This window comes from Tenrec ecaudatus, chromosome 3 (genome assembly GCF_050624435.1).
Source record: "Tenrec ecaudatus isolate mTenEca1 chromosome 3, mTenEca1.hap1, whole genome shotgun sequence".
Lineage (NCBI taxonomy): Eukaryota > Metazoa > Chordata > Mammalia > Afrosoricida > Tenrecidae > Tenrec > Tenrec ecaudatus.
Genome location: NC_134532.1, coordinates 95815827 through 95887915, shown reverse-complemented (window position 1 = coordinate 95887915; position 72089 = coordinate 95815827). Strand labels below are relative to the sequence as shown.

Sequence of the window (72089 nt, the reverse complement as noted above, 5' to 3'; positions counted from 1 at the left end):
CGAGGTCAGGTGAGTCAGGTGAGTGGGAAAGAAAGGCATGCTGTTTTTTGGTCAATAATGGCTGTGTGAGTAGATGCATTGCCATGGTGGCCAAACCGGTTCCCAGTCTGCCACAAATCAGACCATTTTTGTCACACATTGTTAAGCTATTTCTTTCAGAACCTCTAAATAGAAAGCTTGATTAACCGTCTGACCTTGTGGAATGAACTCCAAATGCAGCTTGAGTCAACATTTTTGTCTGCTCGAGAAGTTGATGTATGTACAGAGCGAGGTTTGTCATCAATCAACATTTCACCTTTTTGAAATGAGAAAACCACTCATACACTTGAGTTTTCCCATAGTGCTGTCCTTGTAAGTTGTGTTCAACATCACAACAGTTTCTGCGGCATTTTTCCTGAGCAGGAAACATTTCACAGCTGTTCACTGTTCTCTTACATCAGTCATCACAAAAAAATGAGGTTTGAGTGAAACTGCTTTTACGAAAAAGTTCACTGTGACCAGAGAGAACCTTCCCAGGTGATGCCACAGGGTGCACTAACTTGGAGCGAGTTGCTCTGATGCTTGCCCAGCAGGGAAAATGTGTGCTATGAGAGCTCCGTGCTGCCCAGTAAGAGTCTGTATTGGGGGGGAGGGGCGGGTATCTCCTCATGCTAACTGTAGCAGAACTCTATCAAGCCACTTCCAAGCGATCATAATTTAGATTTTACACTGATTCCACACCTCCTGCCATTGAGTTGATTCGGGCCCATAGAGACGCTAAATGGGGTTTGTGAGCCTGTCAATCTCTCCGGGAGCAGAAAGACTCATCACTAGAAGCTGGTAGCTTTGAAGTGCTGACCCAAGACCTAACCCAGAGTGCCGCCTGGGCTCCTCCTATGCTCCAGTGTCGGTGGTCTGAGTCCAGGACATGGGCGTATTGGCCTCTTCTTTTGTGCCCTTTTTCTCCTTAGGCTGATCTTTGACTTCGAGTCCCGGGTGCTGACTTTCCCAAGCACTGTATGTCATGGTTATCGTGAAATAAATAACCATAACATGCTCTCCATCTTTCTAATCTAAACGTAGTCTCAGTCTTGAGAAGTCACCATCACCTACATAACTTGGGTAACTGAAGAGGAGGGTCCGTGAGTGAAGGGACCCTGTCTAGACCTGACTAGTGCTAACCTACAGCAGCAAACAGATGAGGAGAGAGAGCACACAGGACAAAATGCGCAGGTTAGGTGTGGCGTTGAGATGGCTCCCCGTGATCCCTACCGCCTGACATTCATGCCCCGGGTAAACCCCTTCTTTTGAGGGTAGACGGGCCTGCTGTTTTACCTCTAATGAATCGAATGTATCAAAGGTAATGGGATGCCACTTCCATAATTAAGTCACGTTAGGCTGTGACTTTCATGGACTGTTTTTCAGTGTTGATGAAATGAGCAGCCATGTGGAGAGGCCCATGTGGCAAAGACCTGAGAGCAGTAAACACTTCACAGGGAACTAAATCCCGTCAACAGCCAGGTGAGGAAGGTCCTCCAAGAATCCAGTGGAGACTCTGGCCAACTTCTTAATGGCAGCTTTGTGAGAGACTCAGAGGCAAAGAACCCAACTATGTTGTGTCTGAATCCCATAGAAACTGTGAGAAAATAAATATGTGCTTTCAACGGCTGATTTGTTATGCAGCAGCAGGTAACTAATATGGTACAAGGTGAAAAAGAAGTTCTGAGACTAAATAAATGTAAATCTTAAAGGCCGTCCTCTCCCTTAAGAAGATTACCTCTTCATTAGTCATAAAACCGTACAGAAGCATACACAATCATTCAGAGCAATAGCAACAAGCAGTAATTTATGAGTGGAGACATAGATAGATAGGTAAGCCAAACAGGTATAAAATGGAATATGGAAGTGCATCCAAGATTATACATAGGATAGGCAGAGGCTGTTTCTGTATGCATTTTTATATGTACAGCAAAGACCCACCCACGCCTTCCCACAAACAAAACCCCACTGACGTCAAGTCAATTTCAAGTCATAGAGACCCTATAGGACATAGTAGAGCTGCTTCTTAGGGATTCTGAAACTATATATGCTATCAGATAGCCTCATCTTTCTCCCTAGGGGTAGCTAGTGGGTTTGAACCACTGACCTTGTGGTTAGCAACCTAACACTTAGAGGGTCATATATATAGTAGAGTATACAGGGATCATACAGGGATGAAAAGAGCTTAGTCACAACCAAATACCTTGAGGAACTGAGTTGCTGACCTTGGGGCTTGGACCCACAGTATGAGAGGCTTCTAGGTCAGTTGGTATAACACAGGCCAAAAAGGTAATGGTGTGTATCTTTGGCAGTTAAATTTTATATCAACTTGGCCCAGTGAGAACAGGTAGGAATAGAGTCCAACCTATCAATCATATCACAGCCTGATGGTGTCCCCTTCGACATGTGGCCTTTTATATAAGAAAAACAGTGAGAAAATACCTTTCTCTCTCTACCCCATTCACCGTCCACCTTGCTGGAACTCTGTATTTGCCTCCAGGTATGGCTCTATGTGGGCCGCCAACCTGGAAAGCTCTTGGCACCCTGCCATGTCTCCAAACCTCGGATCTTTATGAATCCTCACCCACTAGCCTGTGATCTCCCTGATTCTCACTTCACCTTTCTATATCACTGGCCTTCAGTTCCATAAGTCTGCACAGGGCTCCGGCTCTCATCAGACCCATGGACTTGAGTTGGCCTGGGCTGGGATGTCTTCCTGACAGAAAATTACTTCTTGACATAAAGCTCCTTCTTATCCATATTTAAGTGCCACTGGTTTTTGTTGCTCTGGGTAACCCAACATAACACAACATCCTACTTTGATGAGCCACTGAGATCTCACGAACTTGTGACCATTTAATATGCAAAAAGTACAGATGATCCAAGACTGAAGAAAGCAATCAGCCCAAAGACTAATAAGGAAGACCGAAGAAGGATCGATGCATTTGAATTGTGTGGCTGGAGAAGAATGTTGAAGTAGCATGGGCTGCCAAAAGGACAAACAAATCCTGGAAGAAGTAAGGCCAGAGTGCTCCTTAGAGGCCAGGATGGCAAGACTTTGTCTTGCACACTTTGGACACGCTGTCAGGAGAGACCAGTCCCTGGAGAAGGACGTCATGCTTGGTAGAGCAGAGAGGCAGTGACAAAGCGGCAGACCCCAATGAGACGAATGGACACAGTGGCTGCAACACTGGCTCACGGCCAGAAGCAATGGTGAGGGTGACACAGGACCAAGCAGTGCTTCCCTCTGTTGTGCTCCAGGTCTCCATGGGTCTGAACCGACTTGATGGCACCTAACAGCAACAACACCTAACAACAACACTCGTCTGAGATGAGCACTAGACTGGCCCAGCTACCACAACTGACTGCTCTCCTGGGATCACAATAGAAGGGTGTGGGCAGAGTGGGAGAAAACTGTAGAACAAAATTACAATGATAAAAAAGATCGTATTTACTGGTCTGCAGAGAGAGATGGAACCCCCGAGACTATGGTGCTTCAGCACACTTCCACTGAGCCTGTCTTTAGGAATCACCTGTCAGCCAAACATTAGCCAGGTCTAGAAAGTGCACAATACCTGTCAGCAATGTGCTTCTCAGGAAAACCAACTATATGAGATCACAAGGCCAACATCTGCCCCAGAGCAACGTTCACAAGGCAGAAAGAGACAGGAAAGGACAAATGTTATGGGAGCCCAGGAAGGAAGTGATGTATGGAGGAAGTTGCAACTAGTGACATGAGACAAAATGTGTATGTATTGTTCAGTGGGAAATTAAGCTGTTCTGTAAATTTCCACACAAATCACAATAAAATGTTCAAAAGAAGCCTCTCATAAACACTAAACACTACAGATGAATTCTGTTCCAGTGGATATTGGTCCAAATATACTAAGGTATTTCCTACATTCATTAAAAAAATATTTCTAAGGTTCCAGGAATCATGATTATCAGTACATACAGGAAGTATATACAGTACCTTCTAAATTGATTTCCCTTTCGATTTCTGTCAGTGTCACAGCAGTGTGGTCAGGAGGAGAAAGGAAGCGATTATCTGCTGAATCCTACCAGGAGCCTGCTAGCCTGGGCTTGACACAATGGTGGGGGCTAGTTGTGTCAGTCTGGGTAGACTTGAGAAACAAATCCATACACACTCATATGTGTATAAGAAAGAGATTTATATAAAAAGTAATTGAATCTTGAGAAAACATCCCAACCCAGTCCAGATCAAGTCCATAAGTCTGATATTAGCCCGTATGTCCGATACTGATCTATAAAGTCCTCTTTAGACTCATGAAATGCATGCAATGACACCGAATGCAGGAAGCTCATAGGACAGTGGGTGGGAAGTCTTGTGGATCCAGTGGTGGTGTAAGCATCTCAGCACTGGCAGGAGTCTCCACATGGCTTCTCTAGTTCCCAGGGCACAGTGTCCTTCAGTGTGGTGCCATGTGTCTTGTCAATAGAGCATCTCTCAGGGATTGAGCAGAGAGTGAGAGTGTGTGGCTCCCGCCTCCATGGAAGAAACACAGAGGAGTTTCCAGAATTCTCCACCCCTTCACCCTTAATCTCAAATTGACACCAGATAATGTAACTACCACACTAGTACAGCACCCTGTGCCAAAAGTTGGTCCATTATGTTAATTGTTTTCCTTCCTTCAGGTCGCTCAGAGACACCCTGGAATATTTGTTGCTCTGACACTAGTAAAATGAAGTTCTATAAGGACAAACAACAGAAGACGCCATACACTGATGATCATGGACATTAGTTTCATATTAAAGCCTCTTGAAAATATTTCATAGCATTACTATAAAGAGCACTATGGTTTATGCACTAGGCTGCTAGCCATAAAGGGCAGTACTGTACTTCGAAGCTACCTGCTGCTCTATGGAAAAAAGAAGAGGCCAGAAGCAACAAAGCCCACATGGAAGAACACACCAGCCTGTGTGATCGAGTGGTCTCGAAGGGATCAATTATCAGGCATCAAAGAACAAAAAATCATATCATTGGCTGCACACCTCCATGATAGGATCGCTGAAGACAAATGGGTGCATAAGCAAATGTGGCGAAGAAAGCTGATGGTGCCCGGCTATCAAAAGATACAGCCTCCGGGGTCTTAAAGGCTTGAAGGTGAACAAGCAGCCATCTAGCTCAGAAGCAAAAAAGCCCACATGGAAGAAGCACACCAGCCAGTGCGATCACGAGGTGCCAAAGGGACCAGGTATAAGGCATGATGCAAAAAAAGAGAGAGATATGTGTGTGGATGTATATATATATATATATATATATATACATGTATATATATCATATTGAATGAAGGGGGATGAACAGAGTGGAGACCCAAGGCTCAAGTGTCGGCTACTGGAGATCCCCTCATAGAGGGGTTTAGGAGAGGAGATGGGTCAGTCAGGGTGCGAGGTAGTACCGATGAAGAACACAGCTTTCCCCCAGATCCTTGATGCTTCCTCCCCTCAACTACCATGATCCGAATTCTACCTTGCAGGACTGGATAGGGCAGAGGTTGTACACTGGTGAACATGGGGGCTGGAGGCACAGGGAATCCAGGGTGGATGATACCTTCAGGACCAAGGGTATGAGGGGCGATGCTGGGAGAGTGGAGGGTGAGTGGGTTGGAAAGGGGGAACTGATTACAAGGATCCATATGTGACCTCCTCCCTGGGAGAGGGACGGCAGAGAAGGGGGGGAAGGGAGACTCCGGATAGGGCAAGATATGACAAAATAACAATGTATAAATTATCAAGGGCACATGAGGGAGAGGGGAGCGGGGAGGGAGGGGAAAAAAAAAGAGGACCTGATGCAAAGGACTTAAGTGGAGAGCAAATGCTTTGAGAATGATTGGGGCAGGGAATGTGCGGATGTGCTTTATACAATTGATGTATGTGTATGTATGGATTGTGATAAGAGTTGTATGAGCCCCTAATAAAATGTTTTTTAAAAAAAGTAACCATTAAATTTTTTTTTTTAAAAGAAGAGACTTTCTGCTCCCATAAAGGTCGACAGCCCCGGAAACAAGTTATACTCTGTTCTATAGGGTCACTATGAGTGAGAATTGATTGGGTGGCGGTGGGCATAACATCACTATAAGGATGAATGAAACCATGTTAATGAAATATTCTTGCATCCATATGATGCAAACGACCCACAAATACATTACTATGCTTACTCCTGTACTTTTCCCAGTCACGGACAGGTGAGCCATCCATTTGGTAATACAAATATTGCTGAAAACACACGCCTACTACTCCCCTTCCAAGCATTGCCAGCAGTCGCTAAGATTTTACTATGCGTGTCTTGCCTAGTGTCTACCAGTAGTACCTAAGGTTTGGTTTCCACCTGTGCCTATCCATTTGGCCCTGATGCATCGGTGCCTTCTAACTCCTGTAATGGCTTGGAGGTGTTCCGATTTCTTTTTTCTCATTGAAATGTTAGAACTGTTAAAAACCTAGAGTTTCAAGCCCCGATGAATGAATGCAGAAGAAACAGGTTAGGTGACACACAAGAGAGCTATAATGTGAAGTTGACAATTTCTCATGGAAACATTTGTGATAGAGTTTTATTTTTTCTACATGTTGCCCTTGCCCTCTCTGCTGGCTGGAACTCTGTGCCCGTGGGGCACCAGCCCCCACAACTGAATGGGTCCAAGGGGCAGTTGTGTAATTGAGGAGTAAAATTAAAGAGACAACAGACAAGCTAAGGCATGCAATTGCTCACCTCCCAGACAGTCATGATCTCAGCAGCCAGATCTGCACCAAGAGAGAGAGAATATATTTCTAACCAAGGCTTATATAGACTTAGGGGGCATGCAAGCCCCACTCATTACAGGTAACCAAATCCATAACTGGAAAGGGCTGTACAATCGGCATGCATGCAATAGGAGGGGGACAAGCTAGGGAGTGTGCATGTAATAAGAGGGGGACACGCTAGGGGGTGTACATGCAATAGGAAGGGAAGGCACTGGGGCAGACTCAAAAGTCAAGATGACAGTCTAACCTTGATCCTCCTTGAGTCAGCTTGACCTTATTTTGGGCTCTCCTTCAGGGGAATAGTCCACTGTCCTTATCAGCAGGAAGTAGGCCCCATCTAGGGCGCAATAGACAGTAGGATCTGATTGCTCTAGATGGCTGATAACCTCTAAGTAGTTGACTTCCAAGTGTTTTGTCTTTGACCATGTGTTAGCAAGCAGCATCTTAGGTTTGTCATATCATATGGGGGACAACCTGGGGAATAACCTTTCTGTATCCCACATGTGACTACCTCCAGGGGTGATCCCAGGTGGGCGGATGTCCTAAGGAGCCAATCTGGGAGCTGTTGACACCCTTCCGTGTTCCATGCGACTCTACACACACACAGGGCATTGAGCTCCCAGCTCCCCATGTCATGTTTGCATCGTCGGCCTGCCACTACGCAAGTCTGCAGAGGGCCCCCCTAGCTGCAGACTTTGGACTTGAGTTGGACTGAGCTGGGCTGCTATCTTGATATAAAACTACTTCTTGATATCAGGCCTGTCCTCCTACATATTCGAGGGTCACTGGTTTTGTTTCTCTAGATCACTCAGCCTAATACATTTGCTCTCCCCAAGTCATTCTCCACAAGATTGCCCAAATATGGCCATTAGCCAACAATTGTGATATGCCAACTTTTCTCTCAACTTGGGATCATTTGTAGTGGTATATAAAACTACCTCAATATGTAATGTCCTTGGACTGAACAACAAAAGCACGTAGAAGTTCCAGCTGTCTGAACATTTTCTACTTCATAAAACTAAAATGAATTAGACAGGAAAATAATGGTACATGACTCATGGTAAACAAACACCAAACACATGTTATCTTAATCATCCTGTACAAAAGTCAGGAAATTGTGTGATTTCTAAAGTAAAGCTATCCAGAAAAGGAAAAATGACAGATATCCAGAATGTAAATTTAAAAGTCTTGTTTTGTCAAATGGTGAATTTTTCTAACTTCAAGGAATCACGTCAATCGGAATTAGTCATAACATACATAGAAGAACATTTAGCTCTCTTGGCAGCTACGTCTGTTTCACTCTGATAGGTTTAGTTAATGGTGGTTTCTATTTTTGAAAGGCTCTATTAACTTTTTAGCTTCATATCCTATTTTGAATGATCTGAATCATAGTGTACAATTCCTATAATAAACAACATCACTAAACTTTGCCCTGATGGAGCAGTAGGTTGGGCCTTGGGCTTGTTAATCGCGATGTTAGCACTTCAAACCCACCAGCTGCTCCACCAGTGGCTCTCTCCTTCTCTCCTCCAGTAAGGATGTCCAGCCTCAGAAAATCTTTGTCCTGGAGGGTCGCTATGAGTCAGAATGGACTCGGCGGCGGTTGGTTGTGGCGTATCAAATATTCTGGGAAGTGCTCTGTTGTTTGTAAGTGCCATCAACACACAGAGACCACAACATACGGAAACACTGTCCAGCCCTGCGCCTTCCTCACAATTGTTGCCATACCTGAGCCCATCGAGGCAGCCACTGTGTCACTGCATCTCACTGAGGACCTTCCTCTTTTCTGCTGCCCCTGCACCTTGCCTGGAATGATGTCCTGCTCCAGGGACTGCCCTCTCCTGACTGCACGGCCAAAGTATGAAGTCTTGTCATCCTTGCCGCGAAGGAGTCCTCGGGCCGCGCCTCTTCCAGGACAGACTTGGTTGTCCCTTTGCACTGCCAGCACTACAATTCAAACGCACCCATTCTTCTTTGGTCTTTGGTATTTAATGTCCAATTGTCACAATCATATGAGGAGAAGGAGAAGACCATGGCTTGGGTCTTGCACACTCTACTCCTCAAAGTCACATCCTTGCTTTTAAGCGCTCTAGAGAGGTCAGATTTACCCACCGCAATGCATTTTGGGATCTCTTCACCACTGCCTCCAGGAGCACGATTGTGGATTCAAGTAAGATAAAACCCAGGGCAACTTCAATCTTTCCTCCGTTCATCATGATGGCACCTGTTTGTCCAGTTGTGAGGATTTGGGTCTGCTTGACATTGAGTTGTCATCCATAATGAAGGTTGCAGTCCTTGATGTCTGTCGGTAAGTGTTTCACGTCATCCACACTTACAGCAAGCAAGGTTGTGTCATCTGCAGACTGCAGGTTGTTGGTGGTGGTGTGTTTTTTTTGTGAAGGTTGTTAACAAGCCTTTCTCTATTCTTCATATAACTCAGCTTCTCTGATGATTTTCTCAGTCTACAGATTGAACAAATATGGCATGAGGATGCAACCCTGACACACATCTTTTTGGATTTAAATTTTGAAAAATTGTTTTAATCATTTTATTGGGGGCTAATACAACTCTTATCACAATCCATACATACATAAATTGTGTAAAGCACATTTGTACATTCGTTGCCCTCATGATTCTCAAAACATTTGCTCTCCACTTAAGCTCCTGGCACCAGCACCTCATTTTCCCCCTCCATCCCTGTTCCACCCTTCCTCATGAATCCTTGATAATTTATAAATCATCATTTTGTCATATCTTTCCCTGTCCGATGTCTCCCTTCACCCACTTTTCTGTTGTCCATGCCCCAGGGAAGAGGTTACATGATTGTTGTAATCGGTTCCCCCTTTCCACTCCACCCTCCCTGCACACCTTTTCAGATTTTAAACCATGCCGTATTCCCTTGTTCTGTTTGCACAACTGCTTTTGATCCATGTCCAAGTTCTGAATGAGCACTGTCAAGTGCTCTAGAATTCCCATTCTTCTCAAGGCTATCCATAGTTTGTTATGATCCACACAGTAAATGTCTTTGCATAGTCAAGAAAACACAAGTAAGCATTTTTTTCCTGGTATTCTTTGCCTTGAGCCAAGACCCATCTGATATCAGCAATGATAAACCTTGTTTCAAGTCCTCTTCTGAATCCTGTCTGAACCTCTGGCAGTTAGTTCCCTGCCAATTTACTGCTGCAACTGGATGATCTTCAGCAAAGTTTTATTTGCATGTCATGTCAATGATATTATTTTATAATTTGAACATTCCGTTGAGTCATTTTTCTTTGGCATGGGTACAAATATGGATCTCTTCCAGCCAGTTGGCTGAGTAGCTGTCTTCCAAGTTTCCGGGCGTAGACAAGTCAGTGCGTCCAGTGCTTCGTTAGCTTGTTGAAACATTTCCTTTGGGATGCCATCAATTCCTGGAGCCTTGGCTTCGGCTAAGGCCTTCAGTGCAGCTTGAATTTCTTCCTTCAGCACCATTGGTTCTTGCTCATATGCTACCTCCTGAAATGGTGGAATTTTGACTAGGTATTTGGGGTACAGTGACTCTGTTTATTCTTTTTTTGTATTCCAAAAACTTGTGTCCAGGAACCTTAGAATGGGGTCCTATTTAAATAAGGTCTTTACATATATAAACAGGGTAAGAACAGAGATGAAGTCATATTATATTACAAACCGTCAGAATTCATTGAAAGTACCCTTTTGAAAGACAGAAAACAGTCCATAGAGACTGATGATTTGATTTTGTGTCCATTTGACATATCTAGATGGGGTCTTACAGGTGGAATCCATAGGGTGCTATAGGGGTGGGATCTGACCTAACAATCAGGTCAAAGCCTGATGACATCTCCTTGGGGGGTGAGGTCTTCTATATAAGAGAGACCATGAGCAGAACTGAGCTCTCCCATGGCCTTTTGGTAGATCTGGCTCTTGCATCTGGTTCTTGATCTCCTGGTGTGCCACCTGCCAATCCCAGGAGCCATCATCAGATCGACAATCTTGGATCCATTCAACTCTGCATCCACCAGCCTGTGGCCCTCCTGCTTCATCTTTCGGCTTCCTATTCGGTAGCTCCCACCACAAGTCAAAGAAGCCTCTTACCTGACTTACAGACTAGACTCACCTCCTTCTGCAATGTGCATGCCATTTCTTGAGGTAAATCTCTCTCTATTTGCATACACTTAACAAGTATCACTGCCTTTGCTTCTCTACAGAAACCAACCTCACACAGAGACATGGAGAGAAAAGATGTGACTTGAAGTCAGAAGCCTCAATTGGAGTGAAACATCTGTAAACCAAGCAGCACCAGGGATTACTGGTCATCATCAGAAGCTAGGAATGAGGAATGGCTGGCTTCCCTTGAGAGCCTCCAGAAAGATCCAATCCTGTTGACACTGTAATTTGGATTTCTGAAATGTGAGAGAATAAGTTTCTGTTGTGTGAAGCCACCCAGTTGGTGCTACTTTGTTATGGCAGCTTTAGGAAACTAATGGAGGAGCCCTGGCAGCCCAGGGGTTATGAGTTCGGCTGCAATCTGCAAGGTCACCTGTATGAATCCATCAATTGCTTCTTGGGGAACAACAGGGCTTTCTACTCCCGTAAAGTGTTACATTTTCGGAAACTCAGAAGGGCAGTTCTACCCTGGCGATGTGGGTCAGCATCGTCTTGATGGCAGTGAGTTTGGTTTGGTTTTGGAGGAAACAAATACAATGTCCTAGGTTGAAAGGAGCTCTCTTCTCTAAGGCTATCTTGAGATTGAATTTGAGAACTTTAGAGGAAACGAGAATGCGTCTACACACCAGCCTGTGTGACAACGAGGTGTCAAAGGGATCAGGTATCAGGCATCAAAGAACGAAAAGATCATATCATTGTAAATGAGGGTGAGTGCAGAGTGGAGACCCAAAGCCCATCTGTAGGCAACTGGACATCCCCTTACTGAAGGATTGCGGGGAGCAGAGGAGCCAGTCAGGGTACAATGTAGCAATGATGAAACATACAACTTTCCTCTAGTTCTTAAATGCTTCCTCCCCCACTATCATGATCTCAATTCTACCTTACAAATCTGGCTAGACCAGAGGATGTACAATGGTACAGATAGGAACTGGAAACACAGGGAATCCAGGATGGATGATGCCTTCAGGACCAGTGGTGATAGTGGTGATATCGGGAGGGTGGAGGGAAGGTGGGGTAGAAAGGAGGAACCGATTACAAGGATCTACATATAACCTTTTCCCTGGGGGATGCACAACAGAAAAGTGGGTGAAGGAAGATGCCAGACAGTATAATATATGACAAAATAATAATTTATGAATTATGAAGGGTTCGTGAGGAAAGGGGTGGTGGGGAGGAAGGGGGAAAATGAGGAGCTAATATTAAAGGCTCAAGTAGAAAATAAATGTTTTGAGAATGATGAGGGCAACAAATTTACAAATGTGCTTGACACAATGAATGTATGTATAGATTGTGATAAGAATTGTATGAGCACCCAATAAAATTATTTTAAAGAAAAAGAATACTTCTAAATTCCAAAACTTAAGAATGCTTCTAACCTCCAAAAGTGATTCTCTCCCTCCTCTCCCCAGCCATGTGTTTGACTCCCTGGGCGATAACTCTGTCAGAGCATCACAGTTACCTCTTTTGTTCATTGCCGCCTCTCTCTCATGAGCTGGGTCCGTATTAACTGATGGAGGGATAAGGTGTTTCTTAATCATGTTCTATAAAACTCACTATTATGTTGTAAGCATCCATAAAGTTAACGAGAAATGACTACATTTTAAAAATTATAAATTATTGGCTTCTTTGTACAGAAATTCTAAGGGATGTGAGCCTCTAGTGCATTATTTTCCATTGACTACTACAACAAGGTACCCCAAATTTTTAACAAGGAAAAATTATTGCCTCATAATTCTGCAGGCTAAGGGTCCAAATCAATGTGGGAGTCAGAGCAGGGTCCCTCTGAAGTCCTTGGAGGAAGATCCTTTCGTCTCTCCCAGTTGCGAGTAGCTCTAGGCATTCCTTGGCTTGGAGATGCATCTTCCACGTCTGCTATCCCTTTGTTTCTCTCTCTGTCTCTTCCTTATCTAAGAACAGCACTCAGATTTGATCTGGACCGTCCGACTCCTACAGAACATCATCTTACTGTAACTGAACTCCTAAAATCGTCAAAGCGCTTATTTACAAACAAGTTAGCCTTCCCTAGTTATGGGGATTAAAACAATTAGGTCAATAGTACCCAGTTAATATAGACTAGAAGACATATACGTAGAGAGTTACAAAAAGGCAAAAAAGCAAACCCAAACTCTCTGCCATTGAGCCGATGCCGACTCACAAGGACCCTATAGGACAGGGTGGCTCGGCCCCCGTGGTCTCCCGAGATGGTCACTCTTTATGGTGGCGGCCAGCCCACTGCTTCCCTGGCGGTTGGCAGCGCAATGCATAACCACCACAGCACTACAGTCAGCCGAGAGGATGTACTTATGTGAAAGAAAACCCTGCTTTATCAACATTATGTAAAGAAAACAGGCTTTGATAAGCTTACACCGTAGTGTGCTGACCTGCATAGACAACAGTATAACTCAGCAGGAGCTCCCAAGACGTCCTCTAAGGCATTGGCCCAAGACCGTGTCTGCAAGCAGCAAACGGTGGTGCCTGCTGAGTGAGAGACCCAGCAGAAGAGGTGCAGATCCCCTTGAAGACAGCTGATCCCTTGGAGATAGTCCAATACACTTAGCTGGAGCTCTCAAGTTCAAGGATTTCCCCCAGTGTAGGACACACAAGAAACTATAACTCAGATTATTTGTCTTTGGAAGAAAATAAAAAATGGTAAAAAAATAAAAAATAAAATAAAAAGAAAATAAAAAATGGTGGGTTTTCTTCTAAAATAAAACCAGCCTTTGCCCCGTGGTCAACTAATTCTTGCAAGTGGAGACTGACTGCCAGCTTCCTAATTTGATCTTGACGGAAGATAATTTTTACCAATTGCTCACCAAGGGGCCAGAGCCAATTACATTGCCCCATCCTTGTAAGGGACTGGACCCAGAGGCATTTTTGTGCAATATTAGTAATAGTACTCTCGATGTGTCTGAAATTGCTCCTGTGACTAGACAGACTGATGTGAAGTCTGTGTCTTTCTCTCTGCGCCCAGGTCCCACGTGGATGGCCCATGATCTTCCTTTGGGCATGTACAGAATATTTTTTTGAAATGAAATCTTCAGTGTTTATAAAGCAAGGGGACTTTATGTTAAGAACTTTACATTTCAAGGATTTACATTTATATGTTGAGGATTTACAGGGTTTTTTCCCCCTTGCAAAGACCCCAAGAGCAGCCCATGCTGAGCCCGTAGGGCTGCTCGGTGGCGTTCAGTGAAGCTGGGTCACAGCTGCCTCTGTAGATAAGCCACATTCCAGGCGCCATCACCCCGTCCTAGGGAGTTGACCTGGAGTCTGAGTAGAGTTGTCACTTATCCGAAGGCTGTGTTGTTGCTTTTCTTCCAGGCGAGAGACTTCTCTGTTTCTGTATGTCTGTGGCATGATGGAAATGTACTGAAAACATTGAGTTCTTTTTGCCCCAGACCCCCTTCATTCACTTACACTGTCTGCTCCCATTCAAGCCTTGGTTTTAATGTGAGTGTCCGCCGTCTCTAGCTTCTTCTTTCTCTCACCTTGGCTTCCCCGACCTCCCAGAAGGAAGCCTAACTATAATGGGAATGTTCTCGAAGGAGGACAAATCATTTCCTCCACTTGATACATCTGAGATTTGAAACTAGGTTGGCTATTTGAAGTACAGAAAAGTTTGGCACCTGGAGCTTAGCTCAGTGTCAGGTGTCTTGTTATCAGATGCCGTCAAGTTGGTTCGGACCCACTGTGAGTACGTGCACCGCAGAGCGGAAGCACTGCCTGGCGCTGCACCAACTCACAATCGCTCCTGTGCTTCAGCCCATTGTTGCAGCCGCTGTGTGCATCCATTTCCACGAGGACCTGCCTCTTTTCCACTGCCCCTCCACTTTACAATGAAGTCTTTCTCCACGGGCTGCTCTGTCCTGACAGCATGTCTAAAATACGTAAGGCTAAGTCTTGCCATCCTTGCCTCGGTCCATACTTCTTACAAGACAGATAGGTTTGTCCTTTTAGCCATCTGTGGTCCTTTCAGTATTCTTCTCCAGCCCCACGAAGGTGCCGTCGCAAACACCAAGGGTCTCCAGAGTGCACTGGAGGAACAGGGGGTGTTCCGAGACAACAAACAAGGAGACTTCGGCATCAAATCACTTTGTCTGCCATGGTCTGTGGCCTCGTGCTCATCATCATGATCTGTTAGTTGTAATTTGGGTTGTTTGCATGTCTTGGTGATCTTTTTATTGCTGTTTCTGGTTTGAATTAATCTTTGTATCTGTAAATATGAATTTGACCTTGTTTTCTTATGTTAATGAGGCCCTGAACCTAATCACTTCTGCACGCTAAGATCTGGACAGACTCAAAGGCACACAGTGGAAGGAGAGACAGATGCTGAGGGAGGACTCTTCTATAGGCAAAGGTGATTTAATGATGACTAGAGACCCCGGAGGTTAGGAGAGAGACCCTGGGAGGAGTTGACATGGCCTAGACCCTCTTTTGGACTTTTAGTATCAGATCTTGAGGACGTATGTATTTTGTTCTTTAAAGCCCCTCCCTGGTATCGCTGCTATGGCAGCCCCAGTGCACCAGGGCAAGTGTCCAAGAGAGGGGAAGACGGAGGAATGCTGGTCTGTCTAAATCCACCTCTGCCCTTCCCATGCTCCCACGCTCTTCTCGGAGGTTGACCTGGAGATGAAAATATGTCACCTTTCTTTCCATTCAAGCTTAGCTCCCCTCCCCCTTTGGACACCTGTCTATTTGTGGTTATAGAGGGAGAAAGGTGGTCCCCTGGGGGAATTAGGTGCAGGGTAAATATTTGTTGATGGAATGAGGAACCTCAGAGGTAACATCCAAAAGGTTGAGTCATGGCCTGAAGCGTCTTGGCAGTCAGGGCTCAATGGCAGAGGATGGTGTTATGAAAGGCATGCAGGTGTTATGACAGCCCAGGTGAGCTATGCAAACCCAGTGGCATAACCCAGTCTCTAACCGACGGATAAACCACGAGAGAGAGAGGGGGGCATGTGGCTGGCCGAATGCTGCTCGTCCCTTTTCTGGAAAAGGGCAGCTGTACCATCGAGTAACCAGGGACCGACAGTGGTAGTGTCCAATCATAAGTGTCCCCATGCGCAAATAAGAGCAAGTCACCATCCGTTCTACTCCCCGAAAAGAAAGGAAGGAAGAAGAGGTGTGCGTTGGCAAACAAAGCCATGGACGTGTTTGTACCGTCATTCCCAGGAGTCAAGAGACAGCTGCGCACGCATTTCCTCTATGGCGCTGTGGCCTGTCATGCCGAAGAAATGCAGGTCAACAAGTGACCGGGAGTGTTCTGTGTGAGCACAGCTGCGGACCTCAGCCTCCTGGAAATCATCCAAAACCAACAAGGCGAATGGAAAAAGGAAAAAAAAGAGAAAAAGCACAGCACGTTTTTGGTGAAACTAGGAGACAGGTATATTCTCCAGACTTCAACGAGCGTCAGAGGCCACAAAATCACCAAGTGCAGCTGAGGCTGGGGGCAGGAGGGGGAGCTGGGTGGGAAGCGAGAGCGCCCAGGGTAGGAGGAAGAGGTGAGAGCCAGCAGAAACGTACTTCCTCAAGGAGACAGGCACCTCCCGGAGAGTCAAAGTCAAAGGTACCCCCTACCCCAGCCCCCAAACCAACCCCTGGTCCTGGACGCCAATCCCACACCAGCGACTCTGCAGGCCAGAGTAGAACTCACCCGGCAAATTTCTAAGGAAGAGAATGCAATTTCACACCCACCCAGGACCATTTGGCCCAAGGCAGAGGTCAAAGGTTACTCCCCACTCCGTCTTTCTTTGTCCATTCTGATAATGACCATTTCTCTCAGGACATCTCCTTGTTGCTGTGTGCCACAGTGCCCACGCAGAATGCACAGATACAACTCACAATTAGGATGGGGTGAGGGAAGTTACCAGGTTACCCCAGGTCAGGATCAGTAAGCAGTAAAATACAGTCACTGATTCACAGACAAGAAAGCCAATCCTCTGCTCCTCAGTCTCTCAGCCCCATGGTTCCTTTCGTGTCCTCTACCTTCACGGGGCAGGAAGCCCACCTGTCACCATGCCTCCCAAGCCCATAATCTTCCTGTTGCTCCTTGGTTCTTCTCCTGGCTTCCTTGCTGTCTTGTCTTGTCTTGGCCCCTGCGCTCCATCACATGGTCTCCGTGCCTAAGCCTCTGTCACTTCATAGAGAGAGGTCTCACCCGTGCTCACAGGCGGCCCCTCGTCCTTGATGGTCCTGGGACTTCTCTAAGATGGCTCACCATGATAACCAGGGCAGTGGCCCCGCAAACGGATGAATCCCTTCTACTGTGTTAGTGTTTCACATGTCTTTATTTGCATGCCCCCCACCCAATCCTCCGGTGGGAGTTAACAGAGGCAGGGGTAAAGAGCCAGATTAAGCAACTCCACTTCCCACACCACTGTTCCACCGGCTTCCCTCTCCGTTGGATAGATGCTATTATTTGTCCGGTTTCTACCACCTCATCTCTCTGGCCCTTCCCAATGATGCTTGATTTGTTACAGCTTGACCTCCCTCCTCCCCGTGGCCTCAGGTCTGCGGGGTTTGCTGGGGATTAATAGCATGTGAGCGTCAGTGGCAGGTACCACTTAGGAGCACAGGCTTTCAAGAGTAATTACACACTCTCCCATCTCTCTTTGCCCTCTGCTGCACGGCCAGAAATGTCCACGGCAGGGAGAAGCCTTCAGACTAGGGGTCTGAGGAAAGAGACGGGGCTGCAGAATCACAGTCAATTCACGATCACCTTCAGTGACCGTCAAAGGAGTGAGTGGTAAGCCTCTCAAACACTGGGGTCATTTGTTACCATAACTTAACCTAACCCCACTGAACCCATTCACACATCTTCAACAGCAAGTGTGACGATGGTACAGAGTTAGACTTGCAGCAGAAACCTTCTTTGATCTGGGCAGGCCCAGAAGAATCGATTGGTCTATTCAGAAGCACACCCAAAACCAGACTCATTGCCACTGAGTTGACTTGGGCTCACGGTGACCCTATAAGCCAGGGTAGAACTGCCTCAATGGATGCGTTTCTGGACTGTAACTCGTTACAGGAGTAGAAAGCTTTGCTCCCAGGAGCTCCTAGTGGTTTCCAACCGCTGACCTTGTGGTTAGCAACCCAACCCTTCACCATGACCCCACCAGGGCTCCTAGATAGTCCCACAGAAAGGTCATCCCTGTCGAGGGAAGTCTATCTGTCTCTCTCCAGGAGCAGAGAGGAGTGGTTAGCCTAGAAAAGGAGACTGCACCCTCCCCACCAAAGAGCTTTGCATAATTGCAGATTCAGGGAAATAAGCTCATTTGAAGATGAGTAATGAGCAGAAACGGACAAACGAGTGTATGTTCTGCTGCATATTTTCACCAAAATAAAAATATGGAAAACAAACAAAAAAAACTAGCACAGTATTAATGCAAGGTCACAAAAAAAGTGGACAAGGCTTATTAACAAACTTTAATATGCAGATGATACAGCCTTGCCTGCTGAAAACGAGGGGGGACTTGAAGAACTTGCTAATGAAGATCAAGGATTGCAGCCTTCAATATAGATGACAATTCTGTTTTTCGGTATATAAAACCCAGGATTGATGAACCTATAGGGAAAGCAAGTAGAAAATGGGTTTCTAGGGGGGCAGGGGCACAGTGATGGGGTGGGATAAAATGGGGATGATGTCAAGGAGTCCAGGAAGGAAAATGTTTGGAAACCTATTGTGGTAGCAATTGTACAATACTGCTTGATGTGCTTGAATTATGGAATGCTATGATATATGTATAACCCCCAATTAATATATATATAGTTTATAATTGAATGAAAAGAGAACAAAAAAATTCACAACAGGATCACTAGTTGCCATCATCATAAACAGAGAAAAGATGGAGGTTGCCAAGGACTTCCTCTTGCTTGCACCTACAGTCAATGTTCATGGAAGCAGCAGTCAAGAAATCAAACTGTGCATCGAGTGCCGTCAACCTGCTGGACAGGAACTCTTTAAAATATTGGCACCTGACACCAGCCATGGTGTTTTCTTTTAATTATAAATTATTTTTATTTTCATTTCTTACGTTGTCTGCTGTCTCCCTTCACCCACATTTCTGTTCTTTGTCCTCTTGCGTGTGTGTGTGGCGGGGGGCTTGTTTATATGTCGATCATTGTGATCAGTCCTCCATTTCACCCCCTTCTTCCCCTACTCTCATGGTATCGTTACTCCCATTACTTTTCCTGAGGGATGTATCTGTACTGGATTCCATGTGTTGAGAGCTCTTATCTGTATCAGTGTACATGCTCCGGTCTAGCCGGATTTGTAGGGTAGAACTGGGATCATGATAGTGTTGGGAGGGTGGCATTGAAAAACTAGAGAACTGTTGTGTGTTTCATTGGTGCTATACTGCACCCTGGCTGGCTCGTCCCTTCCTTGTGACCCTTCTGTGACAGGATGTCCAGTTTTCTACAGATGGGCTTTGGGTCTCCACTCTTCACCCCCCCCCTTGTTCTCATTGATAAGGTTGTTTGTTTTGGGTTTTCTGATGTCTGGTACCTGATCCCATCGACACCACGTGACCACACAAGTTGGTGTGCTCTTCCATGTGGGCTTTGTTGCATTCCTCCTAGATGGCTATCTGTTTAACTTCGAACCTTTAAGATCCCAGACACTATATCTTCTAATAGCCGGGCACCATCAGCTTTCCTCACCACATTAGCTTTTGCACCCATTTTGTCTTCAGCAATTATGTCTGGAAGGTGAGCATCACAGAATGCCAGGTTATTAGAACAAAGTGTTCTTATGTAGAGATAGGACTTGAATAGAAGCCCAATGTCTGTCTGCTACCTTAATACTTAACATATCAATATATGCACATAGACCTATATCCCTATTGTTATATATTAATATATTTGTATATGTACCTGCCCATGTTTATACCTCTATAAACGTCTTTTGCCTCCTAGTTCTTTTTCTCTATTTCCTTTTATTTTCCTCCTGTCCCACTATCATGTTCGACCTTCATTCGGCTCTCAGTACTTCCTCTCACCAGCCATGGTGTTTCCATATGTATATGAAACTTAGGCAATGCTGGCGAAGAAAGCTGATGGTGCCAGGCTATCAAAAGATACAGCTTCTGGGGTCTTAAAGGCTTAAAGGTAAACAAGCGGCCATCTAGCTCAGAAGCAACAAAGCCCACATGGAAGAAGCACACCAGCTGGTGCGATCATGAGGTGTTGAAAGGATCAGGTATCAGGCATCATTAGAACAAAAAATCTTACCATAGTGAATGAGGGGAGGAGTACAGAGTGGAGACCTAAAGCCCATTTATAGGCCACTGGACACTCCCTTACAGAAACACAGGAATCCAGGGCACATGGTCCCTTCAAGACCAGTGGTGTGAGTGGTGATACTGGGAGCATAGAAGGAGGGTGGGTTGGAAAGGGGGACCAGATTACAAGGATCTACATGTGACCTACTCCCTGAGGGACATACAACAGAAAAGTAGGTGAAGGGAGACATCGGACAGGGCAAGATATGACAAAATAAATATGACCTATGTACATATAAATTATCAAGGGTTCACGAGAGAGGGGGATGTGGGGAGGGAGGGGTAAAAATGAGGAGCTGATGCCAGGGGCTTAAGTGGAGAGCAAATGTTTTGAGAATGACAAGGGCAATGAATGTACAAATGTGCTTTACACAATTGATGTATGTATGGATTGTGATAAGAGTTGTATGAGCCCCTAATTTTAAAAAATTACCAAAAAGAAACTTAGGCAATGCACAAAGTAGATGGAAGAAGAATTGATGAATTGGAATTATGGTATCACACCTACTTTGGACAAGTTATTGGGAAAGAACAGTCCCTGGAAAAGGGCATTGTGCTTTGTAAACTTGAGGGTCAATGAAGAAGAGGAAGACACTCGATGACATATATTAACACAGAGGCTGCACCAATGGGCGCAAAGACAGTAATTGTAAGGACTGTGCAGGAGCAGGCGGTGTTGTTGTCCATTGGCTGGTAGTTACTCGGCTGCATAAAAACAATAGAAAACGGCCGCATATTTACTCCATGAATGTGTCTTTTACTGTCATCATGAATAGAAGAAGTGACTGAACATTTTTTTAATTTAAAAAGACATTTCTTGATGGTAACAAACCATGACAAATGTACTTAATGTTGCTTAATTGTACATTTAAACAAGGTTAAAGCCCCCAATAAAATGATTTTAAAAACCAAACAAACAAATGAACAAAAAACAAGGTTAAAAAGCAAACAAGAGTTTTTGGGGGGTTTTTTTTAGTCATAAAAAGGTGTGTTTAATTTAACTATGTTAATAAATTTATAGCATATTAAAAGCTATAAGGAGAAAAGTGATGCAGTTATTTTCCTGAACGCTAAAAAAGTATTTGGGAAAAAAATCTCATATCCACTTTGATCATAGCACTAAGTAAAATAGGATTACATGAATGTTTTCTTAACATGAAAAGACATAACTATCCTAAATGAGTAACTCACTGCCATGAAGTTGATTCCAACTCACAGTGACTCTGTAAGTCAGGGTAGAACTGCCCCTGTGGGTTTCCGGCACTATCAATTTTTACAGGGGTAGAAAGCTTTTCTTCCTCCTGTGGAATGACTGGGGCTTAAAACCGCTGACCTTGCGGTTAGCAGCCTAACAAGTAACCCAGCAGGGCTCCTTCCTACACTACCTGATAGTCAACATAAAATTTAATACAGAAGCTTTAGAAACCATTAAGTGAAGTCAGGAATGAGTTAAAGATGCCCAATAGCACTACTTCCACGTGAACCAATGCTGTCAGTCAAGTTAAAGGTTTGGAGAAACTAGTGCTGCTCGGGAAGTGGTAATAACAACTATTTATTTCTTGATGAAATGATTGCATATTTTTATGTTCCAAGAGAATCAACAGAAACAACTTCAAACAATAAAACTAATGCCTAAATTTGCATGACATCAATAGGAAATATAATGGAAGGAAAGGTCCCATTCAATATTATAACACAATATTAAAATATCTAAGACTGTACTTAATAAGATATATGTGAGATGTATAGAAAGAAAAGTTGAAAATATTATCAAACATGCAAAAGAATATTTGCACAAGTGTCACTTTTCTATTAGATAGAAAGACAACATCATAAAAATGCCAATTTTCCTTGTTGTAATATAAACTTTAGCTTAATACAAATAAGGAAATATTTTGTTTCACTCGGTCAAAACCAAATCCACTGCCCTTGAGTTGATTCTGGCTCATACAGACCCCATAGGACACACTCAAGTTTCTGATGCTTCCTTATTGACGGAAACAGACTGCCTCATCCTTCTCCCTGGGAGTCACCAGTGGATGTGGACTGCCAACCTCTGGTTACAGCCCCAATTAACCCATCACACCACACACACCTAAAGAAAAATACAACATTCATATGTTAAAATAAAGAACAAAAAAAGCAAATAACCAGAAAAAAAATCAAAGGAATCCAGGGAAGTTAAATTCATTAATTAATTAAAGAGGAAAACTGTGCTAGTAGACTTTAAAATATATTTTGAAATGACAAGTAAAACAATATCGTGTTGTCACTTGACTCGAAAGATAGTCTAATGGAAGAGACTAGAGCGTCTCAAAATGACCCGAGCAGGGACAGGACACGTGCATCATGAAATTTCAGGGACTAGCAATGAGTTCTGCCACTCACTCACTAATTCTGAGAGAGCAGTTTTGTAGATATCTAGCACATGGCTTTATGTGGGGAACTAATATTCAAGTTTTGTCCCAAGTGACCTTCCTATTGTTAGCACAGTGGGGTGGGAGAGAGCATGGACTGATGCTGACTTCCCTGATGGGCTTTGCGTTTGATGTCCTGAGTGACTGAAACTAGAGACTATGTCAGGAGTCCTGGTGGCACACTGGATTACAAGTGGGGCTGCCAGCCGCCGGGTCAGCAGTTTGAGGCTAACCAGAGAGGCTCTCTGCTCTTGCAAAGATTTAAAACACACTGTTTTAAAACTCACAGGGGCAGTCCTGCTCAGTCCCATCGGTCACTATGAGTGTTGTGGAAGGCTTTTCTATGTGTGTAGCATGTTCACATTCCTTTGGCTCTCGACCACGTCATATACCACACTTATCTCTGGCTGAGGCAGGCACTTTAGTCTAACTGTAGGCGCCAGAAGAAGAGAGAATGGGTTTTGGTGAGTGGTTAGCAGTCTCTGCTTCATGATAAATCAAAGAGGAAAGTGTGTTGGTACACCAGAGTAGCTACTTGAGGAAATGAGATTAGATGCACTTCACAGGATAAATTATAGATGCGTAACTATTTAACTTTAAAAATTAAAAAAATCATGGAAGCATCTGAAGGAACATGGAGAATTATTTTTGCAGTCTCCAAATGGGGAAATATTTCTATCTCTGACTCCTCATTCAGAAATTGTAAAAGGAAAACTTGATACACAAGATTATAGCTTGATGACCAAGCCCGCCATGAGGAGAGACCAAAGGCAAATGGCAAACTAGAAATGAAGAAAGTAAAGGATAATTTTCCCAGCAGTTAACAGATGATACCGCCTCAGTTCTGCTCAACTTCTTTGGTCCCTTGGATTTCAATCGGCCTTATTTCCAAGGAAAGGCCCCAACAAAGAATCCTGCAATTGCCTTGGTCCTAAAGTCCCACCCACATTACCGTCACTTTATCTAAAACAGCTGCTCGCCTGGGCCTTCCTTGAGGACACAGGGCCATGCGCCGAGCCTTCCATTGTATCCTACCTGCTTGGTCTGACGAGAATCCTGGCTTTCTAGGCTTGCTGCAAGGGGCGGGATCGCAATACTGGAACCTCAGATGGGTCGATCTCCATGTTCGAGGCAATTCCCATACAAAATGATTCTGCTCGGCCTTCTGAGACTCTCCGCAGTCACCTGTGTGTCTTTGCGACCCTCTGTGTTTTCTGGAGAAGCTGTGGCTGCGCAGAAACATGTCACTTTGCATTTGTTTTCCTTCCCTCCTCTGGTGCTTCTTGAACTCTCATTCTTCTGCCCCTGGCAGTGGAGTCCCCAAGCAAGCTTTGCTGTGGGCTGTTTCCTTCTGCCCCTGGCAGTGGAGTCCCCAAGCAAGCTTTGCTGTGGGCTGTTTTCTGGGGAACCTGAGCCAAGACACAAACTAAAAGCGAATCCCCCCAAACACATAAAGATCTACAAATCATTCAGAAAAAAAGAACAAAACCCAACAGGAAAATGTTTTATAAACAGACAGTTCACAGAAAAGGAAATATGCCAGTCTCTAATATAATCTGAAAAGACGTTTAACCCCACCACTAGAAGAGAATTATCAGCCAAAAGCATGTCGAGGGACCATTTTTAACTTATCTGATTGACAAAGCTTCAATGACTTGATGTCCAGCATTGGTAAGGTCTTAGGGAAATAAGCTTTTTTTTCCCAGTGGTCCTAATGGGTGTGAAAATTCATACAACCCCCTATACACGGGAATTTGCAAATACCAACCAAAGTGACAGTTCCATACTCTCCATTCCACTTCTAGGGTTGTGTCCTGTGGACAGAGTCATACAAGGACCAAGTGGGCTCTCAGTGAAGAACTGGTTAGAAAATTGTAACCCTCCTGCTAAGCTATGGAGCTGCAGCAAAGAACGAAGCAGATCTTTACATGCTGGTATGAAAAGATCTGCAAGACATGGCATCCAGTGAAACATAAGACAACGAAAAATGTGTCCAACACGCTACCATGCACACTGAAACGGTGAACTAGAAAAATATCTAGTAACAAAGCTCACTATCAATTCAATTCCAGCTTCTAGGGAGGGAGCCAATAAGACAAAATTGAATCTCCCCACAGGGTTTTCAAGGTTGTGATATTTTTGTTTTGTTTTTTTAATCGTTTTATTAGGGGCTCATACAACTCTTATCACAATCCATACATACATCAATTGTGTAAAGCACATTTGTACATTCATTGCCCTCATCATTCTCAAAACATTTGCTCTCCACCTAAGCCCCTGGCATCAGCTCATTTTTTACCCTCCTTCCCTGCTCCCCACTCCCTCATAAACCCTTGATAATTTATAAATTATTATTTTGTCATATCTTGCCCTGTCCGATGTCTCTCTTCACCCCGTTTCTGTTGTCCATCCCCCAGGGAGGAGGTCACATATAGATCCTTGTAATCGGTTTCCCCTTTCCAACCCACCCTCCCTCTACGCTCCCAGTATTGCCACTCACACCACTGGTCCTGAAGGGATGATCTGCCCTGGATTCCCTGTGTTTCCAGTTCCTATCTGTACCAGTGTACATCCTCTGGTCTAGCCAGACTTGCAAGGTAGAATTGGGATCATGATGGGGGGGAGGGGGTTGTGAGGAAGCATTTAAGAACTAGAGGAAAGTTGTATTTTTCAGAGTAACTACATCACACCCTGACTGGCTCATCTCCTCCCCAAGACCCTTCTGTAAGGAGATCTCCAGTGGCCTACAAATGAGCTTTGGGTCTCCACTCTGCACTGCCCCCTCATTCACAATGATATGATTTTTCGTTCTGATGATGCCTGATACCTGATCCCTTTGGCACGTCGTGATCACACAGGCTGGCGTGCTTCTTCCATGTGGGCTTTGTTGCTGCTGAAGCTAGATGGCCATTGATCTTTCGACTGCTCTTTCCATGAATGCTGGGTCTGGGCCCAAGCACCATGATCCCTTGACCATTTGAATACAGCGTGCCACCATGATGGTTGCTTTTTGCAGTCGGGCTGGTTCCCTGGAGATACTCACCAACGTCCGTGCCAGTGTCAGCAGTTTGTCCCTTTTTATTTTTGACTAGTGTTCCATGATGTGGGTAAACCACTCCCCTATTCATTTCATTTAACCATGTGCTCACGGAAAGGCATCTGGTTTGTTTTCAGTGTGACGGGCCATTATGAATAAAGCTACTGTAAGTATTTATGTACAGGTTTGGGGTACACATCCATTTTCATGGATCTTGGATGAACACCCAAGAGTGAATGTGATGGGAAGCAACGTAGTAGTGGCATCCCTCTCACTGTTGGCTGAGGAGCTGATGCCACGGGACAGAGCAGAGTAGCCCCTCCCGAGTTTCCAAGACTGTCACCATGATGGAAGCAAGTGGCTTGCCACATCACTCACCCACCAAGGGACTGGTGAGTTCAAACCATTGACCTTTCTGTTACTAGCGGAGGTCTTAGCCACTGCACAACCAATATGCTCGGCTGCTAATTGCAAGCTTGCTGCTTTGACTCACCTGGAAGTGCCTTGGAAGAAAGGCCTGGCCATCTGCTCCCAGCAAATCAGTCACTTAGTTCTACTTCTCTGTAGACGGACTCACCGGTATTCCGAATGGACGTAATGGTAACTGGGCCTGGTGCTGGCATGGTAATCACGTGCTTCCTTTCACCAGAAACCACCTGCATTCACTTCCTACGACTGCTATAAAGAAGCACCAGTTATTCTCTCACAGTTCTGGTGGCTGAAAATCCCAACTGAAGGCATCGACAGGGTTCGGAGGGAGGATACTTCCTTGTCTTTTCCAGGATCTGGTAATCCCAGGCATCCTTTGCCTCATGGGAGCATGACTTCAGCCTCTGCCTCTGTCTTCACATGGCGCGGTGTCGGTCCATGGTCTCCCTCGGTGGCTCATGGCCTCTTTCTCTCTTCCGTTAAGGCCCCAGTCCCGTTGGCTGAGGGTCCATCCAACTCTCGTCAGACTTCCTTTGCTGACCCTGCATTTGCAGCCAGGCACTTCACTCATTGCACCAGAGGGCTTCTTTGTAAAATGCCAAATCACCCAGTCCATCCCAATGCACAGCGACCCCACCGATGGTTTCCAAGGCTGGTTGTCTTTCTGGGAGCAGATCGCCTCCTCTCGCTCCTGCAGAGCAGCTGGTAGGTTTGAACTGAACATCTTGCGATGGGCAGTCTGACACTGGCCCAACAGCATCCTCGGGAAAGCAATCTGTAGATTCCATCCTGGAGCAGCGGGTCTCGACCTGTGGGTGGCAACCCTTTTCGAACGACCCTTTCACAGGGGGTCGCCCGATTCACGACAGTAGTAAAATGACAGTTATGAAGTAGCAACGGAAATAATTTTATGGTTGGGGGGTCACCACCACACGAGGAACCATGTTAAAGGGTCACGGCATTAGGAAGGTTGAGAACCACTGTCCTAGACAATGCTAGATGCAGTTCCACTTGGACCCATAGGGCTGCCAGGAGTCAGGACAGACTCGATGAGACTCAGGCCAGCCACAACTCTGCCTTAGGTGGCGTATAAGATGCCGGGGGTCTGGTGTTGCAGTGGAGCCAGCGTTGGGCTGCTGACCTCAAAGTCAGCCGTTCAAACCCACCAACTGCTCCACCGGAGAAAGACGATGGTGTCCACTCCCATAAAGAGGTGCGGCCTCAGAAATTTACAGGTGCACGTCTGCTCTGCCCGCGAGGGTAGCTCTGCATAGGAATCAGCTCGAAGGCTGCGGGCTGGTGGGAACACGATGCTAACCTGAGCCTTCCTGTGTTTCCCATTGAACGCGCACTCGGCGGCTCCACCACCTGGGTCCTCGCATTTTTCGCAGTAAATGTCACACTTCATTTCACCAGCAATCCGGGGCTGCATAGAACAGTCCAAACCCACCAGGCTCATTCACACGTGTGTGACTTGGAACGCATTTGCTTTTCCTCGATTTTCCCCTTCTGCCTAAGCAGGAAATCCTGCCTGTGGCACCTCGTGTCCCCCTCCCGTTCGTCCCAGCCTGAGATTCTGATCGCAGACGCTCGGGTCTCAAGTACCCGCTGCGGGGCCACTCGCGTAGCGTTCCTTAGTGCCCCCTGAGCACTAGGAGGGTAACGTTTCCGTACACGCTGTCAGCCCTGGTGACTGTGCACCGTCTCATTAGACCTGCGAGGGACATGAGAGCGAGCGAGAGCAGGTCTTTTCTTTCTTTTCTTTATATCAAAGGCCTAGAACGAAGCGGACACTCAATCATTGTTGCTTTTTCTGTTAGATATTTTTGTGTCAACATAGCATCTATAAGAAGATAGGGGTGGAGTTTAGCCTGCCAATCAGGTCACAGCTGGATGACCTCCTGCAACTGCGATAAATGGCTGACTGTTGGCCAGTCTGTCTCTCTCTGAGACTTGCCCTGTGTTGAACTGCGCCATTTGATCCACAGGACCTTGCCCCTGCCGCCCTGTGCTCTCCCTGCATTCTGCATCATCGCATGTGGCTTCACGAGTCCGAAGAGGGACTGATGGACTAGTATCAGACTTATGCACTTGAGTTGCACTGGACTAGGATGTTTTATTGATGCATTCTTACTTCTTGGATATAAAGCTTGTTCTTATACATCTATGGGCGTCTCTGGATTTGTCTCTCTAGTCAACCTGGCCTGCCCAAGTGTATGAACACTCAACTTTTGTGTTCAGCCTGTTTGTGTTCATCCTTTTCTGCTTTTTCTTTGCTTTCTCAGGGATTCTGCCTCATGGATTCACATCCTGTTTTGTGCTCGTGACTCAAATATGTAGGTTCACACTTGGTTGTGCTCCAAAATGTTTGATGCCTGCGTACGACTTCAAAGTTGACGTCTGCATACAATTTCAAACCAGGTATCACAGGCACCTCATTTTCCCGCCAAGTCCGCTATTGTTTTACAGTGTGTGTTAATGCCACCTCCCCTTCTTGTTAGCTCAGACTCAGACTCAACTTATACCATATTACATGCTTCCTAAAACATAATACCAACTGTGTTAATCCTGGTAGACTAGAGAAGCAAGTCCAGAGACACTAATATATGTGTAAGAGACAACTTTATATCTGTACTCCCTCAATGCAAGAATACTTTGTTCTATTAAACTGGTATTCCATGATGCTCACCTTCCCGACACAAACGCTGAAGACAAAGTGGGTGCAAATGTGAAGAAAGCAGACAGAGCCCGGCTATCAAAAGATATAGCATCTGTGGTCTTAAAGGCTTGAAGGTAAACAAGCGGCCATCTAGCTCAGAAGCAACAAAGCTCACATGGAAGAAGCACACCAGCCTGTGCAATCATGAGGTGTCAATAGTGATCAGGTATTAGGCATCAAAGAACAAAAAATCATATCATTGTGAATGAGGGGGAGTGCTGAGTGGAGACCCAAAGCCCATCTGTAGGCAACTGGACACCCCCTTATGGAAGGGTCACAGGGAGGAGACAAGCCAGTCAGGGTGCAGGGTAGCAACGATGAAACATACAACTTTCCTCTAGTTCCTAAATGCTTCCTCCCCTCCACTATCATGATCCCAATTCTACCTTATAAATCTGGCTAGACCAGAGGATGTACACTGGTACAGATAGAAACTGCAAACACAGGGAATCCAGGACAGATGATCCCTTCAGGACCAGTGGTGAGAGTGGTGATACTAAGAGGGTGGGGTAGAAAGCGGGAGCCGATGACAGGGATCTACAGGTGACCTCCTCCCTTGGTACGGACAACAGGAAAGTGGGTGAAGGGAGACATCGAACAGTGTAAGATATGACAAAAAATAAGTTATAAATTACCAAGGGTTCGTGAGGGAGAGGGAGCGGGGAGGGAGGGGAGAAAATGAGGAGTTGATGTCAGGGGCTTAAGTGGAGAGCAAATGTTTTGAGAATGATGAGGGTAATGAATGCACAAGTGTGCTTTATACAATTGATGTGTGTATGGATTATGATAAGAGTTGTATGGATCCCCAATAAAATGATTAAAAAGAGAGCGATAGAGAGACAATTTTATATCAAGAAGTAATTATGCACCAATAAAACACCCCAGCCCAGTCCAGATCAAGTCGCTAAGTTCAATATTAGCCCATAAGTTCAATATCAGCCCATGAATTCCTCTTCAGACTCATGCAGCACGTGCAATGATGCCGAATGCAGGAAGATCACAGGCCAGTGGCAGGAAAGTCCTGTGGGTCCAGTGGCAGTGGATGCATCTCCAGGGTTCTGGCTGCCACCAGCATGGCTCCATGTGTCTTGCCAACAGAAACGTGAGGCAGGGAGTGTGTCTCGCCTCCAAGGAGGAAGTGAGGAAGTCCCAGAATCCTCAGGAGAAGGCCATGCCCACACAGAGGCATCATTGGCTCTGACCTGATTGACAGGCTACACTCCCCCCCTTTGCTCAAATTGGCAGGAGATTATGTAACTGCCACACCAACCATGCCACTATCATGCTAACTGATTCCCAGCTGTCTTCTGGACAAGACTCTGCCTAAAACATAGCTTTAACCTACGTTCTGACCCCACTTCCCTGCAACGACACTCCACTCTCCCCTACCTGTCTGCCTGCTGCAGTGACTTGAATGTTTTGAGGAGGCTTGAAGCGATGCTGTGGAGATCTCAAAGAGCAGCAGGGTCATCTCCTCTCTGGTGATCAGGTCGCAGCAGACTGTGAAAAAAAGTCTGGCCCAAAGTCTACTTCCAAAACTTAGGGATCACAAAATATTGCCCAATACTTTGAATCATTTTCTTGGTATGCTTCTCTGGAGGGGCAATGAAAAAGGGCGTCTGATGTCGTAAAATGGAGGTCCAGCAGAGAAACGGATGGACACAATAGGCACTAAAGTAGACTCAAACCCCAGCCACTAAGTCTTGACCTCTTACCCGTAGGGTTGCCATGCATCAAGTCTACTCACCAGCAACTAACAACACACTCCACTGAAACGGCCTTACCTGCTTGCCTCAGTCAGCGCTGTTTGCTCAGGTTGCTTAGTGACATTGGGGGGCGGGGGGGCTCCCCGTCCAGTTTGTGGAATCGATCTACCCTTGAGCTTTCTTTCAAAGGCTGCTGCCTTCTTGAAACTCTCTTGGCAGCCGACCCGGGGCCTTTGTTCACCTCATTTTTTATCTCGTCAACTACAATAGCCTCCAATAAGTCGCCTTCACCTGATCCTGCTGCACAGTATTACCTAAGATGTGACCTTACGCTTGTTGCCCGCTAATGAAAATCCCTCACTGACTCTTTCATTTGAAAAGAAGATGCAAATGACTTAATAGGGCATTCCAGGGCCTTCACACACACACACACACACACACACACACACACACCCAGCTTGATGAGAATGAACATCACATAGCGTTGTTTTTTTGGAAGATGAGAGGAGGTAATGCTGATCATGACCTGGTGCAAAGAAAACATTCAATACATTCTTGTGTAGTTGTTTATTGACTGATGAGATGCAAGAAAGGAAGGGAAATTTAAAACAAAAAGAATAAAGAAATAGTCTAGAAAGCCGATGTCCACAGTACTAAAAAATGTGGCTTTTTACAGATGAAGGATCGGGGTAGAAAGATAAAAATAGCATTCATAATCTAGAAAAAGAACGAACAATTTATTTTAAGGTGGGGATAAAGAAACAAAATGCAGCTCTCTCTTTCATTCCTCCTGGAAGTTAAGTATGTAAAGCAGTTTCTCATTCTGCCTGGATTTAACTTACTGTGCAGAGGTTTTGCTTTCTCGTTTTTAGAACATTACAAGCCTGTCTTTCCTGTTCTTTCTTTTTATGAAGTTATTATGTTCGAATATCTTGATGCAACTAACAGCTAACGAGAAAAGCAGAAACTAACTCTTAGAAAGGATGTTTTCCAGTATGTACAGACAATGAAGTAGAGATGTTTACTTATGAGTACACTACTATTTATCACTGAAACTTTGTACCTCACATCAGGTTTGAATATTTTCCATCCATCCTGTGATAGGAGGATAATGTACACACTGCTTAATGAGTCTTTCCAATGATACTGTCTTTGCAAAAGAATTATTCAGGCCATTGCTATTGCTTCCTTCCTGCCTATTGCTTCCAACACAATTAAGTAGACATCAGCTTGAAATTTTACTATACTCACCTTGATAGCATTTGATTCTATTTAATCAAAAACTATGAGGGTCAATAAAAATGTTGCTTACTTCAGTTCTAGTTCATACATACATGGGTTTAATCTAAATAAGACACATTTACTCACATCTCTTTGATCACTTGATGGCTGCAGACAAGTTCTCTCAAAAATATACTTGTTTTAGTCTCATCAAGGAGCCTTCCAAAAACAAATCCAATCAAGCCAATGATTTCCAAGAGCATCTATCAACTTAAAACCAAACGCACTACCAACAAGTCAATTCCAACTCATAGTGACCGTGTTCGTCTGAGTGGACTAGAGAAACAAAATTTATAGACACTCATAGGTGTATAAGAAAGAGCTTTATATACAAGAGCAATTGAATATTAAGAAAGCATCCCAGCCCAGTCCAGATCAAGTCCACAAGTCTGCTCTTAACCCATATGTCTGATACCAATCTATAAATTCCTCTTCAGACTCACAAAACACATGCAATGACACCAAATGCAGGAAGATCACAGGCCAGTCGGTGGGAAGTCTTGTGGATCCAGTGGTGTTGTAAGCATTTCAGCACTGGCAGGGATCTCCAGTTGGCTCCTCCAGCTCAGGGCACTAGCGTAGCTCCATGTGTCTTGTCAGCTGCAATATCTCCCAGGGAGTGAGCAGAGAGAGTGTGTCTCCAGCCTCCAAAGAGGAATACAAGAGTTCCAAGAATCCTCAGGAGAAGGCCATGCCCACACAGAGGCTCACTGACTATGACTGACTGACAGACTAGACTCTACCCCTTCCCTCCTAATCTCCTCAAATTGACAAATGATTACATAACCACCACAGGGACCCCCATAGTACAGAGTAGAACCACCCCTGTGGTTTTCTATGACTGTAAACCTTTATGGGAGTAAGCAGCCTCATCTTTCTCCTGAAGAACTGCTGGTGGTTTCAAATCGCTGGCCTTGCAGTTAGCAGCCCAATATGCAAGCCCCACTATGCCACTAGAGAGCTACAGAGTCCGTTCCATGTAAGGCAAAGATAACAGCTCAGAAGATTATAGACACTGTTTTCTGATACCAAAGGGTTAATCTTGATAGTTTCTCAAAGGACACAGTATAATCACAAAAGCTTATTAGGAAGAAGGTTTAAGAAAAGTGCAAAATTTCATTGGTGAGAAAACAGCCAGGGAAGCGTGTCAAGGACGTTGGTCCCATTGTGAGAGTGTACCTGGCGATCCTTTGAGAGTTGTCAGTGCTGTCCTACACGAATTTTGGTAGGACAGCTTTTCCTTTCCACCCTACTGTCCTAAGATTACCCCCTCAGACTTCTCTTTGTTCCCCAAACTCAAAGAACATTTAAAGATATGATTTTCATTCCTGGAAGATGTGAAAGGGCAGAAATCTTTCAGGAGGTGGAAATACCACCGTTACAAGTGTATAGACCATTGGAAGATAGGTTGAGAAGCCATAGCTCCATCTTTTGATTTTTTTTTTACCTAACCTTGTATAGCTATGGTTGAATAGTTAAAAGGAAACCTATGTTCTTAACGGGGCTTAGGATTTAGAGAAAATTAACTCAGGAAGAACAGTTTCAGACTTTCCTTAATTTGAAAATAACCCAAGATTTTTGCTGATTGTTCACAAGAGGAAATTATATGGCACAGATGTTTAAACATGAAGAATACGACCTACTATATTCTTCTGTCTTATTCAGTTAAGGGATTTTTATAGCAAGTATTTGTTTCTAAGTAATTAATAATTTCAAGAAAATGATGGTCATGGGTTAGTAAAGAACTTAAGAAAGTCCCGTAGAACACACTTAGTTGGCTAACTACAGAGATAAACGGGGCAACAGAAATGGGAAAATACGAAACTTTCAAGAATATTTTGAAGCTTCCTTGTGCAGGATGCATAGACTTGATGGAAATCACTATTTCCTATCTTAAAACTGACAGAAGAGGCAAGACGCGGAGCCAGCCCTGTCGGTAGATGAGGAGCTGGGAGACAGGACTATGCATGTGTTCTCTGTAGTATACCAATTCCTCCCACTTGGAGCCCATGAATTGCCTTTCAAAACATGCAAACCTGATGTCAAAATAACATAACATGAACTGATTGGTGCAAATGATTGCAACTACTTTATAATTAGGCATCCAGGGAATTATATAGGTGAAATAGATATCTATGTACATACCAGGGATTTAATTACATCCTGGATTAAAAGATATTTTGACCCAAGATTGAGAACAGATGCTCAGTCACCTCATATGCCAATGGTGGCTTTGTAAGCAAGTGACACTGGATTCTGTGCCTTCCAGAACATTTCCCTCTACTTCATTGTTTTTGCCAAATACTCATTAAAGAAGAAATACAAAGAACACCACTGTTAGATTTTCCTGGGTTCCTTGGATGTTAGAAATCAACAGGATTAGCAATGTTTGATTGGAAAATTTTCTTCAGCATTTACCCTTGTGATTTGTCTTTAATCCTGGAAGGAAACAGCTGGTTTATTAAGTCACCACCTTATGTCTTGTTCTTTCTACTTGTGAAAATATGAAAGCTGGCATTTAGATGGTGGTTCCCCTTAGGTTCTACCTTGCTGGTTTTAAGTTCATGATAAGGAACAAAGGCCATGAGGTGGGAACGTGTTAGAGATGTGTCCCTCTACTTTGCTCATGACAATGAGTCTATTTCCCACCCCCACCCCCAATCCAAAAACAGACAGGGGGTGGGGAAATGGACTTAAAAGGAGAAGGACACAAAGAAAAACTTTTCTTGTCATTAGTTTGCTGATTTGATTGTTGCAGAAAACAGAAGCCATCTGAATTTACCCACTCGGTCAAGGCATTAGGATTTTCCAGGGAGAGGGAGATCCTTTGTTTAATTACAAGAAGCTCAAGAGCCGAGCCTCAGGCACTAGGCTGATTGCTCCAATTGGAACAGTGAACATAACAAACACATCCTTGCCCTTGTGGAGCCTTGCAGTCTAGAGGGGAAAGCAGATTTTTAAACTAATTACTCTAAGTAATTAATTAAACAATTGCAATGGCCCAGCAGTGGGCAAACAAGTGTATTATATTCAAGAATCTTCTAACAGAGGGAGAGTGACATGAAAAAACTCCGAGGTTATGAACACCTGGGCACAGCCAAGGAATTTCTATATTTGTTAGTCTGGGTAGACTAGAGAAACAAATCCACAGAAACTCATGTGTATGTAAGAGTTTTATATAAAGGTTAAGTGCACATTAAGCATCCCAGCTCAGTCCAGTTCAAGCCCATAAGTTCAACATTAGCCCATATGTCCAACATTGATCTACAAAGTCCTCCTCAAACTCACAAAACACACACTATGATGCCGACTGCAGGAGGAAAGCCGAATCAGGGAGTGTGTAAGCATCTCAGCGCTGGCAGGGGTCTCCACACGGCTGCTCCAGAACCCAGGGCTACATCAGGATACGTCCATGTGGCATCTCCTCAGGGATGTCTCACAGGAAGTGAGCCTTTCCAGCTGAAGCAGGGAACTGGCTAAGGCAGCTGCACCCTAGTCCGACCATCAGAGAGCAGGAGACCAGAGAACCAAAAAGGTGACGCTCACTGAGCCATTTATTTCTCCACCCTTCAATTAACCTCACATGTGTTTATCAACCAGATTGGCATAATAAACCTTAACTATCACAGGTGGGAGCATAGAAACGTGCTGCAGTTTGGCTAGAGAGAGCTGCAAGCCAGCCCACTTGGCATTCTGAAGGAATGTTCCACATTCTAAATTTTGATCTGTGGACAGCGAGAAGTAGTTAAAGAGTTTTTCATTTAAAAAATGATCAGATTTGCCCTTTAGAAAGATTATGTTGGCTGCAGTATACAAGCTCTTACTGCCATAGAGTCAATACCAACTCATATTGACCCCTGTGGGCTTCCCACAAAGCTCAGTCTTTCTCCCTCAGAGCTGCTGGTGGATTTGAACTGCCAAGATTGCAAATGGCAGCCCAACAAGTAATCACTACACCACCAGGGCTTCTCAGGGTATTTAAGCTAGTTTTTGTAAATTTTAGAGTTGCAGTGGTGTTGTTGAAGCCAAAGAAAAATTAACCTTCAATATACGCATAACACAGGTATAGGGCTTGATGTTCTGCCCATCTGGAGGATTTCCCTTTGCCACTGTCCTCAGGAAGTTCTCAGAAAGGGGCAGCAGTGTGGCTGCTGTCCACTTTGGTGTGGTATTTGAATATGATGTGGAACTATTTGCACACCAAGGACACATTTTCTCTTCCTCAGTGAAGTTATCATAAGGAACTTCACATGAGGCCATAGGTGCAGACTGGCAGAAGGGAGGGAGTATGACAGGAGTAGTGACTATGGGCATTTGGACCACTTCTTCATCCAGCTGTCTTCAGGCTGACTGAGCCTGATCTCATATATACCACTTTAAGTTAATAATGAAGTATGACTGTGCATGTTCAACTTTAGGACTCTCAGTCAGTCTGGGTTGAGTACAGAAACAATCCAGGAGACTCATATGTGTGTGAGAGAGAACATTCTATCAAAGAGCAATTGTACATTAGGAACATATCCCAGCCCAGTCCAGATCAAGTCCATAAGTTTGATATTAGCCCATGTGTCCTGTACCAGTCTGTAAATTCCTCTTCAGGCTCAAGCAACACATACAATGATGCAGAGTGCAGGAAGATCACAGGCCAATGGATGGAAAGCCTTGTGGATTCAGTGGCGGTGGAAGCATCTCAGCACTGGTGAGGGTCTCCACATGGCTCCTCCAGCTCCAGGGCTCTAGGGTAGCTCCATGTGTCTTGTCAGCAGGAAGATGAAGCAGAGGGTGTATGTATCCCACCTCCATGAAGAAAGATATGAATTCCCAGAATCCTCAGGAGAAGGCCATGCCCACACAGAGGCCTCATTGGCTATGGCCTAATTGACAGGCTAGACTCCACCCCTTCACAAGTTGACAGGAAAGTATGTACATGCCACAGACTTGGTGGGTTAGGTCGTATTCAGTTCATGATGGACAGCTCAGGTTGCATGGTGGCTTGCATATTAGGTGTGCAATCCCAGTAATGGGTCAAAAGTCCAAAAGAGAAGTAGTTATCTGCAGAGTAAGGCATGGCTTTGCTCCAAAATCCTAAGGATCTGTGCTATTATTCACCAGTAGGGACCTGCTGACGTCTCAAATTTGCATCTCTATCTGACACTTGAAGCATCATTGGTTCAACTAGCTCATATGACTCAAGTGGTGGAGTGACCTGCATGGCAGCTTCCTTTTGTCCTGGGCACACTCGGAGGTGGCACGTTTTTCAGTCCCTTGCTTAAGAGGCCACAGTCGCACACCCAAATTAGGGATATGTAGCCTCTACGATCCAAGAGACTAATGTTTCAGTGCAACGTGAACTTCCTCCATCAGCGCCATCAGGTCTCAACCACATGCTATCTTTTGAAATGGTTGAATGTCGACCAATTTTTTGTGTGTGTAGTGACTCTGTGTACTCCTTCCACCTTCTTTTAATGCTTCCTGCATCGCCAAGTACTTTGCTCTTTGAGCCCTTCAGTAACGGAGACTTGGATTTGTTCTTCAGATCTTTCAGCTTGATTGATGCTAAGTGTGACTTTTCTTTCCCTTGTTGCATTTCTAACTCCACACGTGTCTGTCTTCACGTGCTACTTTTTGAAATTCTCTATTCAGTTCTTCTACTTCTCTATTTCTTCTACTCACATTCAAGATCAAGTTTCAGAGTCTCTTCTGACTTCCCTTTGGTCTGTTCTTTCTTTCTTGACTCTTTAATGACTTTTTGTTTTTTCCATGTATGCTGTCCTTCACGTTAACCCACAGCTCACCTGGTCTCCAGCCCTTAGTGTTCAGTGCATCAAATCTATTCTTGAGATGGTCTCTACATGCAAATGGGATATGCTCAAAGTCATATTTTGGCTCTCATGACTTGTATTAGTTTTCTCCCTTCTCAATTTGAACTTGCATATGATTTCATCACAATTAACTTTAGTGCTTGTCGCATAAATTTTAACAATGGTTTTATTAAGTAGCCTTCCTTGTGACCATATAGATATTATTCAGTCACATGCAGCATTGTCCTTTTACGATCAATGATGTAATGTATTTTTGATGATAAATGTGATGTCATTCCTCTTGAGTTTCTCACTTCTAGCATAGAAAACCATATGATTATTCAATTTAAAATGGCCAATACTAGATCTTTTCCGCTCACTAATGCTTAAGATGTTGATCTGTGTGTGTCCCACTTCATTTTTGATGACTTCCAATTTTCCTAGATTCTTACTTCATACATTCTCTAACCTGATTATTAACGAATGCTTGCATCTGGTTCTTCTCATTGCAAATAATGGTCCTGAAAATAATGCCCCTGAAAAGCCTTGCCCCGTTGGACCGTATCGTTAAGGTCTATGCTCCTTGGACGAAGCAGTTTTATTTCTTCGTGTCTTCGATCATAATGTTTGACTTTGTTCGGCTGCTCTTTATAAAAATGTCCATGCCTAATTTTTCAGGAGTGGATTGCATCTTCTTTCTTTATGTTGCTAGTCTGGAAGCTCTTTTCAAACCTGTTCACTACAGGGACCCTGCTACTATTCAAAATGCCGAAGGCAGCTGGCCCAGCATCATTGCAACCTGCAAATCATCACAGTACAACAACCTGACGGAGTTTAAAGTGTGGTGATTAACCATTCCAGGGAGTGCAACGTGGTATCTGTTTATGGCTTTAATTTCCTTTTAGATGATGAGAGGATGATGCTGGGCACCTGCTTGTGAATTTAAAAATCACTCATGAATGTTCTTTTGAGGCATGTCTAAATCTTTTGCTTGGAAAAAACATTAAGTTATCTTTTGGTTGCAATTGTTATTTCTTGGTAATTCTTCCTATTTTTGGATATAATACCTCGATTAACCATATGCATTTCAGGTATTTTCTCTCAGTCTGAAGCCTTGCCTTTTCCTTTTTGGGGTCTTTTGATGACTTTTACAATTTGATGGAATGTATATGTCCTTTTAGGTTTGTTGCCTTTGTCTCTTCTCTGTGAATTCCTTACTTTCCCTAAGAGCATCTATCTGTTTATGTTTTATTCCATAGGAATAGAGTGTTAACTTCTATATTTAGGTTATGATCCATCTTGATGATTTGAATGGGAGACTTATTTTTTGACACTTAAAAATAATGTAGAAAGTCCATTATAATCATCCTGCATTCCGTTGACTTGAAAAACAACAGAGAGCACTCCAGGGGGTGAACAAGAGAATTGCATGTGAATGGAGACAGTAGATAGTGTAAGATGTGGCAATGAATAAATAAGGGTTCCTGAGGGGGAGAAGGGAGGGGATAAAGGAGAGCTGATATGAAGGAGTTCAAGAAGAAAGAAAATGTTTTGAAACGGACTGTGGTAGCAAGTGTACAATACTGCTTGATGTGATTGAACTATGGAATGTTATGATAGCTATAAGAGCTCCTAATAAAATGATAAAACAAAAATAAAAAACAGAGCGTGTGGGAAACAGAACTGGGAAGAGAGTGTATGTGGGCACTCTCAACTTTCATACGTTAAGGAGTCTGGGAGGCCAGGGTTCCCATGGAGGGAAACTTCAAGTTCATGGCCTGGAGATGTATCCCACTCACATTCTCCTTAAGTAAAAGTCCTTTCCCTCCGTGTCTCCTATAATAATGCCAAATTTAAGGTGCTGTTTGCAAACACAGGGCCACTAACTATACTCTTGAAATTCAACTGCTCGAAGGCTGTCTGCCTGAAGGTTGCGTCTGCCATCAAAGGCCATCAAAGGCCATCAGACCCTCGTGTCTGTCCCACCCTCAGGAAGGCCCACTCCCTTCTGATAAGGATAATGGGGAAGAGCTCCAAGACCCCTAAGGTCAAGCCAGCTCAGAGATGCCCAAGGTTAGGCTGCCATGTTGACTCTAGAAACTGCCCATCTTGTTACATATGTGCCCTCCTGTCACTTGTTTGCCTCTTGTACAACTTCCTCCTATTCCATAGGTGCTTGCTTGCCCAAGATTATCTGAGTCTGTGAGTCAATAAAACACGGTCTTATTCTGGTTCTGGCCATCAGGAAAGAAAGTGAGCCCTAGTATGCTTTATCTTGTCTGATGGCTCTTTAATTTAACCCCCAGTTACACAACCGCCCCTTGGACCCACTCAGTCGTGGGGAGGCTGCTCCCATACAGAGGGCTTCTATTGCAAAACTACTTTGGTTGCCATTTTTAATACTACAGTTTATATACTTTGAAAGATATTAAAAGCCTGAGGAGATAAGCAATAAATGGGTAGCCAAATCACCATTATTTTTGCTTTCCCCTAAACTTTTCTATTCATTTAGTCTCACTGAATTCATCTTGATTTTTATTCCTCACTTTAAAAAGAAACTGTGAGCGTACAGCCAGCTTACTTTAAAGGTTTGGAAGGAGTTTATAAACGATCATAAACTATTTCTGAAACCCCAAAGCACATCATAAATTTGTGTCAGGTAGCAATGATGATTAACTGTGAACTATGTAACGTGTTAGTATTAAGTTACAGACAATCTATAAAAAATAAAAATGAAACGTTTTGTGTGTTTGATAGTTTGGACCTTCTCTGTAGATTGAAGCCAATACGACTGCTTCCCTTTCTGTGGCCACTGCTGCACAATGCACAGCTTCAGCCCTGTGCTCCTCCAGTGAATTAAGGATTGCTACAGTGATGCATGCTCACGATCTGGACTGTCACAGTGAACCAAGAGGAAGCCCGATTAGTGATGTTTGCACAAGACCTTATAAAAATACACCCATCAAATGGCACATTGTCATTGAACGCAGGACCAGCCATTAATAAAACTCCTACATCAGGGTCAAATTCCCTGTATAGTTTTAAAAAATCTCATTAATCTCATTAATTCGGAGCCCACTTTGGAATGTGTAATAAGTCAAGATCTGGTAGACACGGTTTCTACTCAGCAGACAGTTCACAGTTTAAAATAGAAGGTAACTCAAAATGTCTGTATTAAGTAATTACTGGGCAGTAAACTACTTGAGTTTAGTCTTTACTCCCTTTGGACCTTTAGTCTTTAATATGCAATGTATGAGGCACAAGCCTGCGTTTTTTAAAAGTGTAATTTATGGCTCAGGATTTTTCCAGTGTAGATACCCCCACCCGCTTCCCACATTTTGTTTTCCTTGTCTTCTCCTTCCTTCACTGCTGTCATCCATAAACCCAAAGACCAGACGGCATTGTGCCCACAGACAGGCACGGGCACACACTCACCCACAGGAAAGGGGAATTCATTGCCAAGGAGGCTAACTTAGTGTACTAATGAGCATTTCTGTCTAAAATTGAAGATAAAGTTTGAATGAGATACAAACGTACATTGAAACATAAAACCACACACTCATTTAAAAAACATTTTCTTTTTAAAATGGATTTTGATTGGGTGTATAAGCAGATGTGGTGAATACAGAGAATGGTGCTCGGCTATTAAAAGACACAGTGTCTTGGGCCTTAAAGGCTTGAAGTTAAACAAGTGGCCATCCAACAGTGAAGCAACAAGCCCACATGGATGAAGCGCACGAGCCGGTGTGATCACAAGGTGTCATCGATACAGGGCAACAGGCATCAGAAGATTCGCAACAAACAGTAAACAAACAAAAATGCATTGGTGAGAATGGAGGAGGGTTGGAGCAGAGACCCAAAGCCTATTTATGGACAATGGAACATCCCCCCACAGAGGGGTCGCTGGGAAGGGATGAGTCAATCAGGGTGCAGTAGAGCACTAATGGGCCACACAATACACTTCTGATCCCCTGAGGCCTCCTCCCTCCACCTCCCCCCGCCCCGCCCCTCCCCCTATCATGACCCCAGTGCCGCTTCCCGACCTAGACTAGACAGGAGCATATCCATAGCTACAGGCAAGAGATAAAACTCACAACACCTGGAACCCAGGAACAGGAATGGGAATAGAGATAACAAAAGGGGAGGGGGGAGGAAGAGAGGTAGGGATGGAGGTGGGTACCGATTGCAATGAATCGCGCATTCACGGGGAAGAACAGAAACCAGAGGGGGAGACAGCGGTTGGTGTGAGATTTTAAAATAATTAACAATCTACAAACTATCACACGGGTTGGCGGTGGGGTGGGGAGGAGGGAGGGGAAAAAAAAGAGAAGCTGATCCCAAGGGCTCAATGGAAAGTAAATATCTAGACAAGAGCAATGGAATATGTATACTAATATGTCAGATACAATTGATGCATGGATTGTAACAAGAGCTGTAAGAGCCCCAGTGAAATGATTTTAAAAAAATAGATTTTGCTAGCAATTGTACAATACTGCTTGAAGTTATTGAACTACAAAATGGTGTGATGCCTGGATTAGCTCCTAATAAAGTGGTTTGGAAATAAAATATCAATGTCAGAAAAAAATTTTCCTGACATTTGTCTTTCTTCATTTTAATAATCATTTTTACTTGATAAGGAGCCCTGCTGTTAACCACAGGATCACCAGGTGGACCCCTTCAAGCACTCCATGAAAGAAAGATGAGGCTTTCTGCTCTCACAAAAACATACAGCCCTTCCCTGTGCTGTGTCCCCATGCCCCAAGAAAAAGAGCAACTTACAGACCAACGGGCAATTGGACTTTGCCTTACAGAGTTGCTGTGAGTCAGAATTGTCTGGATGGCAGCAAGTTTGTTTTCTTTGTTTATTTGTTTTTAGCTTGATATGCTCCTTATTATTCAACACAAATCCCTTCTTAGAGGCTGTTTTCTCTTGTTTGATAAATCATATCATGCAAAGTATTTCATACCTAAGTGATTAATAATCTTGCTTCTGGTGAGGATATAGGCAATTACAGATAGGAGACGGAAGTTTTATATGAAAGGGCATGTTGAATATTACATTCTCTTGGTTACATCTTAAATATATACTCACTGTTAGAGAAGGGGCTTTATTTATTTTTAATTTATGATTTTTTTAATAAATTCTTTTATTGGGGGGCACCTATAGCTCTTATAACATTCCATACATCAATTGTATCAAGCACATTTATACATATGTTGGCATCATCATTTTCAAAACATTTCTTTCTACTTGAGCCCTTGGTGTCGGTTTCTTTTCCCCTCCCTCCCCCTGCTCTCCAAGTGTGAAGTCTGCTTGTGGGATCCCATGTGGATTTCCTTGCTTTCCTCCTTATTGAGCTCCTTGTGTGCTTCACTCCATTGTGGAGGGGCCAGCGCGGGCACAATTCCTGCACGGTACCTCCAGTGTGGCCCTTGCAGTGCTGTGGGTCAGGGAGGGGACTTTGTGTCTTGGGGTGGGGCCTGGCCTTATGGTCCTTTCTCTGCCTCGACTGCTCTGAGCAGGAGTGTCATCCTCAGGGCTTGGGCCAGGGTGCCATTCTCCCTCGCTCCCCCCATCCTCTTAGTTTGCTCCCGTGTGGTCTGGGCAGACCCAACAGTCTCCCCGGGCTGTATGTTCAGTGCTGTGCTCTGTAGTGCAATCAAGAGAAGGGGCTCTATGGTCTGTATTTTTTTAAATTATAAAACACATAGATTTAACATTTAATGCACTTCATTGTTAAATGGAATAAAATCCTTCAATATAAAGAAAACAAAAATCTTCACAAATGGATCAATAACATCACAATAAGTACAGAAAAGATTGAACTTGTCAAAGGTTTCATTTTACTTGGATCTATAATAAACCCCCACGGATATAGAGAAGAAATCAAATGATGTATTGGTGAATCTGCACAAGACCCCTTTACAGTGTTAAAAAAAAAACAACACCTTTCAGACTAGGGTGTGCTGGATCCAAGCCATGCTCCTTTCAATCACCTCCTATGCATGTGAAAGTTGGAGGATGACTAAGGATGACCAAAAGAGAATCCATGCCTTTGAATTATGGTGCTAGCAAAGAATATTGAATATGCCTTGGAGCATGAACCAATCCATCTTTGGAAAAGCACAATCCAAATTCTGCCTTAGAAGTGAGGAAAGCAAGACTTTTTTGTCCCGGTTACTTTGGTTTCATTATCGGGAGGGACCCGTCTCTGGGAAATGACGGCATGCTTGAGAAGTAGAGGTCGGTGAAGAAGAAGAAGACCTCCACTGATGTGGATTGACGCGGCGGCTTTCACACAGGCTCCAACACAGAGTTGTCAAAGGACTCAGGACTGAACAGTGTTTTGTTGTTTACACAGGGACTTTATGAGTTAGGCTGACTTGGTGGCCCTGAAGAGGAAGAGGAAGAAAAAGAGGAAGAAGAAGAAGAACAACAACAATAACAACAACAACGGCATCTCATGAGCAAGTTGTGGAAGTTAACCCTTAAATGACTTTTTCTCCACCCTGAAGTATGCTAGCACGCAAGTTTGAATACCTCTGCAATGGTGCTGCGTCTCCCAATGGCGGGCTGTCAGACAGGAGTCTAGCAATGTGGCAGGTCTTATTGTTTGCTTTTGTTCAGGCTTGGCTAATATTCCTTGTTGCATGATAGATCACTTACATCTCTCCTTGCTTAAATCAGCGAATGATTTTAGGACCTTTTGGAGCAAGACTAGGAGTTCTGGCTCTTGTCGAAAAATCTTCTATAAATGCTCTTTGATAAGATCAAGAATGTTCCATAATTTGCAGAGGAAATATTGGTGGCTTGAACCATGGGGCTGTTCCCTTTTAAGAAGTATTACATCTTTTAAGAACCCCTTCCCAATACTCTCGAAGCCCAGAGGGTGGTGTTGTGTAGAAACATAAACACAGATGAACAAGTGAGAAAAAAAAAAAGATTCAGATTTGTCAGACTGACTGTGAAGGGACTTGGGGGATGTTAATCAACATATTTGCATGTAATTTTCTTTTGTAGGTGTATGCAGAATGATGCATGATAAAATCTGTCTATATTACTGTAAAAAGTCCTTTCAACAAGTATAAAGTAAATCTCTAAGTCATAAGAGAAGATGGTATCACACATTAGTTAGCATCTTTTTGTGGTTAGGTGCCATCGGATTGGCTCTGACCATAGCAACCCTGTGCACACAGAAGGGAACACTGCATGGTCCTGTGCCATGCTCACAGTCGTTCCTACGCCTGAGCCCGTTGATGCAGCCACGGGGTCAGTGCATCTCACTGAGGACCTTCCTCTTTTTCCAGCCCCTCCACTTTACCAAACACGATGTCCTTCTCCAGGAACTGGTCTCTCTTCACAACATGTCCATAGTATGTAAGATGAAGTCTTGCCATCTTTTCGTCTAAGGAGCACTCTGGTTATATTTCTTCCAACACAGGTGAGTTTGCCCTTTTAGCAGTCCACCCCCACCCCCGCCCACACACACACCATGGTACTTTCAATATTCTTCTCCAGCACCACAATTCAAAGGCATCAATTCTTCTAAGGTCTTCCTTATTCCACATGCATGTGAAGCAATGGAGAATACCGTGGCGTGGGTGGGGCACATTTTAGTCCTCAAAGTCATCCTCATTCTTCAATACTCTACAGAGGTCTTATGCAGCAGATTTCCCTGGTGCTAGACATCTTTTGAGCTCTTGACTGTTGCTTCCATGAGCACTGATTATGATTATGGATCCAAACAAGACATCATCCTTGACAACGACAACCTTTTCTCTACTTATCCTGGTGTTGCTGATTGGTCCAGTTGTGAGGACTTCAATCTGCTTCACATTGAGTCATAGCCCATACCAAAGACTGCACACCTTGATCTTCACCAGCAAGTTTTTTGATTCCTCCTCACTTTCAGCATGCAAGTTTGTGTCATCTACATATCGCAGGTTATTAATAAGCCTTTGTCTAATCCTGTTCCCTCATTCATCATATAATTCATCTTTCTGATTATTTGCTAAGCATGCAGATTGAACAATTATGGTGAGACGACACAATCCTGGTGCACACCTTTCCTGATTTTGAGTCCCTTGCACGGTTGACACAACTACTTCTAGCTCCATGCACCAGTCCTGCATAAGCACCGTGAAGTGGTGCTGGAATTCCAGTTCTCAATGTTATCCATAGCTTGCTATGGTCCAGACAGTCAGATGCCTTTGCATTGCCAATGACACACAAGTAGAGCTCTTTCAGGTATTCTATACTTTTAGCCAAGATCCATCTGACACTAGCAATGCTGTCCCTGTTCCATATCCTCTTCTGAATCTGGCCTGAACTTCTGGCAGTTCCCTGTGAGTGTACTGCTGCAGCCTTTGTGGGATGATCTTAAGCAAAATTTTACTTGTGTGAAATATCGATGGTATTGTTCTATACCTTGAGCATTCTGTTTGGACACCTTTCTTTGTAATGCACAAATATGGATCTCTTCCATATTATCAATAGTATGATAGGATAAGATATACTGTTCAGCTATCAGGAGTCTAATTAATATAACTATTGTTCAGATGTACATATCAACCACTAAAATCAGCGATGAAGAAATTGATGACTTCTACCACTTGCCTGTCGGTGTGTGTTGCTGGAAGCTGTTACTGGTATTTAATACACCAGCAGGGTCATCCAAAGTGAGCAGGTTTCAGCAGCGCTTCCAGACTAAGAAACTACTAGGGAACAGGCTGTCCACGTCTAAGGAACTAGCCACAGGAAACCTTATGAGTAGCAGTGGAACGTTATCAGATAGAGTGCCTGCAGATGAGTCCCTCAGGGAGCAAGGCACTCGAAACCTGACCATAATGGCATGCCGGGGGTAAGGCCGTGGGGGCATAAAACCTTCAGAACCTACATTTGCTGATGGGGCATGACTCAAGATGAGAAGAAGCAGGTACAAACATCTATTAATAGTTGGAACTTGGACTGTAGGAGGTATGAATCTAGGAAAATTGGAAGTCTTCAAAAATAAAATGCATACAGACCAATATTCTAGGCATTACTGACCTGGAAATGGACTGGTGGCCATTTGGCATCAGTTACATGCTTCACTATGAGGGACTTGACGAATTCACATGGAATGGCATCACGTTCATGGTCAAATAGAACATTTCAACAGCTATCTTGAAATACAATGCTATCCCTAATAGGATAATATCTAGGCAATACAACTATTGCACAAATTTCTACACCGACCATTAAAGCTAGAAATTGCAGAATTTTACCAATGTCTTCAGTTTGAAGTTGATTAAACAAGCAATCAAGGCGCATTGATAATATTTGGTTGGAATGCAAAAGTTGAAAGAAACAAAGTGGAAGGAACAGTGGTAGAAAAATATGGCCTTGGTGGTTGTGTTAGTCTGGGTAGACTTGAGAAACAAATCCAGAGACACTCATATGTGTGTAATAGAGAACTTTATATCAAAGAGTAATTGTATATTAAGAAAACATCCCAGTCCAGTCAAGATCAAGTCTATAAGTCTGATATTAACCCATATGTCTGATACGAAGCTATAAATTCCTCTTCTGATTCACACAACATATGCAGTGACGCTGAATGTAGGAAGATCACAAGCCAGTGGGTAGAAAGTCTTGTGGATCCAGTGGCGATAGAAACATGAGATGTTTCTGAGGGTGTTGACATGGGTCTCCACATGGTTCCTCCAGTGTTTGGGCTCTGGCTGCATCAGTGTAGCTCCATCTGGCTTGTCAACAGGAAAATGAAGCAGAGAGAGTCTCCCACCTCAAGGGAGGAATACAGGAGTTCCCAGAATCCTCAGGAGAAGGCCATGCCCACACAGAGGCCTCATTGGCTATGGTCTGATTGACAGACTAGGTTCTACCCCTTGACAGGAGATTATGTAACTACCACAGACCACCCCTTGACACTTTTACACAACTTTTTAGCCATATATAACTTTTAAACAAAACAATTGTAAAATCATATCTGTACCTAACAGAATAAAACTAAAATTCATACAACTCAATATGTGCCAAAGCCTCATTTAAGCATGATATTCTATAAGTGAACAACAGAACAATATTCTATGCCTAACAGTTGCAGTTAAGTAACAGCTACACCTTAACTTTATAATCGTATTCCCCCACCTATGAAAGTTTGTAAGCCAGCCACTCCATGCCTTTATTTGCCAAGTTTGGATATCAAATTTCTATACTGTCCACTTACATCAATCCAATGATCTGAAGAGACAATCATATCCGTTGATGTGAAGAATCTTCATTCCAGTTGGAACCTTGTGAGTCTGCATCCATGAGCAAAATCAAATCAGGACAGGCCATCCATAAAGTCAGCAACAATATGCACCAGTTCATAGGCTCAAATATCTTCTCTTCATCTGGTCGAGTTCCGTTCTACTCAATGGGCTGCCTCACTTACCCTCCCCAGGGTTCCCATTGGTTGCCTTGTCTTTAGACCATGGCCCCATCACAAATTCTCAACAACCCCAGCCCCCTGGGCTAGGTCATGTCATAGGCTCAGGTTCCACACAACGCTGTACACTTCAGATCATCCAACCCGCTCTCGCTTTCTCCTCTAGCCCTGTGAACCATGCCCATGGTCAGTGGCCACTTCCACTCGACAAGTGGACCGAGGTGGTCACCAGGCAAGCATTTCGGCCTATTACCACAGGCCGTAAAGCACCTGGAGATCACACGACAGAATTTTGCAAGATCAATGACTTGCTCATAGCAAATACGCATTTTCAACAACAGAAAAGATGACTATACAGTTAAACTTCTCTAGGTGGAATACACAGATATCAAATTGATTACATCGGTGGGAAGAGATGATGGAGAAGCTCAATATCAGCAGCTAAAACGAGTTCAGAGGATCAAAGTAAATCCATGAGAGCCAAAAAAATTACTTTAAGGGTATCACCAGATTTTAGAGAACTTTTCCAGAACAAATTTGACTCATTGAACGTGAATGGCAGAAGACCTGATGAGCTGTGGGCTGACATCAAGAACATTCTACAGGAAGAAAGTAAAAGTTCATTAAAAAGACAGAAAAGATCAAAGTGGATGTCAGAAACGAGTGTGAAATTGCTCTTCATCTTAGAGCAGCTAAAGCAAATGGAAGAAATGATGCAGTAAGAGAGCTGAACCAAAACTTTCAAAGGACAGAAGAAATTCAAGCCTCGAGTTGCAATATTGAAAGATTCTATGGGCAAAATGTTTGAAGGAAACATCAAAAGAAGATAGAAAGAATGCACAATCACTGTACCAAAAAGAACGACTTGACATTCAACCCTTTCAAAAGGGAGTCTACAATCAAGAACCGAGGGTATCAAAAGAAGTACAAACTGCATTGAAGATATTAGCAAATGCAGGCTTCAAGAACTGATGGAATAACAACTGACATATTTCAACAAGTTCATGAAGCACTGGAAGCACTCACTTGTCTATGCCAGGAAATTTGGAAGACAGTTTCCTAGTCAACTAACTGGAAAAGACCCACATTTGTACCCATTTCAAAGAAAGGTGACACAACAGAATGTGAAAATTAGAGGATAATATCATGATATCCCATGGAAGGAAAAGCTTGCTGAAGATCATCCAAGAATGGTTGCAGCAGGGCAAGTAAAATTTTGCTGAAGGCCATCCAAGAACATTTGCAGCAGGACTTTGACAGGAAGCCACTAGAGGTTCAGATTGGATTCGGAAGAGAACATTGAATAACGGATATCATTGCTGGTGTCAGATGGATCTTGGCTCAAAGCAGAGAACACCAGAAACATATTTACTTGTGTTTTATAGACTGTATCAAGGCATTTCGCTGTGTGGGTCATAACAACCATGGATAGCTGTGAGACTTACAGAAAGTCTCATCCACCGGCCTGGCATCCACATAGCATTGCTTCAGATCAAGGAACTCACTTCACAGCAAATACAGTGTGGCAATGGGCCCATTCCCATGGAATCCACTGGTTGGATCATGTTCCTCATCATCCTGGGGCAACTGGCTTGATAGAACGATGGAATGGGCTCCTAAAGACATAATTACGGCACCAACTAGGTGGCAACAATTTGTGGGGCTGGGGCAATGCTCTCCGGGAAGCTGTATACACTCTAAATCAGTGGCCAATATATGGTGCTGTGTCTCCAACAACCAGAATTCAAGGTCCAGGAACCCAGGGGTGGAAGCTGGTGTGGCACCACTCACTATTACTCCTAGTGATCCACTTGCAGCATTTTTGCTTCCTGTCCCAGCAACCCTGTGCTCCTCAGGCCTGGAGGTCCTGGTCCCGAAGGAAGGAACTCTCCCACCTGGAAACACAGCACAGATTCCACTGAACTGGCAGCTGAGAATGCCCCCTGGTTACTTTGGGCTTCTCATTCCTTTGGATCAACAGGTCAGGAAGGGTGTCACTGTACTGAGTGGTGTAATCACACCACTGATCCTGATTACCAAGGAGAAATTGGACTAGAGGTAAAGACGAATATATCTGGAATCCAGGAGATCCCATAGGGCAAGCCAACTCTTAGTGTTGCCATGCCCTGTGATTAAAGTAAATGGTAATGTACAGCAACCCAATCCTGACAGGATTTCTAATGACACAGACCCCTCAGGAATGAAGGTCTGGGTCACTCCACTCTCGGTACCATAATGTGTTAGTCCGCGTAGACTAGAGATACAAATCCATGGACACACATATGTGTATAAGAAAGAGAATTATATACTAGAGCAATTGAACATTGAGAAAACATCCCAGCCTAGGCCAGTTCAAGTCCATAAATCTGATATTAGCCCATATGTCCGATACCAATCTATGAAGTCTTCTTCAGACTCACAAAGTACATGCAATGAAGCCAAATGCAGGATGATCACAAGCCAGTGGGTAGAAAGTCTTTGGGTCCAGTGGTGTTGCAAGCATCTCAGCACTGGCAGGGGTCTCTCTGTGGCTTCTCGGGCTTCCGAGGTCTGGTTGCATCCATGTGGCTTGTCTTCTGCAATGTCTCCCAGGGAGTGGCAGAGAGAGAGAAGTGTCTTCTGCTTCCAAGGAGAAAGTACCAGATTTCTCAGAATTCTCAGGAGAAAGCCAGGCCCACACAGAAGTCTCATTGGCTATCTCCAGATTGACATCCTAGACTCCATTCCTAATCCTTAAATTGACACCAGATTAGGTAACTACTGCAGAACTCAACAGCACTACTTTGTAATAGCCTTCATTGAGAGAGGAGCTTCCTGCGGGGTAGGCATATGTTGTCAGCCAGTGAGGTGCCTCACAAAGCACCCAAATGTGTCTAAGGCATTTTTTTGGAATTTTATTCAAAATATCTTAAGTTATATACCAATATTATAAATTAAGAGAAAATGTAAAACAGATTAATATGAATAGCCAATTTCTAAACTCAAGTACATTTTTCAGAGCTTTCATTGAAATTTGAAATAACTTGTTTTCAACAATAGATGGCGCTTCACAGGATGACATGTTCTTTTGTGGAGGGTATCTGTTATCAATTTTAAGCACCTATTGATTTTTAAAACTACTAGAAAATCATTGTGATTCATAGAATATTTTGGTAATTCATAGGTACCCGGCTTGTTACTATCTCTGCCATAGTAATAGTGGATCAGATGAATGTGGGAAGAGATTACCTAAATGAAGTAGTAGTAATACACTTTTTGAAAATATGTAGAAGAAAACATCTGTTTTTAAAAACCTTTGATTTTTTTTTTACTTTTGCTTTTTATATGTCATTCAGTTTTTAAAAGCTATATCCTTTGTTTATTTTGACTGATCACAAAATGTTTTAAAATTTCTTAGAAAAGATTTTCATTATTTACGATGACCTTTAATCTTAACTGGGCATAAAACTTTAACCATTAAAAATTGCAGATAAATGTTAAGATGATCATTAGTTTGATAATCTGGAATTATTATCAGACAGCTGCTCCCAAATCCCAGTTAAGACATCCCCACATACACAGACATATGCACACACACAGCAATGCAGTTCTGTAAGCTCAAGAGATCAGCCTTCGACATAAAAGTGTAATTCAATCAACTTCCATTGTTCGTGGGTAAAGCACCTGGAACGAGGGGACCTTAAGTATTGGTTTATTGTCAGATAGTGTGTTGGAGAGCAGGATAACTAGTCATTTATACAGAGTTTTAAAATTATAAGTCATTTTACATATGTATGAAGTTCTGCAGCAGCACCAGAATTTGAGAAGACCAAGCGTTGTTACTAAAGTTTATGTTATCGGTAGGAAAGTTGACTCAAATCTACTGAGGATAACCTAGGTAGAAAGTGACAAAGCTGAGGCTCAACCCTCCTCAGGTCACCTCACTGGACATGTAATATTCGCTTCATATGATCATGCCATTTCCCTATGATGATTCTGGACAGGGAGCATTGTGGATCTGTATGGTATATTGGCCTAAGTTATAGACCATCACGTAGAAGGATAATAGAGCCAAACGCAGATTTTCAATGAATGTGCTATCCCATCGACGTTTAGCAACTCTTAACTCATTGCTATCAAGTTTATGCCAACTCATAGCCGCCCTGTAAGACAGGGTAGAACTGCCCCTGGGGGGTTCTGAGGCAGCAGCTCTTGACCTGATTAGAAAGCCTTGTCTTTCTCCTGAGGGCAGAACTGGTGGTTTGCTGACCTTGCAGTTAGCAGCCCCAGGTGCATGTGTTCACAAATGTAATTATTTAATATGCCCCAAGAGAATAGGCAATCAAAGGAAACTTGAAATACAATTATTTTAAAAATACCACTAGTTGGTACATTTCTTTTATTAGTATTAAGTATTTTTAAATTATGTAATTGAGTTTTTGGTGGTAGTATATACAGAAATTTTGGTTGGCATTTATAGAAAATTAACCATTGCTCTGTATGTTCAGTGGCATTGGTTGCAGCTTTCACACTGTGTCAATATTCTCCTTATTTCCAGGCTGGTTTTCCTCCCCATCCGACGCGTGTCATTTTTGCTTTAGGGTCCATGTTGGCTATTTGGTCTCATGTGGATGCTTTCTTACAATTCTTGTTGGGAGCCCAGTATTCGCTGGTGACACAGTCTATCCTATGAGCCAATGGGCTATTTCAGCAAGCTCTGGTAGCACAGGGCTTACGCGTTGGGCTGTTAACCACAGGTTAGCAATTTGAAACCACCAGCCATCCCACACGAGAATAGCGAGTCTTGGTACTCCCGTCAAGAGTTATGAAAAGCTATAGCGTCAGCAAGTGGAATAAGGACTTTGTGGGCACCGGGAGACAGAGGGGGTGGCGGAGTGAAGGGGTGAGGACGCCAAAGAATCCATATAGACAAAGAATGTTTGGAAACTGATTGTGGTAGCAAATGTACAATTCTGCTGGACGTGATTGAACTATGAAATAATTTGATAGATGTTTTTTTAACTAGGATAAAGAAAAACAAGTTATCGTCTCAGAATCTCACGAGGGTAGCCCGACCTTGGCATATAAGGTCACTGTGAGTTAGAATTGACTTGATGGCAGTGAGTGTATCCTCTGGGATACTATTAAGCATTCTTAAAGAAGACTACTAATAGTTGCTTCTGCAAATAAATATTTTTTCCCTTCAAAGAAAAAGGATAAATTTTAATCTCTGGCAGATGTTATTTCAATAGGAAACAAAGAATTAAACTAAGCAAGTCATAGATGTTTTAAGTATTTAAAAATTTTTGCCCAATCATTTTATTGACATAAAATTCACATAACTTCCACAGTTAATTCGCTTTTAGAAAGAGTTGTAGATACATCATCACAATCAGTTCTAATGCCCCCTCCCTTCTCCTGTATTCGTTATTTGGCTCCCAGTTGCCTTCCACCCCATCCCTGATAAGCTATTACATCATTTATTGTCCCTATGCACCCGCACCTTCAATGCTTCATAAACAAGGAACGTAGCAGAGACGATAAAAAATCAAAACAGGAAAAAAATAAAAGAAGAAAGAAGACCAATGGCAATATTAAAATAAGTCAGAGAGGAAATCTCCGTTGTAGAAAAAACAAGAAATATTTAAACCCAGAACAAACTTAGGATGAGTCAAGAGGGAGGTCAACTGACCAGGTGTTATACCATCGTTCCATCCACTGTCATCAAGGTCATGAGAATCTCTGTCTCATAGCAAAGTTGTTTGTGTCTCTGTGGCCAGAATGGATCTGCCAGAGGCTTATTCCGAATGGGTAGGTACGTGGCAGATGGATGTCAGGCTCCCACTCTCTTTGCATGGCCTTCTAGAAATTGGATGTTCACAATTTAAGCTCTGATATCTTTCCCTTCATCATATTTGGATTTTGTTACTTGTCATCTTTGGATCACATGGACTGGTGTGTCTTTTATTTGATTGATACCTCACTTAGATGGCTGCTTGTTTGAATACAAGACCCCAGACAGAGCCATCGTCATAAGAGCAACTGTCCTTGGGTCGGGGCTCGCATTAAGTGAGAGCCCAGAATCCATCGGCTTGTCCATGGTTAATTTACAACTCTGGTATACTTAGCAGTTTTATTATCATTTTATGAAAAAAGATGTTATCAATCATCTCCCAGGGGCATAGGTGATTCCATTGATGACATTAATAATTTAATAATTTATTCAATAGCATAAAACTTAAGGTACTATTGAGAAAAAAAGGTTATGAGAGGATAGTCCAGCTGCAAACTACAATCCATTGTTGCTTTGTACAGATTGAATTCTTAAATTATTGAGCTTGTTTACATTGACCCTGAGGGTTGGTGCTAGGCGAAAATGTCCTGTAATATTCCTTACAAGGGCAAATCCTTGCTTCTCAGATTCATACATGTCACATTAATGCAAGGAGGGCATTAAGACAGGAAATATATGGTAGCTCTGGGTCCCCTTTCATTGGCTGTCTGCTAAGCCAGGGATCCTAACCAAGGTCCAGTGAGCACCCCTTCCACAGTCCTGGGGTAGCCATCATTTGCTTCTTCTCTCATCGGGGGATTTCAGTGTTAAGTCCAAGGGCTATGAGGTAGGACTCAGCTCGTTCAGTGTGGTTTCCACATTGAGTCCTTCTGGGATGCCAGGTTCCCTGTAAGGCCAGAGTCTAAGGTCATCGCAGTGTATAGTCTAAAGTGTGGGTCACTGAGGGTTAGGGAGAAACGAATTCAAAAGTGTCCATCGAGGGACTTAGTCCCGGGTTTGTGCTGCCCTTGGGCTCTCTATGATGCTTGTTGACCATCCCGTCCCAATGCAAAGTTGCTCTTCCTCACTGACCCGCTAACAGACGTGTAACCGCCTCCTCTGAAATCTAGATGCTCTCCTCCCTGGTCTTCGCTTGACTTTCTAATAAGTTCCTATTTTAAGGCTCATTGTTTACACAAACACTGATTTCATGAACGAATCCAGGTTCTCTAAAGATGGCAAGGAACTGAGTGATGAAGAACTTTCACTGGTCAACGTCAAAGATGAGAGGCGCCATGTTTTCATTCGAAGGGGTCATTCTGCGCTTTGTTTCAGACGTCAAATCAGCCGAGGAGATGGCCATTCTTATTGTCATGTGACAAGGAAGAAGGAGCCACGGCTCAGAGGGGAACACAGCATCAGTGGAAGAGGAAAGACGACCAGATTTATTTTGCTAGACAAGCGATTAGGACTGGTCTGGACTAGGGAAAGATGCTTCCGTATACAACCTTCCCATGTGGATGGAAATAGTAAGATCTCTGCTCTCCTTAGAGCAATGGTACAGTTTGTCGGAGCCCTTGCCATTGAGTCCCGTAAAGGAACAGGCAACTTAAGGCATGAAGGACCGTGGTTCAGGGGCCTTCCAGGTACATTGCTGTCTCTGCTTCCAACGTCGAGAAAAAACAGAATCCGCTGTGACAAATCTACAAACGATTAGTCCTAGAATTACGGAGCTGACCGAAACTTACAGGTCATTCAGTGTAATTTACTCAAGATTTGCTCAAGAAATTGATGGCATGGAGAGTGATTTTCCCAATTCCAGAATCCGAAACCAACACAGAGCATTATTAGTGCTTTGAGGAAGGCAGAAGGAAGAGTTAAGCTTATGAAAATGAAGAGAATGTTTATGGAAAATTTATAGAATAGGTTGGTCTATTTCTGTCAACTACAAAGATTGTTTACAAAAGGAAACTGAAAATAAAATGGACTGTGCCTGCCAGCTTTTCTTGGGAAATATAATAGTAATAAGTGACTATTGCCCTAAAAGGAAGCAAAGAGACGTGGTTTCCATTTGAGTTCTTCATTGATTTATTAGCCACTCACAGGTTAAGTCATCGATGTCTGTGACTTTTTAATGCTTGTTTCTCAGCAAGATAAAGTATATTTATTATCATGACTTCATGGAAGCAGTGGGAAAATAAATAAACATTCTTCACGTTCTTGAAACACAGTATGCTTCTGCTATTTTGCAAATACAGTACAGAAACGAATAAGCTAGGTCTCTCAGTTCTCCACTTAAAAAAATATTTTTTGTAGGTCACCGGCAGTCACAAAGTAGTATTAGGTTTACAATATTTAAAATTTTATTCTTTCAAAAATCAAATCAGCCAGAAGAGATGTCTAGTACTGTTTTCACATGAAATGGCGAACAAGCCAGGGCATTTACCATCCCATTTTATTCTTTATATAGCAAACTAAAAATCATTAGAAGATCTTCCCATTGATGTTTACATTGCTTTTCCTCCTCAGGAAAGAACAAACAAACAAAACAAACCCTCTGTTCAAGTTACACAAAGTGTACTGTAATTAAACTTGCTAGGTCAAGAGCAATGCCTATTTTAAACTAAAATTTTTGACTTGCTATTGTGTAGTTGCAGGCAAAGGGATGGGCACATTTTATTAAATGCCTTTTAGATCCAGAGTATTTGTTTGTAATGGGATATTTAGGGGGAAATATATCAATATATTTTAGTGCCAAATGGCATCAGGTGCTATCGGCCAACTTTGCTGCAGTCTTCAATTTCCTAAATGGAGCATGTTGTTATAGACAAAACCTGCTGGCTTTTTTGCTACTATATTTTAAAAACACTCAATTTTATGAAAATTATCATTTAACGAATCCCTGGTTAGAACAGTTTGAAGCGTATTTGAAATAGAAATCGTTCAACTGTATTTTTGTGAGATTCCTGCTAGTCACATGGTTCAGTGCTCCCTCTCCTGGTTTTATCATCTTGGTGAACTGACCTCTAGTCCAGGTTTGTTGTGATAATTCAGAAGACAATTTTGAAGAATCAGATTAGATAGCCTAATAATGATAGTCTATTTCTGATTTGAATAGTCTCGATCTTTTTACAATGGTGAAGAAACATATTCACCTTTGGTAAAAGAGATCTACATTATCAAATAAAGTAAGATTTATGAAAAAGAAAAACATGCAATAAAATCAATGTCATCCTTTTAAACATCTTAATCTAATACAATTTAAAATATTAAGGGTGAATATGTAGCTCTTTAGCTTCTTCTTATTCTATGTTATTTTCTAGTAAGTTTTATTTCTTATTATCAATGTTCTTATTAATGTCCTAGATTCTTTGGAGGCAGTGACACAACCTTAATTTTTTAATGCTCAAATCTTTGAAAGTCCAGTATAGGAAATAAAGTCGTTTCAATAGAATCACAGTGGTAAAGAAAGAGATTTGTAGAAATTATCTTGAACTGAAAATGTCCATATTAGTCTGATCGAGTCTAGAGTGTTGTTTTGCCAAAGATTTGAAGCTTTTCCTGATATGAGTACCTCCCACCTGGTGGGTGGGGGGAAGGGTGACTTTTGAGTGCATAATTGTGTTGTTGCTAAGTATATTTTTCAAATCTCTATGGAATCTTAAATTTTACATATTCTTATGGCAGCATGAACTTCATGGGTTTTTTTTTTCATGGTTTCTATTTTAAAATGTTCAAAATATACTAGTTTATAAGCAAGCAGAAAGTAAGTTCTCTACATACATCATTAAAAGCCCCCCTCTTCCCCTCATGGCATAACGTATTTTGAAGAATTAAAAAAACTTCTAGGTGAATCATGTATACTTTAAATCATTTTGTCTCAGCTAATTAAAAAGTTTTGGGGGGTACAAAAACTTATAAAAATAAATTACAAAATTGAAGGAGTCCTGGATTTTTCTATTGAGGTAATTTTTGGGAAATCACATCACAAACCAAGATAGTGAGATATTAAAAAAAAACCTGCAGCCAAAAATTTGACTCCTTAAGACATGTTGTTTGACTGCATTTGCAGTGAAGGTTGTCGCCTTTTAAACTTTAAGAGTTCACATATGCTGAGCTTCGTTTTAGTAGGACTGTAATGTTGTGAACATCCTTTTTACATCAGCTATACATTTTCCCTCCGATCAGAGTGGTGTCTTGACATACAATGGGCTTGTTTGTTTGTTTTTAACCTACCTTTAATCTCCAAAATTATTTTCTAACTCAATTTTCAGGCTGGCCTCCAGCAGCCCCTTTATTGACAACGATAAGAAAGAGTCACACGTCCAGAGGCATTCTTTTGTGGCAAACTGCGTTCGCAGGATGTTTATTACGAGAGTGAACACGACAGCCGTTCCAAGGGCACACACCAACGAAAGAGGAAACGACAGTTGGGGAAATCCTGTTCCAGGTTTTCAGGCAGCCCGGGTGATTGACACATGATATCACTGGGGGCGTGTCCGGGAGTGGAGGTGGAGGTGGTGGCGAGGGGCTGAAATGCTGCGGAGCCGGAGCGGGAGCGCTCTGTAAGGCACGCAGTGGTTTGCGGAGAGATAGCAGCCGCCCGAGCTCCCGGCCCCGGATAAGGAACAGCTTGTGCGGCACGGCCATCTCCAGTCTTTGCATTGGGTACGTATCCTGCCCTTCTTGGCCTTCTGTAGGTCTTTTAGGAAGGAGGGAGTAGAGGGGGAAAATGTTCGTGTTAGCTAGGAGCCCAACATTTCTTTGAACTCGCGGTTGATCTGAGATTACTGGTTGCGTTTCCAAACACCAGTAGCATTCCCAACTGGCTAAGACGCAGGCTGGTGAAGTAAATGGCACCCTTGGAAGGAGAGGTGGGGAGAAGCGTCCCTTTCCCTTGTTGCCCCCTTTTCCGAGCCGAACGCTAACGAGTTTCAAGTTCGAAACGGTCGCACGTCCGAGAACCAGGGTGGCTTCTGTCGCCGCGGGGCTGGCACTCGGTGTGTGGACAAATGCCTGTCGGCGTCGGCTTTGTGGCCGAGCGAACCCCCAGCGAAGCAAACGCTTCGAAACCTGAATTTCCCGTCTGCGGGCATTGATTCCCAGTGCGCAGGGGCGCTGCTGGAACGTCGTTTGAACTCGCAGGCGTGCTCGGGGGCCGCAGCACTGGGGCAAAAACGTGCAAGCCTGCATGTTACTTTGGGTCGCCGCTGACACGCCGACGGTGCGCCGGCCTGTCAATCAGCGCGGGCAGCAACAGGCGGCACATGGCCGAGGGCTGCGGGCGCACGGGCGACCCCCCCGCGACGCCGGGCCCCGGCCGAGGTGCGCGCCGCGCGTCCCGGAGCCTGCACCCAAAGGGGAATTAATCTCTGTTTTTGCATCTCTGCTCGTCTGCAGCGGGCGTTCGGGTCGTGGAGCCGGTGGGTCGGCGGACTGGGAGCGAGCGTGACCCCGGGCGAGGCGGACGTGCCAGCACCGGAGATCCCGGGCCCTCGGGGGCCCCCACTTGCCCGGCGTGCGGGATCGGCCTGCGCGGGGACCAGGGGCGGCGCCCCGCCTTGGAGCCCGAAGAGGACCCTCAGACCTCGTTCCTTTCACCACCGCCACCCCCCCACCCCCGAAAGCGAGGGAAAAAGTCCCACCCCCTCGGCCTCCGGAGCCCCCGCGGGACCAGCACAGCCCCGCCAACTGCCCGTGGACGCCGGTTCGAGCCCAGCGCCTGGCTCCGAAGCGCCTGGCACACCCGTGACGCGGATTTCCACCCGGCGGGGCGAGATCGAGCCCGAGAAGAACCGGGGCTCGAGCACCCGGTGCCCAGCGGCTGGCCCGTCGCGCTCTTCCCTCCGCTGCCCGCCGGCGCCAAGTGCTAAGAAACTCCGAGAGCTCCGCGGGGCGGCTTGGTCGGTTCTCGGAGGGGGCTGCCGGAGAACAGCCCCCCGAGGTGGATGCGACTGAGCCGCCGGGGGAGCGCGAGCCGTGAGAGGTCCGCGCCCGGCCGCGCGGCGTCGCCGGAGGATCGCGCCCCGCAGGCGGAAGGGGGCCGCGGGGAGCGCTCGGGCCGGGCGGCGGCGGGGGCGGGGGCGGCCGCGGGCGCACTCGCCGCAGCCCCGGGCCTGCCGCCTCGTCCTGCTGCCCGCCGCGGTTGATGCCGCCCCCCGCCTCGGGACCTGGGCCGCGCCGCACGCCTTGGCCCCCCGCCACCGCTTTGGCCTAGGTGAGTGTCCTGCGGCCGGGCTCGGCCCGCCGGGCGCGGCAGGTGCGGGCTCTGGGGCGCGGCGAGGAGGACGGGGGCGCAGGCCCCGCCGCCCCCTCCCGCGTCCCGCCCGGCCCTCGGGTCTCCAGTGGCGCGGCGGCCTGGGTGGTGGTCTTGGAGCTTGCCCCCCCCTCCGCCCCCCAAAACATGGCTTCGAATCCGTTTTCACGGCATTCCCCGAGAGCCCTGCGGTGCGGGTGCCCACGGCGACCCGTGTGTGCACACGCGCGCGCGCACGCGTGCACCCCAAGAACACGCTGGTGGGCCCCGGTGGGATTCGCGTGCGCCGGGCGCCCTGCCACTTTCTTCTGGTTGGGGGAGCCGTGGGCAGTCGAGGGGGGCAGAGGGCACTGCCACTTTAAAACTGGGAAGTCCGCCCTCCGGAGGTAATGGCAACCTCCGCCTCCTCCCCCTGCGGGAGGACCGGGGCGGGGGGGCGGGGGGGAGGCCGGCAGGCAGGCAGGGAGAGAAAACTTGTTTTCATTCATAACTTTTTCCTTTTCCTTCCTCCCCGTCCACTATTTATTCACTTCTCCCCGCTGGATCGCAGAGGGCGCAGCACCACCGTCCTAACTTGCAAGGTGGCGACACTTCTCTGCTGCCCCTGCCCCCCCCCCCGCTCCCTCCCCCTCCCGCCACGATGATTTCATCTCGGCCCTTCGCGAATCAAGCTGCTTCTTTGACTCATAGACAGATCGGTTTATTGATCCTCATTCGTGCCCAGGGTTGGATTTGGGGGTGGGGTGGGGGCGTGAATCTGAAGGCGCTCCCTGATTTGTAAAGAGCAAGACCCGGGAAACGAAAACCCACCGTGGTGGGGGGTGCGCAGGCCCGGGGCTGGGAACCCCAGGGCTGTGATGCGATTGTCCGCCAAGGTAGCCTGACTGTGATTGGTGTTTTCTTTGGGAAAACACTTCCCCGAGAGCGTGTGAAAGGGTTTGGTGTCCCAGACCGAAGACTGTCACTGCCTGGAAGCAGGCATTTCTTCAGACAAGCAAGGACTGGTTTTCTTTGTTTGGTTCCCCCCCCCCACCCCCCCACTTTTTACCTGGTAACCTCCCAGCCTGCGTGAACTTGGTCACAGCTCGCTTTTACAACGCAAGTCGAACTTGTGCCCGGGTTTTGATGACATTATTCAAGTTCGTCTCCGTGGTTTATTTTGTTGTTTGCTTGTTTTTACTTTCGTGAAGTCTAATTTAGTACTCTTTAAGAAAAATACCCCTTTTTGCTGTCAAGGCATTGGGTCAACCGAGTTCTTCGCGAGGAGGAAAGGTTGGTTTGAGAGAAATGATGGAATGTTTTGTAAGGTTCTAGAACACGTTAGGGCTAAGACGTACAGGTTGTGACTGTGTTTGCGCTCAGACACAGACGGTAGAAAAAAGTAGAGGTGGAAGTTTTGCATTGTGAACTCAAGAGAAGCTGCAAGCAATGGCTATAGTCCTGGGGCAGTAATGCAACGGACATCTTTCTGGTCTGTGGGTTAATACGGCAAGTTTAGGCTCGAGGAGTTGGGGGGAAATGTCTGCTTTTCACTCTTGAAGTGGGGTTTGCATCTGCAGACTTTGAAAAGAATTTGTGTGGAAAATGATACCAGGTTACTATAGTCTGAAAATGGAAATGCCTTCATGTTTGGGTGGGTTGCTTTACAAAGAGTACATTAGAAATGACAATTGATTTACTATGGGGATGGAAACAAGTGCTTGTTTTTATCAGGAGGCTAGCGTGCTCAATTAGATACAAGAAGCACATTGATGCCCAGTTGGCAGTGCTTTTGAAGATCGAGGTCTGTCATGTAAATGCAGAGTTTTAAAAGGGGGGAAAATGCAGATAATTAAAAGGTTCAGCATGTCTCCATGCCACTTTGAAGGCCTAGCACTTATTTGTACATACATGTTATCGTATTGCATTAACGCGAGTACGCCCTTATTTAATTATGCGATTTCAAATGTGACTATTCTTTAACATTTGCGGAACCGGACCGTGAATTTTTTGTGTTTGTGTTGACTGCATTTTTTTGTGTCTGAAAGATTAATAGCGAGCTAGCTTTCTAATCCTGGTTTCTGCTGAAAATGACCTCTTGGAGACTCCATTTTAGTTGAAACATTTCCTTTACTGGTAGATGTACTTGTTTACATGAAGTAGCTTCAGTTAACTTTCTCATTCATTAGTAGGCTTGCAATAGCAAACGAATGACAAAAAGGCCACAGCACGAAAGCTGTCCTTACTTTTTTAAGAGTAAGTGATACTTTTCTCTAGGAGAGCCACTGATGAATGGCCAGTTTTCTGGGGAGGACGGCTGTTCTGGTGCTGATGGGGAATATTACCTTTGAATGGAATATTCTATTCCTTAATGTCTGTTAGATTCACCCACCGGAAGGCATTGCTTCCTCTTCATGCCCCTTTTGAAAAATCGGAAAAACATCTCAATTTTAGGGCATGGGGTCTTTTTTTCTATGATGTGGTCCTCAGCCTCTCTTGGACTTGGACGCTGGCCAGGACCCCAGCATCCCTGTAATCCGTTGATGGAGATCATTACCAGGTGGTTTAGGCAATTTGTGACTTGACAGGATCACCCCCACCCCCATGCCCACCCCGGGGGGAAATAATGCTTCCTGTCATTTGTTCTCTCTCTCATTTTTTTCATCTTTGATTTCCTTTTAGGATTTCAGATGCATGCCAGGTTCCTACTGATTGCCAGAGTTCAAGATCACTACACATGGATCCCCAAAATCAACATGGCAGTGGCAGTTCGTTAGTTGTGATCCAGCAGCCCTCCTTGGAGAGCCGGCAGAGATTAGACTATGAGAGGGAGATCCCGCCTGCTGCTATCTTGTCCTTGGACCAGATCAAGGCCATCCGAGGTAGCAATGAGTACACAGAAGGGCCTTCTGTGGTGAAAAGACCAGTTCCTCGAACAGCACCAAGGCAAGACAAGCATGAACGGACTCATGAAATTATACCAATTAATGTGAATAACAACTATGAGCACAGACCTAGCAGCCACCTGGGACATTCAGGACTCACAAACAATGCCAGGGGCCCCATTCTGAGCAGATCCACCAGCACTGGAAGTGCAGCCAGTTCTGGGAGCAGCAGCAGTGCCTCTTCTGAGCAGGGACTGCTTGGAAGGTCGCCACCAGCCAGACCAGGCCCTGGGCATAGGTCTGAGAGGGCAATCCGGACCCAGCCCAAGCAACTGATTGTGGATGACTTGAAGGGTTCCTTGAAAGAGGACGTCACGCAGCACAAGTTCATCTGCGAACAGTGTGGGAAATGCAAGTGTGGAGAATGCACAGCTCCCAGGACCCTGCCGTCCTGTCTGGCCTGCAATCGGCAGTGCCTCTGCTCTGCTGAGAGCATGGTGGAGTACGGAACCTGCATGTGCTTGGTCAAGGGCATCTTCTACCACTGCTCCAATGACGACGAAGGGGATTCTTACTCGGATAACCCTTGCTCCTGCACACAGTCGCATTGCTGCTCTCGGTACCTGTGCATGGGGGCGATGGCTCTCTTTTTACCTTGCTTACTCTGTTACCCTCCCGCTAAAGGATGCCTGAAGCTGTGCAGGGGCTGTTATGACTGGATCCACCGTCCGGGGTGCCGATGCAAGAACTCCAACACGGTCTACTGTAAACTGGGGAGCTGCCCCTCCCGGGGTCAGAGTAAACCATCATGATTTTTGGAGGTGGGTGGAGCCTCCCGAAAGTCTAGCTTTCACTTGATGGCTGTTATTAAAAAAAGATCCTTCTAGATACTGGTTTTTTTTTTTGAAATCTCCTCCGGTTCCCATCTTCTCCGTCCTGGTTCCTAAGGTTTGATGCCTGGATTTTACTCGACTCTTGTGGATGATCTTCAGTCAACGTGGACTGTGAAACTGCCTGGTTCCCACTTACCATGAGAGCCTCAGCCATCCACTTGAGAGGCCGTTGAGAGCCAGTGGGCTTTTGTGTAGCCTTTTTGTTCTGCAAGCAACTTTCTAAAGTTGTACACATGAACACCCCCACCCCAGACTACAAGGATTTAAAATAGTTTGGGGTGGGGTACTGTGGGAACAGGGACATTGGTTTTTCAAGAAGTGACCGTTTAATTGCTTAAATAAGCTATGTGTGGAATCTGTCTCCTGTTAGGGCTGCCTTCATAGCATTGGACCCTTGAGTAGCATGGGGGATATATTTTTGTTATAACATAAAATTTTTCCTCTAACCACTTTGCCTTCTGGCCCCTCATTGCTCTCCCTTCTGTTTCGGTGTGAACTTTGTCTAATGATGCCAGTCCCTCTGTTTTGCTTTCTGCGTAATTTCCGGTCTCACGTTACAGTGCCAGTATTCACATTGGAGATACAGTGTGTGTGTCGTGGTCATTCTTCCTCCAGCTTTCATATTTTTGAAGGACTCAATTCCCTCCAACGCCCATACTCTTCCTCTCCCCCTCCCTCCCTCCCGTTGTCATTGAGGGCGCTTGGATAACTGAACTTGCTATTTATAGCTGATGAATCTATAGATGTCACAGAACTATGCTGCCTGAAGTGATCCTTCATGGTCTTTTTGGGCCCTGGGTTAGTTAGCAGCTCAGTAATTCTAATCTTTTCTGTGTTTTCATCGCCTTAACCACAAATTGTGGTGCTTTTTGTATATTTTATGTATAAATCACAAAGTTGAATTCTGACTATTTTTAAGACAAAAGTCTGTTAAACTTTTTTATTGTAAAGAATATTTATTATGCGAATCTCTATTATTTTATGATATTTATTGCAAAAGACTGTTGAAATGTACCCATGTCTGAATATAACAAAGTATCAATACTTAACGGAAAATAAGGTGACACCAAGAAAGTACATATGTTAACTCTAATGCAGAAAATATATTAATTAATGAAACTGTCTCTTGAGTTCTTCATTTATCAACCTGGACTCTTCAGATGCTTTGGGTCATGTGCTTCGACTCTGTCCACACGCATTTTAGTTCTTTCTCTGAAGACACTGCATGTACATAAAGGCGAGCTGTTCCCCGGAAGCTCACTGTATTAACTTGGTAACCCAAGTCCTATTTCGAATGTTCTGTAGACAAATGTCCAAGTGAATTACTTAAGAAAGTGTCAAGTTTGGGGTAATTAATATGAACAAATACTTCATATTTTTGGAATAACTGTAAGCACAGGTATTTGTATATGCCAGGGCTTCTTGGAACGGTGGCCTACCTGAATGTTTTTTAAAAATGTTGATCTGACCTCCTTTGAGCTAGAACGTGAAATTAGCCTCAGCCAGACTTTAAAGAACTCCTTCTGTGGACACATGAGGAGATCCCGCCTCTGTCACGTCAGGAAAACCTTTTACAAGTTAGCGCGTGCGCCAAGGGGATAGTTCACGTTATCGGAGACACGTCTTAAACACATTCCTGTTCTTACCTCTTCATTGCCTTGAATAAGTCTCTAATGTGGCCTGGTCAAGTTACAGTTCTTCGTGTCTTTTGTAATAAGACATATAAAGGCCTGAAACTTTAGACAGAAAAGATAAATAGTTTGAGATCTTCATATTTAACCTGGGGAAACCACCCCATATAGCTAGGCTCTTTGGGTTCAGATTGGCCTAATCTCTCACCTCGCCAGAGGAACTGAACGAAACCGAGTCTGGATCTGTACGAACAGCATTTTATCAGATCCAAATGGTCGACATTCTGAAAATTGTGCACATCTTCAGAATAAGATGCTGACATAATTGGAGCCCAGGACTGAGGCTGTCGGAACTAAAATCTGACCCCGCTTTTGAGTTTGGTCACTTACACTTAGATGGTTTGGCTCCTGGTTTATGAGGATTTGTATTTTGTGAATAGTCTCTGACTCTGTGTTATATCAGACACGGTGCAAGGGGTAGAAACTTGTCTTAATTCTTTTTCATCAAGCAAGTCATTAAACCTTTTTGTTGGCATTTTGACATTTGATAGAAGCAAAGGTTTTTCTCTACTCTCTGAAAGCAGAAGGATTCTTTAAAAACTGAATGCGTTTCAAGGACTACTTCACAACTCATGGCATTTCAGACTTTGAACTTGAGTCTTTTTTCTTCCGGTACTCAAGTTATGTGATGTTATCATCCACCCCTCAGTATTTAGAATACTGGCCTGAAATTTGGCTCCTTTAATGAAATAATATAAACATAGCCTGCCTCAAAATACTGTGTGTTTTTTTTGCCCTGTGATTCAGACCTTTGGTATAATTAGGAGTTGGTGTCAGAGTTGTAGTTGTAGTAACTAGTCTAAGAAGCTGTAGCTTTTATTGAAAGAAATGTATAACTTTTAGGAGAATGAGGTAAGCTGTAGAGTTTCACCTTCTGGCCATCTGCTGAATACATTAAAGCTGCAATGTTAGGACGGTGGTCTGCGGCTCCCCAGGCTTTGTAGGGACTCTGGCGTGATATCAGGCAGGCTCAGATTTAGAAACAGCAACAGGTTACAGGTTGAGATTTCTAACAGAGGTTTGTCAGGTGGCAAAGCATAGACACTTTGATTCAAAATTTCCTCCTCTGTGATGGTTTGTTAAAGCCAAGAGGAAAAGCACATTAGAATGCATCCTCAGGGACGGAGTCGCAGGCTTTTTGAACCTAAAACTGGTCACCAACATTCTAAAGTCCTACAAGAATTTTTGAAGTCCTCAAGAATTTGAGAGAAGCCGGAAAGCTGAAATGTCTTCCTATGCCCTTGGCATTCATTTGATACTTCCTAATGAAAAACGAAGGAGCCCTGGTGGCCTGTAGGGAGTTCTGACTTGGGCCACTAACTGCAAGATCCGCAGTTCCAAAGAGGAGACCGCTAAAGGTCCATAGAATTAGAAGAGGGGGACAGTTGTTCTCTGTTCTGTAAGGGCGCATAAATGAGAATTGACGCGATGGCAGAGTGGAATGAATGGATGAAAAACAAAAGGAGCCCTGGTGGCGCAGTGATTAGGCGCTTGGCTGCTAACAAAACGGTCTATGTTTTGAATATCAGGCATTCCTGGGTGGTGGTGGGGGGCAGTGTGTTGCCATAAAGATTACAGCTTAGCAACCTTTGAAAGCAATGTTCTGTGCTATAGGGTCCCCATGAACGGGAATTAATAGCCAGCAGTTTTTTGTTTCACTTTCTAAAATAAACAACAACCCACTAAACTGATGGAGTAACCGCCTTTTCTGTCCCACACTTTGAGTCATCTTCCTCAGCCAGGACCACTTGACAGAATGGATGTTTTTGTTTTTACCAACATATTTTCTGACGGCTGTTCCCTTTTGCAAAGAAGTCTTAATTATTTAGATATTTAATGGTGATTGAATAGTTTCCTGTCAGGCTTTAGAAAGTGTAACCTCGCAAGAAGAAGAAATCTGCGAGAGTAACCATACATTTACGTGGCGGCTCCAGTGCATCCTCAGCGACGGTGCTACAATTGTACGTTTTACCAGGGGAGAGTCCAGTGATTGCTAGCAGGAATGACACGGAAACCTAGTGACCTTGAAAGTAAAAGGGAATGAAGAACAATGTTTTGAACCTGGGATTGATATTTGAACCAGACTCTGAAGATTATTTTCAGAGGCTTGAGTTATTTTTATATTTTTGAAAATGCTCTTCTCTATTAAACTCATTCATTTTTATGTAGGTTTATTGGTGAGTAAAGATAAGGCTGTTAATTCCCAGAAAGAGTTTGTCTCTGAAACCCACAGGGGCAGTTCTTCCCCATCCTAGAGCAACTAGGAGTCGGCCTCAACTTGGTGGCAGTGAGGTTGTTTTTTTCTATCACAGTAATTTTTATGCATAATTTTACCAAAACCACACACTCCTTTTTGAAACACATCAGTTAGAAACTGTCTTCGATTCTACTCCCATCTTGATTATTTTTTTAATTGCAAAAGAATTTTTAAACATCACCATGAAATGTTGAATTTGGGGGGGGGGACTCATTGACAGTTGGAGAGTTGTCCATCCACCCCCCCTCCACGCCCACCCCCATTACTTAACTGACTAGATACAATCAGAATAACCATGTACTTAATAGACAGTTGGGAGAAAGCTAGGGTTCTCTACTCCCATAAAGAGTTACAGTCAAAAGAATTGTATCAGCCCCAATAAATTGTTAAAATAAAAAAATTAAAAAAAAAAAAAGAGTTACAGTCTTAGAAACTCAATGGGCAATTCTGCCCTGTCCTATATGGTTGCTATGAGTCGGCATCAATGGCAGTGATTTTGCTTTTTTGTGCTTTTAATAGACAGTTCATGGCCCTTTCAATCTCTCAGACTACTTGCAAGCCATTTTTGCTCAACTTATTGAGCATCTACTGGGTGCATGATTCTATTATGCAGTAGAATTCCAGGCCTGTAAATAGTATCTTGCTTAAGGGTTCTCTTGTATGAAAACAATTAGCTAGCGAACCAATGAACTATTCTGACGGCCGTGGCACACCTCTTAGATCAAAAGGGAAGGACTTGGTATTCTGTAGTGTTACAAAGCTGCTTGGGTGATTTTATCATCAGGTAATTTGGGAAGTGATTTATTCAGCTCAATGTCTTCATTTTGAGGATGTAGAAACAAAGGCTTGGCTTGAGCAGGTTCTTTCTTGATAGTTGGGCGACAGCCAGAAGTCCTTCATTAGAGACACAACGTTTCTGCATTTCTTAGCAGCCAACCCAGTACCTTTCTGCCTCACATTAGTCTTGACCATTCTGTTCTCCTCACCGGGAAGGTTTTGTTCATAACGAATATAGTTGACCAACAGTTTGGAACTGGGATGCTTTGCTGCATGTTCTTTGCGCTTCCCTATTAGGACTAAGTAGCAGATGACCTCGTTGCCATGATTTTCATATTTTCAGATTAAGGTTAACAACTCACTTTGAAAACAGCATGTGGGTTTCCTGTGACCAGGTTTATATGTCAATACTAGACCAACCTGATTAAGTCCGCTGGTAAAGGCAGTAGTAATCGATTTCAGAATTGGTGTGATGGTGCTGCTTACCATTTTTCTGGCTTGCGTTTGAATTACGGTGGTTAAAATAACGGGTTGGATTTTGCATTACTAAAAAGATTGATATGATTTGTCAGGTTGAATCAGATGCAGTAATGATTCTCTTTGGAAAAAAAAATCCTCTGAGAGTTCAGATCTGTTTTGAACTGTCTAGTTAGAGAAAGTAGACAGCGAGCTTCCGTCATTCACCAGTAGTCCAAGAGTTTGTTCTGATAAGATAATTGTAGGATCATAACTTAGTGCCAGGAAGCATCCTAGAGGTCATCTCCTCCAGCCTCTTTATCTTGGTGACGAGGAAGCCACGTTCAGAGAGGTTATTCCTCTCAAGCACCGGTTGACAGATTTAATTTTTTTTTCATGATGAAAAACTACTTGCAAGCAGATAGAGGTGAAGAAAGAGCACGAAAGAAAGGCGGGTGGATGGCGGAGCGCTTGAACGAAAGTTGCGCGTTAATCTGTAGCTTAGGAAGTTGCGCACATCTGTGAAAGCACAGCGGCCGGGCAGGGCAGAGAAGCATGATAAAAAGAGAGCTAGACACAATGGTCTAAGACACTTGTAAGAAAACCAGGTGCGTGAAAAAAAAAAAGAAAAAGAAAACCAGGTGCGTGTTTGAGAAACTCACTTTCCTAGTTTGGCCCACAGTGACTCTCAGCCTTAGCTATACATGAAAACCAGGTAAGAATGCACAACAGTAACCAGATCAAAATGGTTAAGTTCATCTCTGCTAGTGGGCCTCGGTTCTTGCTTTTAACCGCGTCCTAGCTGATTCTAAAGCACAGCTGATTCTAAAGCACAAGGGTCTCCGGGTAAGATTACAGATACCCATTCCAGATTTGTGGGCGATTTATTTCTATATGGGTTTGACATGGAGGCAATAATTAAAAATTAAACTCAGAATTTGGACCTCAGTAAATGAAGTAGTAATAGTGTGGAAAGGAACAGGCGGCATTAGTCTGGGAGGAATCTTGGATAAAGAAGAAGTGTGAGTGCTTTCGGGGAGAAACAAAGTGCAGGTAGAATTTCTAGCATGTCACTGGACACAGGAGTGACCTTAAGAAAGGTAAGTGATGGCTCATCGCCACTTGGGCATGAAAGGACAATCAGTACAGACCCGTAATGGAGTGACTAGAATTGAAGGGATTCTAGGGACAAAACCGTGAGGAACATGCCTATGTTTAAGAGACACGAGAGGAAGCGGTTTAAGAGAGAAAGAGAGATGGTTAAAGAAGCAGGGGTACCAAGAGCTCGGTATGTTTTGAAATCTAAAGAAGGAGACTTTTGAGATGGAAATTGGTGACAAAATGTCAAATTGGAAAAAAAAAAAGTCAAACTAAATTTGGCGGGTGGTCAGGTGAATTTTGAGATAATGAAAACCAGCGGGTATGTGGGTTTCGGAAGTGAGTGGGTGGTGGGGTAACAGCCTCAGGCTGTTAGTTCCAGAAATTTAGAGATGATAAGACAGTAAATAGAAGATCACAGCTGAAAAGGATTTTTAGAACAGAAACTTTAACCTTCTAAAAGCTATCTATCTGCCATTGAGATAGAGAGATGTGAAAGACCACGAACACAGTTCTGGAAGAGGAGGTGGAGGGAGGGGTAGAAGCATAAACACCTGTGAGAGTTTGGCCTTGGCAAGGAGAATAGCTGCTGGCTGAGGAAGGGGTGAAGGAAGCCAGGGGAGAAAGAGATGTAATGGACTCCTGAGTTGGAGAAGAGCAAGGTGATAGAAATAGACCTCAACTAGCCTTCCTGATGTTGGTAAATCGGGGACGGCCTTCTGTTATAATAGTTCAGGTGATTCTCAGACAGAAACCGGGTCTTGAGAGCAGCGTCTGGAATGTCTAGATATGAGGAATACTAATGGACAGTCAACCAGGGGGAACAGGTGTGGGGAAAGTCCATGCAGAGAATTCAGCTGACTGAATAGTAATAGCGGGTTGTTCTTTTGGTGTGCTTCCAAACGTTTTCCTGATTGCAACAAGGCATGGCTGGGGCTGGTTAGTGCAGTGGTTAAGGCAGAGAATTCGTCTTACCTGAACCGAATAATGGCAATCTTCAAAGAGGTCAGGGGTTTTAGGATAGTGGTGGTTGTCAGATGCTATTAAGTTGTTTCCAACGCAGCCTTAAGTATGACAGAGTGAAACACAGCTCAGTCTGGGCCGTCCTCACAGTGGCACCCCTGTCAATCCAGCTTGTCAAGGGGGCCCTCTTTTTTGCTGCCCCCTCACCTTCACCAAGCCTGATGACCTTCTCCAGCGACAGGTGTCCACTGATCCCGTGGCCAATGTCAGGGTAGCAGCCGGAAATGGCTGACCAGAAGTGACCGAGAGGCCTAACTCGGATGAAATACCGCTTACCAAGCACTTTTAGAAAATAGGAAGGGGAGAAAGCTAGGCACTCCCGCACTTGATTCTGACTCCATAAGGAGTTACAGTCTGGGGAACACACAGGGGCAGTTATGCCTTGTCCTGTAGGGTCGCTAGGAGGCCTGCTGGTATAATGGTTTCCCACGAGGCTGCGATCTGCATGCTGAGCAGTTTGAAGTCCCAGCTCCACAAGAGCAAGCTGGAGCTGTCGACTCTCCTTCACAGTAGTGTCCCGGGAACTCACGGCAGTTCTACTCTACGGCGCTGGGGCTCGGTGAGTGGGCCTCGGCCCGATGTCAGTGAGTTTGGTTTGGTTTGGTTTGGTTTAGTAGAGCCGCTATGAGCAAGATGGAAGACGGTCAAAGTCAAGAATGCTAAGGAAATCTGAAGTTCCTCTGATGCCGCTGGCTAAGGTTGACTGGAGTCCGAGGTATTTGAAGCTCACCATGAAGCACAAGGGCAAACAGAAGAGTTGCTAATATAGGTCTTTATATTAATATAGGTCTCTATATTAATATAGGTCTTTCAATAACAGGAGCAGAGGCGGGGGGCATGGTGACTTTCCAAGTAGGAGACCAGTGCTGTTCCTGTTGTAATGGTGTGTAACTGGGGCCGTGGAGACACCAGGCTGAAGTTGGTCTAATCTGTTTCTGTAAGTCAGGCAAGGCTTCCTAGGGAAGACTTGGTGGGTG

General features: G+C 44.3%; 1 protein-coding gene across 3 annotated transcripts; it reads left to right on the top strand.

Moving 5' to 3' along the window:
• The first annotated feature begins 58304 nt into the window (after positions 1–58304).
• On the top strand, positions 58305–64903 carry SPRY1 (sprouty RTK signaling antagonist 1). 3 transcript variants are annotated; one of them, XM_075543838.1, is made up of 3 exons: positions 58305–58465; positions 59198–60014; positions 62715–64903. In XM_075543838.1, the coding sequence occupies exon 3, from the start codon at positions 62770–62772 to the stop codon at positions 63727–63729; it is 960 nt and encodes a 319-aa protein (XP_075399953.1). In that variant the 5' UTR covers positions 58305–58465; positions 59198–60014; positions 62715–62769; the 3' UTR covers positions 63730–64903. The 3 variants fall into 3 exon arrangements, with proteins under 3 accessions (XP_075399953.1, XP_075399954.1, XP_075399955.1); XM_075543839.1 differs by lacking the exon at positions 59198–60014; XM_075543840.1 differs by lacking the exons at positions 58305–58465; positions 59198–60014 and adding an exon at positions 60345–61325.
• The last annotated feature ends 7186 nt before the right edge of the window (positions 64904–72089 follow it).

What these genes read in the sequence shown, in the direction of transcription:
- SPRY1 (XM_075543839.1), top strand. Translation starts at nt 62,770, where the DNA reads ATGGATCCCCAAAATCAACATGGCAGTGGCAGTTCGTTAGTTGTGATC.